This window comes from Rana temporaria, chromosome 6 (genome assembly GCF_905171775.1).
Source record: "Rana temporaria chromosome 6, aRanTem1.1, whole genome shotgun sequence".
NCBI lineage: Eukaryota > Metazoa > Chordata > Amphibia > Anura > Ranidae > Rana > Rana temporaria.
Window position 1 is genome coordinate 196,143,717 of NC_053494.1, and position 72,089 is coordinate 196,215,805.

The following is a 72,089-nucleotide window of genomic DNA, read 5'->3' on the forward strand; positions in this document are numbered from 1 at the left end:
CCCAGAAGCAGACGGAAGCAAAAAATAACCATAGCTCAAGAGAGACCCAATAAGATGAACTATAAATCCAGCTCAGGCTAACTACAACCTAGAAAATACTAAATTTGAGGCAGAGTGGCTACACTTGTATGAGTACAATCTTTGTAGAATAAATTATATATTTTTTTCTTTTAATTAAGAAGAGCTTGTTAATACATATTTAAGGATGACCTCCAGACAATTATAAAACGATGCCTGTATTTATGAATATGCTAAATTCAATGCAACCAGTATAAGTACTCTAATTGGATTTGCCATCAGCCTCTTGCACAAGGGACAGTACTTACATTCAACGAGAAGTGTCCCTTCTGCTGGTGGCTGCTCTCTTAGTTGGAATCTTCTGCCCTCACCTCCAGCCCCTACCTCCATCCCATACCTCCCTCAACAGCAATCTTCCAGTGTTTCTGAGGTTAATACGAACCACTGAACCTATCATAGACACTTGTCAAGATTGCTGAGTATTCCAGACCTTTCCATTCAACTCCTGCATCCACAGAAGTGGTACTATAGCTTCCAACAATAAAAAAAAACACTCTGGACAAGGATGACATTTCATACATCTTCCTATTCTCTATTCATACAACTGGAAGCTAGGTAATGGCCTCTATGAATGGAAGAGGGGGGTACAAAGGAAAGGCAATAGTAGACAATTTTGAGGAGTGCCTATGACTGGTCCAGTGGCTTGTATTAACCCCAGCAGTACTGGAAGATTACTGCTGAGTGGGTTGGGGTTGAGGGGCAGAGGATGAAATATTTCAACTTAAAGAGTAGCCATCAGCAAAAAGACACTTCTCATTTAATGTAAGAAATATCAATTGTGCTTTTTTTTTTTTAATTAATAGTATCTAAACTTAGGCTGGGTGAGGGAAAAGACCTATAAGTGTTATTGAACTGCAGCATACTGTAGAAAAAAATAGACCCCCTACCATATCAAAGAGGGCTGTGCTGAGTGACAGGACTGTGTAAATCTCAGAACTAGATGGACATAAATACAAACTGTTTGTCAGATAAAACAGCTCCTTTATATGTATTTTATCTGTACATTTAGCTGATTGACCGGAGCTCAGCTTTTACCCTACATAGGGAATTATCTTTTGGGAAGAGGTTAACTGTCCATTTTCTTTTTACATGTATAATGTTATAAAAGTCAGAAAGTGTATTATTTGGTCATCAGAGTGAACAGTTGTACATATTTCTTAAAAAATTAAAATAAAATATTTATACTATAGATCTTTAAAAGGCACAAAATATGCAGTTACTATCGAATCATACAAAACAGGGCTTCTGAATATTCATTATATACAGTATATATTTTTTATCATAACCAAATAGACTAATTGTGTATATGTTCTTTTATTTTCCTTTGTACAAAGGCAAGGAAAAGAAAAAAAGAAAAAAAAACTTTTATACTTTTGTTGTACAATGTGCATGCAGACTACCTATTTCTAAAATCTGCCATCTTGGGGCCTTTATAAACAATTTCATTTGTGTAATATTTGTGCAATTTTGCTCGATAAAAAAAAAAAGGAAAAAGGTTCTGCGTATAAAAAATACCCAAATTCTTGTTATATTCTTTTTAATATACATTTTTTTTCGTCTCCAAGAATTATTCAATTCTGTTTCTATAAAACAGGTTTTATAAATTATAGACAGAATAGCTGATGGAGTGATATAACTGAAATGATGCATATAAACGTAACTGCAGTTTGTATAGCTTATCACTAACACGTTGGTAGCTTAATAAAGTAAAATTATTTTGTCCACCGAAAGAACGTTCAAAATGACAATCAAATCCATCACTGTTTTATGACAAAAACAACCAACAGAAAAGTTTTTGAGAATTTTTGTGCTCATGGTATTTTCAATAGTGAAAGGATGTCCTTGTACTATGCTCATTAAAAGAAACATTGTTTTTTTATATTCAAATGTTGCTATGGGTGACTTTATACAAATTTTTCAAAAAATACATTTTGTGCCATTAAAATGGTTTTACAATTTGAAACTGTTTTTGTAGATAACATGTGAATGCGTGTATCGTGCCGGTAACCTTGGTTTTTGTTAGGGTAAATGAGCATTGCTCAAAAAAAAAAATACTTTGTCGAGCCTAGTATCGGCAGGTTTGCAAGTTTTTTGTAATTGTAGTTTCTGCCTTTTCTTCACTTATTGTGCAGCACAGTAATCAGCCCAAGAGCCAATGACAGGAGATTATAGGATGGATGTTTTTGAATAGGAGCTGAACATTGCTTGGCTCAGGGAAGATCTTACTACTGCAAGATCCAAGTAACAAAAGAGCAAACATTGTCATAAAAAAAGGAAAGCAAAAAAAATTTGATAAAGAGACAACTGTTACCTTGCATACATAGGGCAAAGTAAGAAAGATGCCTCCATCCCAACACCCTTAAGCCTCATACACACGATTGGACTTCCATCGGAATTTTCCTTGGATTTTGGTCCGATGGGGCCTTGGCCGTTGTCAGGGAATTGGTAAGACCAGACTGTGTGGACTGCACAGAGAGAACCAAAAATGCATGTATTTAAATGCATTTATTTAAAGATAAGTGATAACAATATATAAAAGCCTCCAATACAAACTGTGAACAACCAACCAAACAGTGACCCACAAACAACAAATAACTATATACAAATAGAAGGGAAGTACTGCAATCTTAAAAGTAGCTAGGCCAGGCTCATCAACGGGAGATCAGCAGATGGGGACAGGGAACAAACAGGACAGGGAGAGGATGGATCAGGCTGCAGGGTAAAAGTAAAGGTAACAGGGTCACAGGAGGGACAGGTTCGGGTACAAGGCACAGGGTTCAGGTATCAGGTACAGAGACAAGGTCAGGATCCGAGATAACAGGTTCAGGTCAGGGGACAATGAAGAGATACCAAGGCAACTAGAGAGTGTGAGTTGCCGGGTATTTATACATACTGTATCTCCTGTAATCAGGCTCAGGTGATTCCTGATCGCAGGACATAATGTAGATTCAACACTGCCGGAAAAAACCCGATGGTGGATACCGGTACTACGGCCCATGGATCTGACAGTGCCACCAGTAGGTGAAATCCTTTATTACAGATCCTGGCTGCAAGAAGACACCCACGGGTGGACATCGGTACTGCGATCAACAGGACCACAGCGCCACCAATGGGTGAACCCTTTCCTGATAGCCGTGAACTTAGTATGCATACACACAGCAGAACTTTTTCAGCCAACATTCACCAATTCACGTGTTTTTTCAGCTCTTTATCGCCACCCTTTGGCCAACTTCTGCTTTTGTTGTCTGATCTTTAGCATTGGTTCTGAGCATGCGTGTTTGTACTTTGGACTCTAGTCCAATGGACTTATGTACACACGATCGGATTATCCTTCATCGGACATTTGTTGCCGGAAAGTTTGAGAGCATGTACAGCGAACATTTGTCCGTTGAAAAACCAAAAACAATTGTCCGATGGTGCATACAGACGGTCAGATTGTCTGATAAAACACGTCCGTCGGACCATTGTTGTAAAAAAGTCTGATCGTGTGTATGGGCCTTTATACTCACCTTGCCTGCTCTCCCTCAACCCCTTCCTCTGTTACATGCGATTACACTACCTGGCACTTCTAGGTACAAGGGACCAAGTGACCTGCTCTGCTCTGCGACAGTGCTTTGAAATAGCAGTCAATTTCTAGGCCTGAGAATTGTCACATGACTGAAGAATTGATGTCACCACTACCCCTGACTGTGGACACCATCTGTGACAGATGAAGAAGTGTCAAGGGAGAAAAAAAGGGTCGGGGGGGATGGGGGCCTTCTTAGGTCGGGTACACACGGGCAAACATGTACGATGAAACCGGTCCGTCGGACCGTTTACACCGTACATGTCTGCCCGGGGACTTCTGTACGATGGCTGTACTAACCATCGTACAGAAGTCCGCGCGTAAACAACGCGGCGATGACGCGGCGACGTGGGCGGGCCTGCCTTTTAAATGCTTCCACGCATGCGTCAAAGTCATTCGACGCATGCGAGGGACGGCGGGCGCTCGGACATGTACGGTAGGTCTGTACAGACGACCATACATGTCCGAGCGGGCAGGATTCCAGCGGACGGTTTTAAAACAAGTCCAGGAATATTTGCCCGCTGGGAAAAGGCCCGGCGGGCAAATGTTTGCTGGAATTCTGCCCGCTCGCGCCTACACACGACCGAACATGTATGCTGAAACTGGTCCGCGGACCAGTTTCAGCATACATGTTTGGTCGTGTGTATGGGGCATAAGAGAAACTTTTATTGCATGTGACAGTGGGATAGATTTACTAAAACTGGAGAGTGCAAAATCTCTTCATAGAAACCAATTATCTTCCAGATATTTTGTCAAAGCCTAATTGAACAAGCTGGAGTTAGAAGCTGATTGGCCACCATGCACAGCTGCACCAGATTTTCCCCTATTCCGTTTTAGTAAATCAACCCCAGTGTCTCTATAAGCCCCAAGATGAGTATCCCAAGAAAGTGACTCACAATTAATCCAATACTCTTAAAATGAACCTGTGTTCACTTTATAATAAAGCCGATAAACTGAAAGCAAACATGTGAAGCACACTTCAACATGTCTGCACATACTGTATGTTTTAAATTTTTCTGGAGTGTCCATGAAGTGAAGAATGTAAAGAGCAACCTATGGCTTAATTTTGGCCATTGAGCATGTCCATCATAATGGTGGTCCAGTAGTGAGGCACAAACATTGGGAATGGGGAGGGGTCAAGTGCAACCTCTGTTCCTGAAGGCACTCTAGGGATGTTAAGGCTTCCCGAGCTTTGGGGTTCCTTGATCTCTAGAAGTTGTGCAGCCTTACATGTATCTTTGAAGTGCCTGCTCTGTTTTTAGTTTACTTGCTTTCATTTGAACATATGTTAATTTTGGTCAGAGGAATCGACTACCAGATCCCAGCATTGAGTATCTGAGCATACGTTTGTATACGCTATTCAGGTGTGAACAGTGCCGATCTTATCGAATGAAAACAAAAATATGAAGGAGAAAGTCCAACTCTGTTTCAGAGATCAGTTGGTTGGAGAGGTCGCATACATGATTATTACTCTTTAGTTCAATGACTACTAAAGCCTCATCACTGGTGGTCAAAGTGGCAGATGCCAACAACTGACAAAGAGCATAATGACCAAAGACATGATCTTAGGATCCAGCCTTGAACCAATATGGGGAGGTGTGCAGTGTCACATCCAAGCTATATCTGACAATAGAAATTAATGTTAAAATAGACAGGAAAAGTAAACTACAGTAAGCAAAAATATTCCTATCAAACAGAAAAGTGAGAAATTTACATTATGTGAACATGACATCACAAGGTAAAGATTTACTTTCATATATGGATACCTAGAAACAAGAATTGTGCCTAAGCAGTACCCGGAAAACATACATTCTGCTGTAAATTCCTATTGAAAATAGCAATGCACATCCTGTGCCTTGAGCCTCATAGTTTTACATCGGCAATGCAAGATCCTCTGACCAGGCTTGGTGAACATAGATTTGGTGATGTCGTGTTGCTTGCTGGAGAAGAGTCTGTACTTGAGCACCTGAAGCACGAGGACCTCCTTGATTCTGCTTCATTCATTTTGTGGATCTGTGCTTTTGAACTCGCCCAGCTGCTTTCCCCACCAGTCATCAGATTACAAGTCATTTGAGGGTCACCTGAGAAACCAAAACCCTGCTGCTTTACCAAGGTGGCCTCTTCCACCCACAGACAGTGCAGAATAAGACATGGTAAGTCAGCAGCAGGTGGTGACCAGTCATTTACCAGTCGATCCACGAACGTACGAGCGGCCGTCGCATTTGTTTACATCGCCTCTAGTCGGCTTTTTATGGCGTATAGTTAAACCTGCTATTTGGTGGTGTACGCAATGTTAAGTATGGCCGTCGTTCCCGCATATAATTTAAAAAAAAAAATTTGTTTGCGTAAGTCGTCCGTGAATCGGGCTGGACGTAATTTACGTCCACGTCAAAACAATGACGTCCTTGCGACGTCATTTAGCGCAATGCACGGCGGGAAATTTAGGGACGGCGCATGAGCAGTTCGTTCAGCGCGGGGACGCGCTTCATTTATATGAAACACGCCCCCCTACTCGCCGATTTGAATTAGGCGCCGTTACGCCGCAAGAGATACACTACGCCACCGTAACTTACGGCACAAATTCTTTCAGGATTCAAACCAACAAAAGTAAGTTATGGCGGCGTAGCATATCTCAGATACACTGCGCCGGGGCAGATCTTTGTGGATCTGCCCCAGTATACATACATTTAGACATGTAGACATAGTATCGTACAATCATGTGTAGACAGTCTCATTCATGTCTATTGGGATGCAGAGGCTAAACTCTATGCATTAAGTTTAAGACTTCTCGGTGTAGCAGTCTCCCCAGAACCCCCTAATACGTACCTGAGCCCCATCTCTGTCCAGCGATGTCCACTTGGCCGTGAGACAAAGCAGTGGCGCCCGGGGGCTGTCAATCAAGGTCCATTAGCCATTCAGGAGAGAGAGGGGGTAGGGCTGAATGCCAGCTCCGTGTCTGAATGGATACACAGAGCTGAAGCTTGGCTCGGTTGTCCTCATAGCAAGCTGCTTGGGGGCAGGAGCAGAGAAGAGGAACCCGAGAAAAGGAGGAACCAGGCTGCTCTGTGCAAAACTTTACGATCACTTTAAAGCAGTTGAAAACCTCCTGTCAGAATGATTGCCTGAACACAGATATAGGTTAAAACTGTTTTTTTTTTTTATTATTACAAAGTTCATTAAAAATATATTGGGGATAAACAACCCTTTAAAACTCAAACTCAACTCATTATTCAAACCCCAACACCCGTGAAGGTAGTGATTCCTCTTTATGTGTGTGTGTGTGTGTGTGTATATATATAATTGTCAAAGTATTGTAATACAACCAAAATGACAAAAAATATTAATGAACATAGAAATATTACATTGGGAAGGATTATTAGTACAATCCAGAAGCTTGCTTGCTTCAGTTGCCCTTTCTTCCACAAGACATGCTGTAAGGTTAATTGGCCCTTATTTAAACTGGCCCTAGTACAGTATGTAAGATAGGGAGCTTTAATTGTAAGCTCCTTAAGGACAGGGCCTGATGTATATGTACTCTATGTAAAGCACTGTGTAAACTGGTAGCATTATATAAATGGCTGCAAAAAAATGTAAAATGTTATGTTATCTTTCACTTTCAGTACTGGTGACATTGTTCACCAAAAATAGAGCAAACCCATCCATCCAGTCATTTATCCATGCTTTATTTTGTTGAGGAATCACTTTGAAAAACATCCCCCTGGAGATTCTAGCAGCGATCATTTTGAGTAAGGGCAAATGATTCATGTATCATTTACTTCCTTGAATTTATCTGCCCTTTGCACATGCATGCAAGCAGGAGGGGATGCTTAGCTAAGAAAGATCCTCTTCCCCTCCTGAAGACTCCTGCAATGTATGACATCATTTTGACCAGAAACAAGGAGCAACTAAAGAAATGTAAATAAAAAACAAACAAATAGAAAGCATAAGAGTCGGTTCAAACAGCAGCGGCACGACTTCGGGGGCGACTCTGCAAGTCGTCCTAAGGACGACTTCAGAGGCTATTTGCAAAACGACTTCTGTATAGAAGTCAATGCAGGTCGCCCCGAGCCGCCCCTGAAGTCGTACAAGAACCTTTTTCTAAGTCAGAGCGACTTGCGTCGCTCCTATTAGAACGGTTCCATTGCATTGAATGGAATGCGACACGTCAGGCAGCTGAGCCGCCTGTCGTGTCGCCCCAGTGTGAACCGGGTCTCAATCCCCCTAGCCTGGACAAAGACAGTGATAATCACTGAAATAATTCTAATCTGTCACCACTTCACTGAAAACTATAGATAAAATTAAAAGGGGTTGTAAACATTTGTGTATTTTCACCTTAATGTATCCTATGCATTAAGGTGAAAAAACACCTGGCAATCACTGGCCCCCCAGCCCCCCCCCCCGTTTTACTTACCTGAGCCTGTTTGTCATCCCTGCTGTCCTCTCCACGGAGTCCCGGGCTTTGATTGGATAGATTGATAGCAGCGCAGCCATTGGCTCCTGCTGCTGTAAATTAAATCCAATGACGTGGGCGTTGGGGGCAGGGCTGAGTCATACACACGGCATCTATGGATGTTGAGTGTATGACTCAGGAGCGCGACTGCAAGGTAACCCCCTTGCACTTCTCCAAGGTGGGTTATCTAATGCGAATAGGAGCTGTGAGAGCCACCGTGGGACCCCAGAAGAGGAAGTTTGGGGCCACTCTGTGCAAAATGAGCTGCACAGTGGAGGTAAGTATGAAGCATCGTACACACGACCAAGGAACTCGACGGGCGAAACACATTGTTTTCCTCGTCGAGTTCCTTGTTAGGCTGTCGAGGAAATCGACAAGGCAAGTTTCTCCATTCCCGTCGAGGAAAAAGAAGACATGCTTTCTTTTTGGCTCGACGGGATCCTCGACAGTTTTCTCGTCAAAGTTTCTTGCTGGTTTTTGCCGAGAAACTCGGTCGTGTGTACGAGGCCTGACATGTGTGTTATTTAAAGAAAATAAAAAAGGAACCTTTAGTATCACTTTAATATTGCCAGCCGCATTTGCCTATTTTCACTGACAACATCTAAATAATAATTGATCACGGGAGCATTTCCACTCCATGCTCCCAAACCATAAGTGATTAAAGTGCCCTTTACAGCCCAAGCTTCCAAAATTGGCACCACTGCATGTGGCGAGTCACATTGATAATCTGTCTGCTATTTTCATTACAATCATTACTATAAAAAATGTATGTTCATTGAACTTTTTATTTAAAATGTCAGCGCCAGACATTTGTTAAGATATAGCAAGAGTGGCTGTAATTTGAATTGCAAAACATAACTGGCACCACAGCGGTAATGACACTACTGTAGATCCAATTAAGTGTTAATCAATGCAATCTCCCCAATGTAGCGGAGTGACATACACGAGGGTGACAAGACACTAACCACATGAGGCTCGTTGAGAGCAAATTAAAGTAGCTTAGTTCTCCAGTCGTGCTTGAAACACATACACAATGTTCTCTTATTAGCAATTCTTTACTCTTAACTTTGTGGAAACTATCACTTTGAATAAGCTAGTTGATGCAAGGATGAGGAGACATTTTTAGAACTCATTCAGACACACGAAAACCCTCTGGCGCCCCTATTGGTTGACACGTGGCTAGGAGCCAGCCTCCTCGCTGCCTGTTTGAACCCCCGAAAATGTTGAACCACCATGTGGCAACTGTGTGTATTGCACGCAGTTGCAAGGTGGTTAGCCCCATTCACTTAAATAGGTTGCATTTGGCAGAGGTACTGTCTGCCAAATGTGATAGGAAGCTTAAAGCGGAGTTTCAGCCTGGCAGAAAAAAAAATTAAGCGGAGTTCCTCCAATTTTTTTTTAAAGTTAGCAGCTACAAATACTGCAGCTGCTGACTTTTAAATTATGGACACCTACCAGTCCAGGGCACTTGCCTTGTTGTGGGCACCCAAAGTCGATCTATTGCTCGGCTCTCGGGTGGAGGAGCCGCCATCTTCAAAAAGTTCATAGATGAAGGAACCCCTAAGGAGAAAACGGACGCAATCCAGAAACAGTTTTCGGGGGTTGAGGCAGGTAAACATCCGGTATTGGGGGATTATTGATACCCAATGAAAAAAAAGGGAAACTTCCAATAGTGTAGACGTACTTGAGGTAATAAAACAAAGGACTCTTGAGTAAAAGAGTACCGTATTTGTCGGCGTATAAGACGACTGGGCGTATGAGACGACCCCCTGATTTTCCAGCCAAAATGTTGGTTTTGGGATATACTCGCCATATAAGATTACCCCCTTCCTACTAGTCATGCCTCGCCTCACGGTGCCACCATTACATGCCAGACTGTGCCCCATTACATGCCAGACTGTGCCCCATTACATGCCAGACTGTGCCCCATTACATGCCAGACTGTTCCCCATTACATGCCAGACTGTGCCCCATTACATGCCAGACTCGCTGAGCAGACCTGGGAGGTTTTCTGCCCTTGGAAAACAGTTATTCCACTGTTCAGTAAAGTATATCTAAAGCCCTTATCTTATCCTAAGACATGCAGACATGCAGAATTGCGGCCGAACGTTTTTTCAAAAGCCGCGCCTCCTATGTCTTCTGTTCCGTGATAGGCGGAACACGCAGCTTCCCAGGAAGCACTGTGTTCAGTGTTCGCCTATCACGGAGGCCCTCTCGTCCGATAGGCGGACACTAAACACAGGACGAGAGGGCCTCCGTGATAGGCGGACACTAAACACACGGAACAGAATATGTAGGAGGCGCGGCTTTTGAAAAAAAGGTAAGGTTAAGTTACCGGCGTATAAGACGACCCCCGACTTTTAAGAAGATTTTAAGGGGATAGAAAGTCGTCTTATACGCCGGAAAATACGGTAATAAAAAAAAGTTCCTTGCAAGGTTAAGAAGCTCCGTGGTTCATCAGTCAAATATTTCCGGTTCGTGCATGCGCAGTACATATGCGTGACACCCAAGTCTTGGATGGCTATTTAATGCTCTTAGAGTGATTCTACAGTGAACTTTCACTTTAAGGATTTTCTCACCTTTGTTGGCATCTCTGTAAAATAAAACCACAAAGTGCTTTTAGACATGAATTGTCAGACTGTAATACCAAGTTTTCTGTCTATAAAATTGCAGCTCTAGTTCTGCAAGACAGCGAAAATCCACTTTTGATTTAGAGTTTAAAAATCCCTTTAAATTACTGCTGTGGTTGTGTTAGAAAATAATTAGCTGTCATGTATAGCAGTCTTAACTCAACTGCCTGGTATTATATTCAACATATGTGTCTGGTGTGACCCATAAAGTGCTAAAGGTTATATTTTTCAGAGACCTCCTCTGCTTGTTTGATTGTCTTCATTGCGCATTATGCAAATGTATGCTCGGCGGCTGGGTCATGAACAACAATGTGTGATCCTTGAAACAGTCATGGCGCAGACATTATAATTAACGAGATACGCAAATATGAGCTTATATGGTAATTGTGGATTCATATTACTTGTCTTAAACCAATGTCAGCGCAAGGTTTATTTATTCTTCCATTAGATGCCGATTTCCTTTTAGGATAAAAAACAAAACAAAAACAGCAACATAATTTGACCTGATAAGAAAAGTGACGCCTTTTTATAAGTGTGACCTTCATAGGAAAATAATATTATGCAATAAGTAATGATATTTACGGAGGTCCACTTGACAAATTATTAAAAGTCAGCAGCTACAAATACTGCAGCTGGTGACTTTTAATAAATGGACACTTACCTGTCCAGGGTGCCCGCGATGTCGGCAGCCGAAGAGGAGCAATTGCTCAGCTCTCAGCTGCCCCCGCCGCCATCCTCGGTGAGGGAATCAGGAAGTGAAGCATTGCGTCTTCACTTCCCGGTTCCCTACTGCTGCACGTCTTTACTGGTCCCCGCTGTCTCCTGTGACCTGTGTGTTTCCCAGAAGGCAACGGTCGGCGGACAAGAGGGGGCGTGAATCCCGCAGGAGTCTATGCAGGAGTCTATGCCCGGTAGTGGGTGCAAATACATGTATTATACAGGTATCTGCACCCCCCTCCACCCTGAAAGGCGCCAAATGTGACACCGGTGGGGGGAGGGTTCCGAAAAGCGTAGGATCACTTTTTGTATGGACCTCCGTTTTAATATGTACTGCCCTTGCTAATGTCCAGTGTTAATTTTAAAAACATTTAAGTCGACTAAATGAATACTATTTTAGTCAACTAAAATACGACTAAAACTAAAACAATTGAGATGACTAAAATACGACTTAAACTAAAATGCTATTTTAATCAAAAGACTAAAACTAAATTGAAATTTGACTTGTCTGTAGTGCATGTTTATACCTCAATATCATAAATAATAACATATTAGATTTTTCACTCCAGCAGTATATAATGAATTTGGAAATTGTGGAGAAATGTTAACTAATGCATTACAATTTAATTACACTCATTAGATTTAGACGACTAAAAGGAGTTTTAGTCGACTAAAATGTACTGGAGATTTAGTCGACTAAATACGACTAAAACAATTGCAGAATACTATAATGGGACTAAAACTAAAATACCAGTTTAGTTCTAAGACTAAGACTAAAACTAAATTGAAATTTGCTGCCAAAATTAACACTGCTAATTTCACAGACAGAGAACCAATAAGATCAAAGCCATTTAAGAGCCAATGGGATCAAAGAACCAACAGGTTGACAGACTTTCATTTTCTGAACAGGGAAGGCTCCAACAATTTATTTTTTTGTTGTGTTTTTTTTTTTACCCCAATGGAAACTTTGGCGCAAATACTAAAAATTACATTAGGGTGCATAAAAAAAACCGAAGAGAAAATGTTGAAAAAATGTATATAATCCCTCAATCAATTTTAGTGTATTTTTAGCATTATACCGTACTTCAATGTACAGATTTTTCTTAAAGTAAAATTTTTTACTCATAACAACATAAAAAATAATGCTCTTAACCGCTTGCCGACCAGCACACGACAATATACATTGGCACAAAGGCATGGCTGCGCAAATAGGCGTACAGGTACGTCGTCTTTAAATCGTGGCTTAGTGGGCCTGCACGTGCTCCGTGCTCGCGGGACCCGCGGTCTTGATGTCCGCCGGTGTCCCGCGATTGTCTCGCGGAGCTCTAGAACGGGGAGATGGGAGATGTAAACAAGTCATTTCCCTGTTCTGGCAAGTTACATGACAGGGATCTACTTCTCCCTGTCATCAGGAGCAGTGATCTCTGTCATGTCAATGGTAGCCCAGCCCCCCCACAGTTATAATCACTCCCTAGGACACACTTAACCCCTTGATTGCCCCCTAGTGTATAACCTCTTTTCATGCCAGTGTAATTTTCGCAGAAATCAGTGCATTTTCATAGCACTGATCGCTGTAAAAATGACAATGGTCCCAACATAGTGTCAAAAGTGCCCGGTGTGTCCACCATAATATTGCAGTCACGATAAAAATCGCTGATCGCCGCCATTACTAGTAAAAAAAATATTAATAAAAATGCCATAAAACTATCCCCTATTTTGTAGATGCTAATTTTTGCGCAAACCAATCAATGAACGCTTATTGCAATTTTTTTACCAAAAATGTGTAGAAGAATACGTATCGGCCTAAACTGAGGAAGACATATGTTTTTTTTTTATATATATTTTTTGGGGGTATTTATTATAGCAAATAGTAAAAAATATTTATTTTTTTTCAAAATTGTAGCTTTATTTTTGTTTATAGCGCAAAAAATAAAAACCACAGAGGTGATCAAATACCACCAAAAGAAAGCTCTATTTGTGGGAAAAAAAAAACGCCAATTTTGTTTGGGAGCCACGTCGCACGACCGCGCAATTGTCAGTTAAAACAACGCAGTGCCGAATCGCAAAAAGTGGCCTGGTCCTTTAGCTACAAAATGGTCCGGGGCTTAAGTGGTTAAAGCGTTCTACAAAACTTTTGTGAGGGTTTAGATCTACCTTAATAGGATTAAACATGCTACAAATTTCTCCATGTTAAAGAAAACTCTTAAAGACAATTTCTACCTTTCAATAGAAAAAAATACGCCCATTCTTTTCCTGTAACCACTGAGTTTAACAAAGAAATACCTTATGATTTGCATCTCACTAAAGCCTTAGTACTTGTCTTAGAAGCTGTAGAAGACACACACAGAGGAGTCGCGGTGACTTCGTATACCAAAGAATGTGTTTGTTGCATATCTTTTGTACAGTTTTCTCTGTTGAGTGATGTATGCTAAACTTCACCCAAGGAAGAAAACACATTGAACAATTCAATGATTTAAATGAAAATAGTATAAAGTGAAGGTTCAAATATTCAGCTGCTTAAGACATTCGAGTATTGGCAGAATAGAATCTATTGCTGAGGCAACCATGTAAGTATTGTATTTTGTCTTGGGTTGGCTGCTTTGAAGCTGATAACAAACATCAGATGTTGTATGAATGTGCCAGGGCAGTCTGAACAGTAGAAGATGTCTTTAGGTCCCGTTTAAGATATAAATATTGGAATTAAGCTATTTTTTTGGGCTATAGAGAAAGAACTCAACATAAGCAAAAGACATATAAAGATTTGTGTAATGCCAGCATTTTATGGATAACAGAACAGCAATCAAATATGTTTTTTCTAATTTTGGTTAAAGGGTTACCACTTTTGTGGGGGGAAAAAAATTGCAAATAAAGAAAAAATAATATAGGGCCAGATTCACGTAGACTTACGACGGGCGTATCAGTAGATACGCCGTCGTAAGTCCGAATCCCCGCCGTCGCAACTTTAAGCGTATGCTCAAACTGAGATACGCTTAAATGTTGCTAAGATACGACCAGCGTAAGTCTCCTACGCCGTCTATCTTAACTGCATATTTATGCTGGCCGCTAGGGGCGTGTACGCTGATTTACGCCTAGAATATGTAAATCAGCTAGATACGCCGATTCACGAACGTAGGCCCGGCCGCCGCAGTAAAAATACGCCGTTTACGTAAGGGGTTTTCAGGCGTAAAGTTTTTCCACCAAATACATGGCGCAGCCAATGTTAAGTATGGCCGTCGTTCCCGCGTCAAAATTAAAAAAAATTACGTTGTTTGCGTAACTCGTCCGTGAATGGGGCTGGCCGTAATTTACGTTGACGTCGAAAGCATGACGATTTGCCAACGTCATTTGGAGCATGCGCACTGGGATAGGTCCACGGACGGCGCATGCGCCGTTGAATGAATGAATGAATGAATGACTTGTATAGCGCAACTCATGCAAACTGAATCGCCTCTGGGCGCTTTTTCCAGCCAGAGTCTGCTTGGCTGGTGCGGTCATTTTTCGTGACACGCTTGGGACACACAGTCATACACACAGATATACATATATCATATATCATTAAAAACGTCAAATACGTGGGGTCACTAGTATTTTACATAGAACACGCCCCCAACCAGCCTATTTTGAATTAGACGGGCTTACGCCGGCCCAGTTACACTGAGCCGCCGTAAGTTTCAGCGCAAGTTCTATGTGAAAACATGCTCAAACTTACGACGGCGTAGTGTATCTGAGATATGCTACGCCCGACTAATTCTACCTGAATCTAGCCCCCAGTGTATACAATTGCAATACAAGTCATATTGTAATTGAATGTTATTAAAAATTACCTTTGCTTTTCAATTAAATTTCATGAGAATACATTGCAATATGGAAGGATAGAGTCCCTTGTGCTACCAAGTGAACCTAATAAACTAAAAATAAATGAACTGTATAAACAAAAAATGCTGCTAGACCTAAAGTGTACACAGTGCACAAAAAATGTATATAAGTGAATAGTGATCAGCGCAACTTTCTAAACCTCAATTAAGTACATCACATCACTATATCTGGCCACGCCCTATGCATTACATCACAACGCGTGACTTCATCAAGGTTACCCTGATGAAGTCACGTGTCGTGACGTAACACATAGGGCATGGCCGGATATACCTTACAAACCGGAAGTGATGTAAGAGGCGTCTACAATGCAGTTTACTCGCTTTTTTAACTGCTTTTAAATGAATGGTATTAAAAATGTCCTTTTCTTTTCAATCTGCAGCCACTCTAATTTTCTGAGAATACATTGCAATATGGAAGGATATAGTCCCTTGCGCTACCAAGTGAACCTAAAACAAAAAATAAATGAACTGAATAAATTACATCACGACACGTGACTTCATCAAGGTTACCCTGATGAAGTCACGTGTCGTGACGTAACACATAGGGCATGGCCGGATATAACGAACGAACTGGAAGTGATGTAAGAGGCGTCTTAATTTGCACTTTACTCGCTTTTTTAACTGCTTTTAAATGAATGTTATTAAAAATTTCCTTTTCTTTTCAATCTGCAGCCACTCAAATTTTCTGAGAATACATTGCAATATGGAAGGATATAGTCCCTAGCGCTACCAAGTGAACCTAATAAACAAAAAATAAATGAACTGAATAAACTAAACAAAAAATGCTGCTAGACCTAAAGTGTACACAGTGCACAATTTTTTTTTTATATAAGGGAATGGTGATCAGTGCAACTTTCTAAACCTCAATTAAAAACAGTACATCACATAATTTCCGATTAATTCGGTATATCCGGCCACGCCCTATGCATTACGTCACGACACGTGACGTAACACGTAGGGTATGACCGGATATACCGAACAAACCGGAAGTGATGCAAGAGGCGTCTACAATGCTGTTTACTATGCTTGGTTTGCACTTTACTCGCTTTTTTAACTGCTTTTAAATGTAAGAGCACATTTGGCATTTCAATAAATCTTTTTGTTTATTTGTGTTTATGCTATGGGAGGCTTTTTCTTTATCTTTTTATAAAAACTTTGAAATCTGGAGACCAACACACGTTTGGAAATCTGAAAGGTCACTGCCGCCATTGGAAATCTTCAACCGGCTCCTGTATTATCGTGAATCAGAGTTTCCCTGGAGATTGGGAGTTGCATATTTGGCCTTGCTTTGAGAGATCAAAAAGGCTGATTTTACTCCTCTTTGAGGTAAGATCTCTGAGAGCATTAAGTTATTGAGATAATCACAACGATTGGGCACAGAAAAATCTTTGATAAACTGTTCAGAAGAAGCGTGTCACATTTTGAAGATTGTTTTTTTACCGTTCAGAAGAATTATTGTTTATCTATTGGAAATTGTGGACATTATTTATCTTAGTTATCACATTTATCTTTAGTTTTTCATTGAGGTTTAGAAAGTTGCGCTGATCAGCATTCACTTATATACAGTACATTGCAATATGGCTACCTGGAGTTGTTCTGTACACAGTATGTATACTGACCACTCCCCAGAAACATAATTTCCTGCTTGTGTGATTGGCTCACCAATTTTCCCAGAAGTCTGCCTAAGATACAAGTCAGATTTCAGCCATCCCCTGTAACAAAAATGTCATTGTTGGTGAAATACTCCCAATAGGAACACGTCTAAAGGGATGCAGGCTCAGCAGATTTGCTCATTAGTGCTGTGCAAGTGCACAGCTGATAGATAATTATGAAACCACTCCCATTAGACACACTCAACACAGAGGCACAGAGGAACATGGATTTCTTCAGAATATCAATAAGGTAGGAATCTGCAACAAAGGTTGTTATAATCCTTGTAATGTACATTGATTTACCAAAGAGTGCAATCAGCGCAAAAATATAAATAAATATTAATAATAAACCTCCCCCTTGCTATTGCAAGCTTAACACTGACAGGACAATCACAAAATCCAAAGGGTGCAAAATATGTATAAGAAAATAGTGCAGCGCAATATAAAATAAAGTGCAATAAACACAGTAAAGGAAACAATAATAAATAAGTGATAAGTAATTGCATATATAATGCATAAATACAAGTCCAAAAAGTGAAAAAAGATTTCCAAGGAACAGTCAGGCCTCGTTAACACGACCGAGAAACTCGACGGGCGAAACACATCGTTTTGCTCGTCGAGTTCCTTGTGAAGCCGTCGAGAAACTTGACAAGCCAATTTTCTCCATTCCCGTCAAGGAAATAGAGAACTTGCTTTCTTTTTGGCTCGTCGAGTTTCCCGACAGTTTCCTCGATGAAAATGTACACACGACCGGTTTCCTCGGCAAAAAATATCTCCCAGCAAGTTTCTTGCTGGTTTTTGCCGAGAAACTCGGTCGTGTGTACGAGGCCTAAGACAACCACTCCAAATCTTCACCGGTGACTTCAAACTTCAAATATAGTGATCCCTCCACCGTTAAGAATGGCTACTCTCACCTTAAGGTATGGACCCCTGTTTTACCAGGCAGTCATACCAGCAGAAATCAATAAGCAGATTGGTGCAATGTGTGAATGGCACACTTCTTAAGCTCAGCAGCATTGGGATCATAAATGAGATAAAAAAAAATCTAAGTGCTCTCTGTTTTAAAAACTGCTTACATTTATTAAAAAAGACTTAACAGGCTACTCGTATTAGCCCAAATGATAAACGGCAGAAAGGAAATACACACAGCGTGTGTTTTCACAGAGACGGCAGCGAGCGACTTCAGGCACCTTCCCCCGTACACGTTACGTTGTAGCAACTTCCTTCCGCTTTCAAACCACACATGTGAAGTATCGCCACGATCGGTAGAGCGAGAGAAATAATCCTAGCCCTAGACCTCCTCTGTAACTCAAAACATGCAACCTGTAGAATTTTTTAAATGTCGCCTATGGAGATTTTTAAGGGTAAAAGTCTGTCACCATTCCACGAGCGGGCGCAATTTTTAAGCGTGACATGTTGGGTGTCAATTTACTTGGCGTAACATCATCTTTCACAATATAAAAAATAATTGGTCTAACTTTACTGTTGTCTTATTTTTTATTTCAAAACATTTTTTTTCCAAAAAAGGTGCGCTAGTAAGCCCGCTGCGCAAATACAGTGTAACAAAAAGTATTGCAACGACCGCCATTTTATTCTCTTGGGTGTTAGAAAAAATTATAATGTTTCTAAGTAATTTTCTAGAAAAAAAACCTGCTTTAAACAACAAATCTCAGTAAGAGGCTTGGTCCTTAAGTATTACTAAAGCCGCTGTTCTCAGCCAAACAAAATGTTTTGTATATGATACCCATGGCAGTGCCCATCACTTCCATGATGTTTGTTCGACAATACCTTGCCTAGTAGCCTAAAAAATGTCCAGAACAGTTTTTTATATTTGGCTCCCATTGACTTCAAAGGGGGGGGGGGGGGGGTTGGATGTGGAATCCCAATTTAATCATACCTGCCAAACTTGCCTCGAACCAAACCCATATACCTTTGGCTTATCACTACTGGCAAACAGCAGCACATGTTACATTGTTACATTGGGGTTGATTTATTAACCTCCCTGGTTTTATGATGAATTTCCCCACAAATCGATATCGCACAATTCTGCAAGTGATTATAATTTATTATCGCTGTTTTCTAGCTGATCTAAAACCATTTTTGACATAAAGGGACACTTTTGGTTGATATGGACAATCTACAGTTTGCAGGGAGAAAGAACCGTTTTTATTATATAAAAGCACATGCAGGACACTGGGCAGACCACTAGGGACAAGGGGTGTGTGTATTTTTTACATACAGTACTGTAATCTATAAGATTATAGTATACTGTATGTATAGTGTTTGTTTACCTTTTTGAATTTGGCGCCGATTTCCGCCCCCGTTGGTCGTAACGTCGCAGGGAATGGAGATCGGCGGCACAGGAGGACACTGTGTGAATCGAGCGAGCACCCGCTCGCTCACACAGCGCGGTGGCATCGCTGGATCCAGGAAAAAGGTAAGCCAGCACGCGCTGCAGGTTCTCCATAGCTACCCTGAGCGTGACTCGGGGTTACCGATTTTGGCACAAAAAATCCACCCGAGTAACGCTCGGGAATACCGCCAGGAGGGTTAAAGGCAAATAGACTGTGCATTTTGCAAAGTGCAGTTGTACACTACAAGTGCCATTGCTACAGGTCTTAGTAAATGAGGTAAAGCTTTATTTTAAAAAGAATACCCAATCACATTCAAGGAAAATAAAAAAACAGCATTTTTGCTAAAACGTGATTGGATGATGAAAATCAGCATTTACTAAGCTCTGGAGCAACCGCTCTTCCAAAGAGCAACAGTCTATTTACCTTCAATAAATCAACCCCATTGTCTGCAGTGCATGGGGGTATTGCACCCAAGATGTGTCAGGCTTCTTAACTGGCTAGTTTTTTCCTGCCAAACGGGCATCCAACATACAAAAATAATTAGCAATTCACAAAGTTTATTAACTACTGAACATTGTGTACTGTCTGGAGTTCTAGTTACATTGACAGCAAATGTGTAAAAGATTATTTTTTTGAGTTTTTCTCCAACAGGGAATAAAAAGAAAATCTATTTGAAAGGTGAAATAGTTTTTTATGTAAATGAATTACAGGGCATGTATTACCTCCAGGTTTTAGCTCAATAACTTACTATTGTAGCACCTCTGAAAACTATTAATGCAGATGAAGATAGCTTGTTTCAATAGAAAATAATTGTTTGCTCTGCCTCTTTTTGTAATAATTGTAGAGGCCTTCGCCTTATGTTGGAGTTCAGAGCCGATGTACCTTATCCATTCCATTACAAGTTTCCAATGGGGATTCCTAATTAATTATATTCATTTGCTTCCTGAAAGAAACTGGCATAATGGAATATCATTTTGTACGTACAACATTTCTGCTTTTAAGCACTTGGGAAGGAAAGAATGATTTCAAATAGAACATTGTAATTAACAAGGAGGAAGTCAAAACAATAAATAAATAAATAAAAACTCATGCTATCACTCATGACATTCATGAATTAGCCCATCAGACTTTATATCTAGCATTGATTAATGTTGAATTCTTTATACAGAGTTAAAGCACATTTTGGAGAGAGTTAACAAGGGTTATAACTCTTGTCAGTTTTGTGGGCCACCTGTGTCCTACTGGGGAGATTTTCCTTTACATCCGGTCCATATCCAAACAGCAAGTAAGAAGAAATCCCTCTGAAGTGGGAAAAAGGAAATCCCTCCCTGGTCTCCAGGTTTTCCCCATTCAAAGATTTCTCATTTATTACTGTTCTGGGGAAAGCACAAAATGTGGGGGCTTTCTTTTAATTTCACTACTGATGACAACAGGGGCACAAACAGTAACGTGTTCTAATCCCACTCCACTCTGTCCAAAATGTAAAAAATAATTGGCTGTAGGTAAACTTTAATATAAGACCAAAATATGTAATTTGAGTCTCTCATCTTTGTTCATAAAGGGCCAAGCCACAGGTTCACTTGAATTAGGAAAAAAAAAAGAAATCTACAAATACAAAATAAAATATAAAAGAAACTGCTTATTTTGACCAAAACTCACCATGTACCTGAAGCTGTTCCCCAACCCCCCCCCCCCCACATACACACACACACACACACACACACACAGGTCAGTGGTGTATTTAGGTTTTGTGCTGCCCTAGGCCTGACTAAACGCGTGCAACCCCTAATTTATATATGACCCACCCCTTCCTGTTACATGTCACACCCCTTCCTGTTTAAGGCTTGCCGTGAAATTTTCCAGTGGGGACACTAGTTCTGAGGGCCTTGGGGGGGATTCCCTTAATCACAATATAACGGTATGTACGGCGGAAAAAAAAAAAGACCTGCATACTGTAAATGTCGTTAGTATGCTAGATGTAATGTTAGAATTTATTTTTTAGGGTGAACCCCCGCTTTAATTGAACAAGCTGAAGTTGGAAGCTGATTGGCTATCATGCACAGCTGCACCAGCCCCAATGTTTCCTTCTATATACTGCTGTAGCCCAGCATCTAGCTTTGCATGCAAACAAGAAGGTGACACAGCACCTGCTGAAGAATAGATATAATTAATACCAGAATTCAGAGATCTTTATATAAAATATACAATTATGAACACAAAGTAAAGAGGAACAAAATATTGATTGAAGTTTATATAATTTCCCTCTAAGGTATAAGGTTTATTTGTTTTAATTCAACCTTTTCAACCAACAAACTGAGAAAACGCATTGGACCATTTAGACTGCTGCCTAATTAGGGGTTGCCAGAAGGCCTTTGCATGTTTGTAAAGTAAATATCCCCAACATATGATCTGTCTAATGAGATGCTTGCATACATAGTTGTGAATGTTTCTTCATTTTTTTTCTTTTTTTTTTTTTTTCCTTTTCTAAGGAATCAGTGCTACTATTATCCAGACAGGATCTCGAGACGATAAAACCTTTGATGTTCCAGCTGGTTTGCTTCTTGTTACATCAGAATTTTGTTGCAGATGCTCCTGAAAGAGGCAGCTATCTCCTAATGGCTTGTCTGCCGTGTTTTAGTGCCCCCGGGTGTAAAGCCGCTAATTATTTGCTTATAACGAATGTTATTTAAATACTTCCGCGGCCTTATGACAAGCCGTACGCAACAGCGTGACAGATTAATACCTGGAAATGGGGATATTTATAGGAGGCTCCGGAAGGCTTCTCCGTAGCAATTACATTTAATAGCATCAGGTTCTCAGGGCAGCCTCTTATATTTACCAAATGCATTCACCGAACAAGAAGGCAGGTGAGAGATTAATAACGGAGTCGATGATCTGTTTATGAACGATTTCATTTGTTAGCGTCTTCGTCAATATGTTTCAGTTTGTTCCACCTGATCAGAGGCAAATATGAAAACTACCGCAAAACAGGCTTTCTCAAAAGAAAACGTTAGACAGTTTATTAGTGAGGACACACTTCAAAGTAGAACTGAAGTATTTTTTTGAAGTGTATCTAAGCCCAAACAATTAACTTCTCTTATCAAGTATACCCTTGAAAGTGTTTCGTTATATCTGTTTGATGAGTTCAAAAATACCTAGTGATCTTGCCAGAAATCTTCCAGTGCTCTCTGCCTTTTCTGAATTTAGCAGAAACGCAGGAGTCTACTAGTTCTAATCAAAGGTCCAATTTACTGTTCCTCAGATTTTTTTTTCTTTTTTTTTTGGGGGGGGGGGGGGGGGGAGACTGTGACCAGTGTGAGTAGAAAAGGCCCCAAAATCAGTGTAAGTAGTCAATGCCTTAGGACTCTTTCACATGGGCAGACCGTATGTCCACTTTTTCATCCACCCGTGTACGGATAAAAAAGGGACATACATTGGTCCCTATGATATCGCGGTTGTCAGCGGATGAACATCTGCTGACACTCGATCTCGCCTGGTGCCACAATCCTCCGGAGGAAAACCCTATTTTTCCATCCGTCTGCGGATCGGATCGGGTGAACACGGACAGAAGGCCCGTGTTCATCCGATCCCCCCATAGAGGAGAGCAGAGAAAAGACAGGGCGGTCCCGGCACAGTGATCCCCGCTGAGCAAGCGGAGGTTCACGGGGCATCTCATCACTGATCCGCCCCGTGTGGAAGAGCCCTTAAGGTTGGTGGTCAGTGGGAGTAAAATATATATATATATACAGTTGAACCTCGGATTACGAGCATAATCTATTCCAGGAGAATGCTCGTAATCCAAAGTACTTGCATATCAAAGCGAGTTTTCCCATTAAAGTCAATTGAAACTAAAATAATTTGTTCCGCACTGACTTCAATGGGATGCAATACTGCCAGATGTGGGGGGGGGGCACCGGAGAGCCTCGGAAATGGCCAGAAAGGCCCTAGGACACGTAGGCTGACCTCGGCAAACGGAAAGGAAAGGCTCAGAAACAGAGTATTTTTGTGTCTTTTCGAGCATTGCCAAACGGTGGCGATCGTCGCTGTTCGGGTCTGCTCGGCTCCCGCGCCCCCGCACGTTAGGCCAAATGTGGTACTGCAGGCCCTATTAGGTTGAATTCTGCTCGTCTTGCGAGACAACACTCACAAACCGAGTCAGAATTAAAAAAAAAAAAGTGTCATGTGACTTATTAGTGGTACAAGTTCTCAGGTGTGAATGGGGAGCAGGTGTGTTAAATTTGGTGTTATCGCTCTCACTCTTACATACTGGTCACTGGAAGTTTAAAATGGCACCTCATGGCAAAGAACTCTCTGAGGATCTGAAAAAAAAAAGAATTGTTGCTCTACATAAAGATGGCCATGGGTCTTAAAACTATGGCCCTCCAGTTGTTCAGGAACTACAATTCCCATCATGCCTAGTCATGTCTGTGAATGTCAGAGTTTTACAATGCCTCATGGGATGTGTAGTTCGGCAACAGCTGGAGGGCCGTAGTTTGAGGATCCCTGGCCTAGGCTATAAGAAGATTGCCAATACCCTGAAACTGAGCTGCAGCACAGTGTCCAAGACCATACACCGGTTTAACAGGACATGTTCCACTCAGAACAAATCTCGCCATGATCGACCAAAGAGGTGGAGTGCACATGCATGGTAATGGTAACTAGATTCTGGACTTGTGTATGTACTCTAGAAGCTTAATAGCTCTGGTGAGGCAGCTCCCACACAGTGAGGCTTCCCTCAGTGGACAGACAATGGTAGCTTAAACCATAGAGATACAGAAAGGAGCACCAGGCCAAAAGTAAATGAAAAAGACCAAGGTAATTTTACCTGTTGCTAAAAAAGTCATATAAAAAATGCCCCACGTGTTGGCGGGGGCAACACCACTCCCCCATTATCAGGGCTACAAGTATATATATAAAACATAGTCATAATGATTACTTTTTTTGTGTACTTTCTTTAGGAACTAAAAACAGTTTTATTTAAGCAGATTGCAGGATTGCAATCCTCATTTTAGAAAAGTAGAGTCGGAACATATTAATATTCTGTCCCTTAAAATCAATGTTAATATTCCAGGGAAATGCTACAAACTTTGAACCGGGTGGTAGTCCTCACCAGTAGTCTAGCACCACATTTTGGCTGATATTCCATACACCTGCTGGAGATGCCTAGATGCTATTGGATTCCTCCTACAGTACATATTTGGCGGTAATAGCTTTTGATTCAATCATTTTAGTACAAAACTCTTCCATCTTATCATTTTCATCAGTGAAAATATTTTGCTATTTCATCCCACCTCATGCCTCTTTCACCACATCACGATGACCATGAAATTTTATACAAATGCTCTTTTTTTTTTTTTACAGTAAACTATTCTATACAAATGCTCTTTAATACTTCACCTACTAAATGTGCCTATTCACCAACTATCAACAGTGAACTTTCCCACAACAATACAGTGGTCATCATGGCAGAATTGATCTACATAGGCCAGGAAAATAAGTCCCATTTTATGTTGATCTAAACTAGATGGCACCTCTTTATGGCTACCACCACTTGATTCACCCCACCACCGATTTGCACCATTGGCATAAACAACCCCTCTCAAACCTGTTCTTGCCACAAAGGCAAATTATGTTCACTCATAGTATCAACCAAGTGTGGGCAACAGAACATGATGAATAGGCAAGCAACAGTTCACACCTTGGGAACCTAGCAAAACAGGATGCTGTAGCCTCATCTCCCCAAAGCCTCTTCTATTCTCACTAACCCTCTGTTCATTATCACCCCCCCCCCCTTTTCTTTCTGTTATCCTCTATCCGTTACCCCATCACACTTCCCCTTCAGATTCTCTTTCACCTTCCCTTTTTCCTTTTTCTTTCTACATAACTCAGGTACTCCCATGTGAACTCCCACTTGCCCTTATAGTTTCCCATGTCCCTTACCAGACGTCATAAGGAGCACTGAGAGAAGGAGAACTGCATGGAAAGGACGGGACAGTCCTTTCTGTAACCATCATTTAACACAAGAAACCTGCATGTTACATAACTCCCTCATCCTCTGTATTATTGTAACATGTACACCAATGTTTTGTGTATTGATCTATTAACTTCTTTTAAAAATATTCAATAAAAACAGTAAACCCTCATACACGATCGGATATCTGATGGAATCTAGTCCAATGATTTTTTTTCGTCGGATATCCGATGAAGCTGACTTTCATCAGTCTTGCCTACACACCATTAGTCAAAAATCCAAAAGTGTCCTACACGGTGACGTAAAACACTACAACGTGCTGAAGAAAATGAAGTTCAATGCTTCCGAGCATGCGTCAACTTGATTCTGAGCATGCATGGATTTTTGACCGATGGACTTCCACACAGACGATCGTTTTTTTCTATAATTGTTTTATCAATAGAAAAAATGTAAAACATGTTCTATTTTTTTTCACCGATGGAAAACAAACCGATAGGGCCCACACAGGATCGGTTTGACCGATGAAAACAGTCCATCGGTTTGTTTTCATCGGACAAACCGATCGTGTGTACAGGGTTTTAGAGCCATTTCACACAGTCGCGCTCCACTCTATTCAATAGAACCATTCTAATAGGAGCGACGCAAGTCGCTCCGACTTAGAAAAAGGTTTGTGTACGACTTTGGGGGCGACTCGGGGTGACTTGCATTGACTTCAATACAGAAGTAATTTTGCAAGTGGCCTCTGAAATCGTCTTGAGATCGCCTTGCCGAGTCGCCCCCAAAGTCGTGCCGCCCCTGTGTGAACCGGCTCTTTGGGAAAAAGGTTTAATTTTTTTGTGTTCTGTTTTGTTAGTATAGATTCTTAGTCTATCACTTCTAAAGACACAAGAGAATGTCTTTTAAAGTTTCAAATATATTCCTTTTCCAGTAGTATTCTCTTTAATTTCACTGGAAAGGTATAATTAGCTATAATTTCTTCATAATTATCTTTAAAAATATGCATTAAAATGTGTCCATACTCAGTGACTTAACTCTTTGCTACATACAACATATTCTAAAAGGAATATCTTCTATTTGTCAACTTTTTCAGTCTTTTTAATATGTAGGGAAAAAACAAAAACACAAAAACAAAAAACACAAAATCAAGTGTTCTAAAGCAGTGGTTCTCAATCTCAGTCCTCAAATACCCCATATTTTTTGGGAACTAGCTCTTATCAATACCATGTCATTGATATTAATTTAAAGCAGCTGTGCAATAGACATGTGCACACTGAAATATTTTGCTTCGGAATTTTGGTTTTGTCTGAAAAATACATTTATTTCATTACTCGTTTTTTTTTTTTTTTTTTTCGTTAAAAAAATGCATTCATCCAAAAATCTGAATTAATTAAGGACAAATCTGTCAATTGAAGACTTATGGTGTCTGTCAGATGTTCGAAGAAGATTCAATGAAGCAGCTAAACTGTACAACCGGTCGAATGCTCCGCCCACAAGCTATAGTAGAATTCTAATGTTGTATGACTAGTAATAATTATAATTATTAATTATTATTAACAGTCAACCAACATTAGAATTTTTCTATAGCCTATGGGTGGAGCATTTGACCATAAATGTCCGCTCACAAGGATTGTATGTTTTTAGCTGCTTCATCGAATCTTCATGTCTCTAAAATGCCAAATCTTTTCTCAAATAATCTTGGACTAATAAAGTTAGGTTAGGCACATTCAACTGCAGGTTCAATAGACACAGATCGCTATTGTCACCGTCATGTCAAATCTTCTACCTATATCGAACTGTTGTCGCAACAATACGAAAATATAATAAATACAATTTTTTTTTTGTTTTTAATCTTTTGGATTTCAGATTCTGCACGTTTGTTATCGTTTGTTAAAACAAACACAAAAATTCCAGAAATTCGGACGAAAATGCATTTGGACGAAAACAAATGCACATGTTTACTGTGCAAGATAAAGGAAAACCTGAAAACATGGACCATTGGGGGTACTTGAGGACTGAGGTTGAGAACCACTGTTCTAAAGGAAGATAGAATCATTGCCAGAATGTCTGTAGCTATACAAAACTCCATGATTAAAAGATAACTGTCATCTTTCAGTGAATTCTCATTTTGGGTTATTAATTTTATGTTAGGTTTTCATATTGCACATTTTACAAGTCATTACTCTGCCATATTTTCAAGATCATATTTCTTATTCAGATGTCTAGGTGTGCCTTTTTGTCAAAACTTTTTTTCCCTAGGTATAGATAGAATAGAAAAGGGTTAGAACCGAATGGGAAGACTTCCCCTACATTCCTATATGATCATATGTGGATAAATGTAGACATGTGCATTCGTTTTTGTCCAAATGCATTTTCGTCTGAATTCCTGGTATTTTCGTTTGACAAAAACAAATGCTTTATTTTTGTTTTCATTGTGACAACAGTTCGATAAAGCTGGAAGATTCAACAAGACTGTGACAATAGCAATCTGTGTCTCTAAAACCTCTGAGAAAAAAGAGAGAAAAGATTCAACATTATAGAGACAATAGCAAAAAAGGTTGAATGTGCCAAACCTAACTCTATTAGTTCAAGATTATTCGACATAGAGAGAAAAGATTCGACATGAAGATTCGATGAAGCAGTCGCTGCGAGCGGACATGTATGGTCAAATGCTCCGCCCATAGGCTATAAATAGGTTTCTAATGTTGGTTGACTAGTAATAATAATTAATAAATATAATTATTACTAGTGTCATACAACATTAGAATTCTACTATAGCTTGTAGGCGGAACATTCAACTGGAAATGTACGATTGTGGCGTCGAACAGTTTAGCTGCTTTGTCAAATCGTCTTAGAACATTCGACAGACAACATAAGACTTCAATGACAGATTCGACCTTAATTAATTCGGATTTTCGGACTAATGCATTTTTCAACTAAACAAAATAAATGAAAACTAATTTCGGGAGGAACTAAATAAATGTATTTTTCGGACGAAAATTTAATTCTGAAACAAAATATTTCAGTGTGCACGTGTCTAGATAAATGGGAGAGGTCTCTTCAATAATTATAGTACTTTCTTTTTATACAGCGGGAAAAGATTAGACCCCTCCAAACAACTTTTGCTAATTGGGTAATCATTATGCAGATTGTGTTATTTTGTGGCTTGCCCTGCCCACACACACACATCTTTCCTTTTGCTATATAAATATTTATATTAATTATAAAATATTACTACATTTATATAAATATATACAATAATTTAAATTCAATATTTATATAAAAATTAATATTTATGGTCGTTACCCTCTGACCGAGAGAGATGTGGATCACATAAACACGCGACAAGACTTACAACATAGATAGACCTGAAGTGTGCCTTGGTGGTCTGGTCAGTATGCCAAGAAAAGGGGGCATACTGACCAGTAATGGGTAGTTAATTGAAGAAGGGTATGCTGAGAAGTGCCCTGAAAAAGGGAAGGGCGGGAGGCTGTCGAATGCGATTGAATGCGCAGACTCACGGACATGAGGTGAGCTGGGAAGAGTCGGCCCAGTGACGTGTAGTACCGCACACTGAACCGACAAAGAGCATGTGTGAGTGGGCTGCATAAATACCCTCCGGGCTCCTCCCATAAACTCAGGCCACCATACTGGCCTTCTTATTTATGGTTGTTACCCTCTGACCGAGGGAGATGTGGATCACATAAACACACGACAAGACCTACAACATAGATAGACCTGAAGTGTGCCTTGGTGGTCTGGTCAGTATGCCAAGAAAAGGGGGCAAAAGACTCAGATAGGAAAATAGCTTTTATTGATTTCTTGTATTTATTGAGCCAGCTTGTTAAAGGCTTGTGCCATTTCTTCCTGAGGATTTGGGATGTATGTGGCAACACAAGGAGCCTAGTATGTTGATTACGTGGTCTGGTACTCCTTGTTGGGAGGCAGCTGAGGCTGCTCTAATTCGGAAAGAATGTCCAGAGAACTGACTGGGGTTTGAAGCCCAAGTTGCTTAGGAGGATTCTGACATGCTTGACAAACTGGATGCCACTCAGGGAGTTGGCTTAGAAAGGGTAGCAACGAGCTACCATCAGATTGGCTGGGTAGATGGAGCAGTAGTCGGTTGAGCACCGTCACTGGGCGTCAGGCGTTGTTAGTCTGAAACAGGTTGATATCAACCCTGGGGCTGGTTTGTTGCATTTGCAGACTGTGAGAGTGTAGTGGTTCAAAAGCGAGTCGGGTGGCGTCAGAGCAGTGTCTGACTGCCAGAGCCTCTGACTGTAAATTCACTAGGTCGTAGGGAACCGTAGAAGGCCTGGTAGATGGCTGTTTGGGTGACTAGGCTAGGCAAAGCCCTAAATGGGGAACGAGTAAGGATTTCAGACATGTCCCTAAAGAGGGCACTCTTGAAAGGTAGGCACTTGCCACTGACTACAGGTTGGTGCTTCTGTATGCCCTGTAGGAGGGACTTGACTGCGTGGGCTGGAGAAAACTGATGGTTTACTGGGATCCTGCAGGGACAGGAAATGCTGGACGTGATCTATAGCATGATAGTATTGTGATAAATGGTCAGCTGCGTGTGGCAATACGATATGAAGGCTAGGACGTGTCTAACGTCGCCTAATGCTGCTCTGGGGCAAGGAGCCAAAAATTGCGGTTAGTGTTCCAAGCAGTGCGATAGGCCTTCAGTGTGTTGCATGCCGAGGAGTGGTTAATAAGCTAGGTTGCGTTGGCGAGATGCGACTTCAGTTCATCGTCAGCAGTGAGCAGGGTGGGACAGAGATAGTTGTTGGGTCGGCTCCAGGCTCTTGCTGGGAAAACAAAGTAAGGTTGGAATGGGACAGCACATTTAAGATATTAAACTGGTGACGGAGTGACAACTGCACGAGCCTGCGCAGGAAGGACGTGATAGGGAGTGACTTGACCTACCTTGATTGATGATGCCGGCTGTGGCCTGATTGCCCGTGGTGAAGAACAATGTCTGTCCTGTTCAAGTGTGGCCCCAGACCTGGGCAGCTGCCACGATGGAGTACAGCACGAGGCATGATGAAAACTGCGTGAAGAAGAAATTTAAGAGAGTTTCTGGGGGCCAAGCTGCGTGGCGCTATGTTAATGGGCAGATCTCTCCAGGGACACACACAAGGTCCCAGAAGACACCGCTCCCCATTTTCCAGGAGGCAGATGAGAAGGAGAAGAAAGAAGACCCACCACGGACGAGGAAGTGGCAGATTAGGAAATCTGCCTAGTAACAGCCACTTTTGGTAAGTATAATTTTTTTTTTTCAATTTTTTTTTAAGCCTTTTTGTTAATTTTTTTTTTTTTTTTTTTTAGGGTAGACCTCCGCTTTAAATATAGCAGGTCAGTATGACATGTTTTTTATTTAAAAAAAAAAAAAGCTTTAATATCACTTTAATCATGACAGTGATATTAAAGCTTTTATATATATATATATATATATATATATATATATATATATATATATATATATATATATATATATATATAAAAGAACAAACATGTCTATTCAATGGTTTTGTACAGAGAAGCTGCGATCTTCATTTTGGGTCCCTCACCAGACCTCCTGGCTCCTCCCCCTTGAGCAGTGCCCCCAGAAAAAGCTGCTTTCCCTGAGGGCATCACTGCATGCTTGCTCCCGAAATTCTGCTCTATGTATCTGTAAAGCCTCGTACACACAATAGGTTAACCAGAGGACAACGGTCTGAAGGACCGTTGTCCTAGGTTAACCTATGAAGCTGACTGATGGTCCGTCGTGCATACACACCATCAGTTAAAAAAATTATCGTGTCAGAACGCGGTGATGTAAAACACAACGATGTGCTGAAAAAAAACAAAGTTCAATGCTTCCAAGCATGCGTCGACTTGATTCTGAGCATGCGTGGATCGGTTTTGACCTATCGGTTAGAAATCCATCGGTTACATTTTAAAGCAAGTTGCCATTTTTTTAACCTAAGGTTAAATAACCTATGGGGCCTACACACGATCGGTTTGGACCGATGAAAACGGTCCTTCAGACCGTTGTCCTCTGGTTAACCTATTGTGTGTGCGAGGCCTAAGACTCATAATGCTGCGGCTCACCACACCCCCTCCCCCCGCTCTCTTATCGGGACAGCAGAGTCTCTTGCGCACATCGCTGGATCGAGAGGGGGTTCGGGTAAGTATTGGGGGGGGTGCTGTGGAGGAAGCAGGACACAGGTTTTTTACCTTTATGCATAGAATGCATGAAGATAAAAAAAACTTTAGCCTTTACAACCACTTTTCAGTCCCAGGGAGTGTAAGAGGACACAGGGCCACACCATGAGACTGGAAGAGAAGAGGCTTAACTTTAAGCTGCATAGGGGGTTCTTCACTGTCAGGGCAGTAAGGATGTGGAACTCTCTTCCACAATTGGTGCTGTTGGCAGGAGGTATGGATAGTTTTAAAATACTCTTGGATGGGCATCTTAGCGAAAAGAATATACGGGGATATGGTCATTTATTTTTCTACACACACACCTGAACAGATTGAACTGGATGAACTGTTGTCTTTTTTCAACCTTACCAACTATGTAAATATTTAACCACTTTAAATGCTGATGTAGTGTGAAACACATAGGGCCAGATTCACAAACGAATTACGCCGGCGTATCTATGGATACGCCGCATAATTTTTAGAATGCCCCGTCGTATCTGTGTTTTGTATCCACAAAACAAGATACGACTGAATCTGGGCTCGATCCGACTGGCGTACGTCTTAGTACGCCGTCGGATCGTAGGTGCATATTTACGCTGGGCGCTAGGTGGCATTTCCGTCGAATTCCGCGTCGAGTATGCAAATTAGCTAGATACGGCGATCCACGAACATACGTCCGACCGGCGCATTTTTTTACGTCGTTTCCGTAAGGCTTTTTTCGGCGTATAGTTACCCCTGCTATATGAGGCGTATCCTATGTTAAGTATGGCCGTCTTTCCCGCGTCAAATTTTGAAAATGTTACGTCATTTGCGTAAGTCGTTTGCGAAAAGGGCTTTGCGTAGAATGACGTCAATGTCGTAAGCATTGGCTTGTTGCGGGTTAATTTCGAGCATGCGCACTGGGATATCCCCACCGACGGCGCATGCGCAGTTAAAAAACAAACTTCATTTACGTCGGGTCAAGACGTATTTACATAAAACACGCCCCCATCACATCCATTTGAATTGCGCGCCCTTACGCCGCCAAAGTTACACGACGCCGTCGTAACTTGCGGCGCGAATTCTTTGAGGATACAAAAAAAGCTGTAAGTTACGGCGGCGTAGTGTATCAGAGATACGCTAAGCCCGACGGAAATATGCGCCAGGGTACGTGGATCTGGCCCATAGACTTTTCTTATGCCCTACAGTTCAGTGTTGCTGTGATATGTTGCTTTTAGGATTGCATAAAGACAGGTCATTTTGGAATGCGGCTGTGAGGACTCTTGGATTTCATATTGGGAAAACTGAGGTATCATGAAATGTAGGTATCCAAAATTTCACTAATTTTTTGAAAGAGCAAAAATTCCCTTCATGACCAAACAAAGAAATTTGTATAGCCATTTTCTCAATGCTTTCTTCATTTAATATCCTTAGATCAGGGGTCTCCAAAGTACGGCCCGCGGGCCACATCCGGCCCGCTCGGAGGTTTTGTCCGGCCCGCAGCTTCAGTCACCAGACTCACTGCAGGAACGGAGTCTGCTCGAATTGCGGGGCTTGCTTTGCCTTCTGACAGGCATTGAGGGAGTGTCCCAACAAAGCCTGTGTTTCAGTGCAGACCTGCTGCTCCTCCCAGCTCCTCCCCCGGAGTTAGACTAAGTTTCGTTTTTGCTGTAACAGCTTGTCCGTGTAAGAGGGGCGGGACCCGGCAAGTGCAGTGTGTGTCTGCTCTAAACCAGCTCTTCAGAGAAGCAGCACAGAACACACTGATCTACGGGGGAATAGCAGAAGGTGATAGGGAGAAAAATGTGCTGGGGGAGGCTGGGCTTCACACAAGTTAAGAGGGGGGCTCTGATGGGGATGTAGATGTTCAGGGGGGTGTGCAGGAACTCTGATGGGGGAGACACATGTGTGCAGGGACTCTGATGGGGGGGGGGGAGACACATGTGTGCAGGGACTCTGATGGGGGGGGGAGACACATGTGTGCAGGGACTCTGATGGGGGGACACATGTGTGCAGGGACTCTGATGGGGGGACACATGTGCAGGGACTCTGATGGGGGAGACACATGTGTGCAGGGACTCTGATGGGGGAGACACATGTGCAGGGACTCTGATGGGGGGGACACATGTGTGCAGGGACTCTGATGGGGGGACACGTGTGCAGGAACTCTGATGGGGGGACACGTGTGCAGGGACTCTGATGGGGGGGACATGTGTGCAGGGACTCTGATGGGGGTACACAAGTGTGAGGGGACTCTGATGAGGGTCACAAGTGTGGAGGGGGTTCTGATGAGGGTCACAAGTGTGGAGGGGGTTCTGATGAGGGACGCAAGTGTGGAGGGGGTTCTGATGAGGGACGCAAGTGTGGAGGGGACTCTGATGAGGGACGCAAGTGTGGAGGGGACTCTGATGAGGGACGCAAGTGTGAGGGGACTCTGATGAGGGACACAAGTGTGGAGGGGGTTCTGATGAGGGACACAAGTGTGGAGGGGGTTCTGATGAGGGACGCAAGTGTGAGGGGGTTCTGATGAGGGACGCAAGTGTGGAGGGGGTTCTGATGAGGGACACAAGTGTGAGGGGCTCTGATGAGGGACACAAGTGTGAGGGGGTTCTGATGAGGGACACAAGTGTGAGGGGCTCTGATGAGGGACACAAGTGTGAGGGGCTCTGATGAGGGACACAAGTGTGAGGGGCTCTGATGAGGGACACAAGTGTGAGGGGACTCTGATGAGGGACACAAGTGTGGAGGGGACTCTGATGAGGGACACAAGTGTGAGGGGCTCTGATGAGGGACACAAGTGTGAGGGGCTCTGATGAGGGACACAAGTGTGAGGGGACTCTGATGAGGGACACAAGTGTGGAGGGGGTTCTGATGAGGGACACAAGTGTGGAGGGGGTTCTGATGAGGGACACAAGTGTGAGGGGCTCTGATGAGGGACACAAGTGTGGAGGGGACTCTGATGAGGGACACAAGTGTGAGGGGCTCTGATGAGGGACACAAGTGTGGAGGGGGTTCTGATGAGGGACACAAGTGTGGAGGGGGTTCTGATGAGGGACACAAGTGTGGAGGGGGTTCTGATGAGGGACACAAGTGTGGAGGGGACTCTGATGAGGGACACAAGTGTGAGGGGCTCTGATGAGGGACACAAGTGTGAGGGGCTCTGATGAGGGACACAAGTGTGGAGGGGGTTCTGATGAGGGACACAAGTGTGGAGGGGGTTCTGATGAGGGACACAAGTGTGGAGGGGGTTCTGATGAGGGACACAAGTGTGGAGGGGGTTCTGATGAGGGACACAAGTGTGGAGGGGGTTCTGATGAGGGACACAAGTGTGGAGGGGGTTCTGATGAGGGACACAAGTGTGGAGGGGGCTCTGATGAGGGACACAAGTGTGGAGGGGGTTCTGATGAGGGACACAAGTGTGGAGGGGGTTCTGATGAGGGACACAAGTGTGAGGGGGCTCTGATGAGGGACACAAGTGTGGAGGGGGTTCTGATGAGGGACACAAGTGTGGAGGGGGTTCTGATGAGGGACACATGTGTGAGGGGACTCTGATGAGGGACACAAGTGTGAGGGGACTCTGATGAGGGACACAAGTGTGGAGGGGGTTCTGATGAGGGACACAAGTGTGAGGGGGCTCTGATGAGGGACACAAGTGTGGAGGGGGTTCTGATGAGGGACACAAGTGTGAGGGGCTCTGATGAGGGACACAAGTGTGAGGGGTTCTGATGAGGGACACAAGTGTGGAGGGGGTTCTGATGAGGGACACATGTGTGAGGGGACTCTGATGAGGGACACAAGTGTGAGGGGACTCTGATGAGGGACACAAGTGTGGAGGGGGTTCTGATGAGGGACACAAGTGTGAGGGGACTCTGATGAGGGACACAAGTGTGGAGGGGGTTCTGATGAGGGACACAAGTGTGGAGGGGGTTCTGATGAGGGACACAAGTGTGAGGGGGCTCTGATGAGGGACACAAGTGTGAGGGGGCTCTGATGAGGGACACAAGTGTGAGGGGCTCTGATGAGGGACACAAGTGTGAGGGGCTCTGATGAGGGACACAAGTGTGAGGGGACTCTGATGAGGGACACAAGTGTGGAGGGGGTTCTGATGAGGGACACAAGTGTGGAGGGGGTTCTGATGAGGGACACAAGTGTGGAGGGGGTTCTGATGAGGGACACAAGTGTGAGGGGCTCTGATGAGGGACACAAGTGTGGAGGGGACTCTGATGAGGGACACAAGTGTGAGGGGCTCTGATGAGGGACACAAGTGTGAGGGGCTCTGATGAGGGACACAAGTGTGGAGGGGGTTCTGATGAGGGACACAAGTGTGGAGGGGGTTCTGATGAGGGACACAAGTGTGGAGGGGACTCTGATGAGGGACACAAGTGTGAGGGGCTCTGATGAGGGACACAAGTGTGAGGGGCTCTGATGAGGGACACAAGTGTGGAGGGGGTTCTGATGAGGGACACAAGTGTGGAGGGGGTTCTGATGAGGGACACAAGTGTGGAGGGGGTTCTGATGAGGGACACAAGTGTGGAGGGGGTTCTGATGAGGGACACAAGTGTGGAGGGGGTTCTGATGAGGGACACAAGTGTGGAGGGGGTTCTGATGAGGGACACAAGTGTGGAGGGGGCTCTGATGAGGGACACAAGTGTGGAGGGGGTTCTGATGAGGGACACAAGTGTGGAGGGGGTTCTGATGAGGGACACAAGTGTGAGGGGGCTCTGATGAGGGACACAAGTGTGGAGGGGGTTCTGATGAGGGACACAAGTGTGAGGGGGCTCTGATGAGGGACACAAGTGTGGAGGGGGTTCTGATGAGGGACACAAGTGTGGAGGGGGCTCTGATGAGGGACACAAGTGTGGAGGGGGTTCTGATGAGGGACACAAGTGTGGAGGGGGTTCTGATGAGGGACACAAGTGTGAGGGGACTCTGATGAGGGACACAAGTGTGGAGGGGGTTCTGATGAGGGACACAAGTGTGAGGGGGCTCTGATGAGGGACACAAGTGTGGAGGGGGTTCTGATGAGGGACACAAGTGTGAGGGGCTCTGATGAGGGACACATGTGTGAGGGGACTCTGATGAGGGACACAAGTGTGAGGGGACTCTGATGAGGGACACAAGTGTGGAGGGGGTTCTGATGAGGGACACAAGTGTGGAGGGGGTTCTGATGAGGGACACAAGTGTGAGGGGGCTCTGATGAGGGACACAAGTGTGAGGGGGCTCTGATGAGGGACACAAGTGTGGAGGGGGTTCTGATGAGGGACACAAGTGTGAGGGGGCTCTGATGAGGGACACAAGTGTGGAGGGGGCTCTGATGAGGGACACAAGTGTGGAGGGGGTTCTGATGAGGGACACAAGTGTGAGGGGCTCTGATGAGGGACACATGTGTGAGGGGACTCTGATGAGGGACACAAGTGTGAGGGGACTCTGATGAGGGACACAAGTGTGGAGGGGGTTCTGATGAGGGACACAAGTGTGGAGGGGGTTCTGATGAGGGACACAAGTGTGAGGGGACTCTGATGAGGGACACAAGTGTGGAGGGGGTTCTGATGAGGGACACAAGTGTGGAGGGGGTTCTGATGAGGGACACAAGTGTGAGGGGGCTCTGATGAGGGACACAAGTGTGAGGGGGCTCTGATGAGGGACACAAGTGTGGAGGGGGTTCTGATGAGGGACACAAGTGTGAGGGGGCTCTGATGAGGGACACAAGTGTGGAGGGGGCTCTGATGAGGGACACAAGTGTGGAGGGGGTTCTGATGAGGGACACAAGTGTGAGGGGCTCTGATGAGGGACACATGTGTGAGGGGACTCTGATGAGGGACACAAGTGTGAGGGGACTCTGATGAGGGACACAAGTGTGGAGGGGGTTCTGATGAGGGACACAAGTGTGGAGGGGGTTCTGATGAGGGACACAAGTGTGAGGGGACTCTGATGAGGGACACAAGTGTGGAGGGGGTTCTGATGAGGGACACAAGTGTGGAGGGGGTTCTGATGAGGGACACAAGTGTGAGGGGTCTCTGATGAGGGACACAAGTGTGGAGGGGGTTCTGATGAGGGACACAAGTGTGAGGGGACTCTGATGAGGGACACAAGTGTGGAGGGGGTTCTGATGAGGGACACAAGTGTGGAGGGGGTTCTGATGAGGGACACAAGTGTGAGGGGTCTCTGATGAGGGACACAAGTGTGGAGGGGGTTCTGATGAGGGACACAAGTGTGAGGGGCTCTGATGAGGGACACAAGTGTGAGGGGACTCTGATGAGGGACACAAGTGTGAGGGGCTCTGATGAGGGACACAAGTGTGGAGGGGGCTCTGATGAGGGACACAAGTGTGGAGGGGGCTCTGATGAGGGACACAAGTGTGGAGGGGGTTCTGATGAGGGACACAAGTGTGGAGGGGGTTCTGATGAGGGACACAAGTGTCAGGGGGATCCTTTTTTTAATTCTACTCTATTCCATAGCTGAGGAGTCATTTTTAAATAGCTTTTTTTTTTTCGGCCCGCGAATATCTGTAAAATATACAATGTGGCCCTCGAAGTAAAAAGTTTGGAGACCCCTGCCTTAGATGATAAGGCTGTATGTAGACAAGAGGAAATAAGCAGAGGGACCTCTTAAACATCAGCAGTGAGACAAATAGCCTTGAACATCAATTCAAAACATGTAAAAAAAAAAATAGAAAAAAAAATAGATTCCTTTTAATTCTTCCTCTTATTCAACGTTGATCTGAGTAATTAAACCTCTTTATCTAGTTTCTGGTAGTTTGTAGCCGCATAGCAACTGGTACACTGAAGGCAACATTATTTAGCTTGCATTTGTTCACAGAGTTAGGGGTTGGATTGTTTACTGTAAAAGCTTAAGGCAAAAAGAAAAAAAATGAAAAAGAAAAAAGAAAAAAGAAAAGAAGAATGTTATGTTGGTTTCTGCATAATGGCTTTAGGGACAGAAAGGAAATAGTGGTGTCTTTTCACCAAGGGAAAATCTGAAAAGCAATTTGATGTTTTTGTAATAGATTTCTTTGTTGGTTCAGTGTAAAAATGAGAAAATAACTTAAATATAAAGCATATAGATGTGCAGACAGGGATAGTGGACTGTAAATAGAGACAAGACTGCCTCGGAAGGAGCTGCTCGTGACATGTGGGCAATATGCACAGCTAGTATAATAATAAGGTGAAACATTACAGGGAAGATCTCCTTCATCCTCCCCAGGTTAGTAATGGACAGATGGGATGGAACAACAGAGAGCTCAAGAAGAATCACACAACATGATATTATACAGTATAGAGCAAATAAAAAGCTATGGGCCTAATCCTCAAAAACCCGGCGCAACGTAACTTTTTCCATTTAAGTTACACCGCCGCAAAATCTCTAACTAAGTGCCCAATCCACAAAGCACTTACCTAGAAATTTTGAGCGGTGTAACTTAAATCCGGCCGGCGCAAGGCGTTCCCCTTCTCCAGGGGGCGATTCCCATTTAAATGAGGCGCGCTCCCGTGCCGGCCGTACTGCGCATGCTCGTGACGTCATTTTCCCGACGTGCATAGCGCAAAATTACGTTATGTCGGGCTTTGTGGATTGCGACGGGACAATAAAGTTGCATCGGGTAAAAAAAAAGATACGGCGCCAAAAATAATTTTTTACATTTAAAAAAAATCGCGTCGCTAGCAAGAAAGGTCTGTTTTTACAAGGTGTAAACAGTTTACACTTTGTAAAAGCAGCCCTAATTTTGCGTTTGCAAAATAAAACTTACGGAGAAAAAACGAAGCTGAAAAGCTTTGTGGATCTCCGTAAGTCCTAATTTGCATACCCGAGGCGGCATTTCGACGCGAAATGCCCCCAGCGGCGGGTGCGGTACTGCATCCTAAGATCCGGCAGTGTAATTCAATTACACATGCCGGATCTTCGTCCTAACTATGGAAAACTGATTCTGTGGATCAGTTCCATAGTTAGGACCAGGGATACGACGGAGTAACAGCAGTTACTCCGTCGTATCTCTTTTGAGGATTTGGCCCTATATACCTACATGTATGACTTTGTTTTGTTTAACCACTTGCCTATCAGGCCAATTCTGACATTTCTCTCCTACATGTAAAAATCATATTTATTTATTTTGCTAGAAAATGACACAGAACCCCCAATCATTATATATGTTTTTCTAGCAGAGACCCTAGAACATGGGTCTTCATACTACGGCCCTTCAGTTGTTCAGGAACTACAATTCCCATCATGCCTAGTCATGTCTGTGAATGTCAGTGTGTTACAATGCCTCATGGGATTTGTAGTTCTACAACAGCTGGAGGGCTGTAGTTTGAGGATCCCTGCCCTAGAGAATAAAATGTCTTTTTTTTATCTTGCACGGTATTTGCGAAGCAATTTTTCAAATGCGTTTTTTGGGGGAAAAAACAGTTGCATGCATTAAAAAAAAAAAAAACAGTAAAGTTAGCCCAATTTTTTTTTGCATAATGTGAAAGATGATTTTATGCTGAGTAAATAGATACCTAATATGGCGCCAAACTTTGGTACTTAAAAATCCCCATAGGCGATGCTTTACATTTTTTACAGGTTACATGTTTTGAGTTACAGAGAAGGTCTAGTGCTAGAATTATTCCTCTCGCTCTAACATTCGCGGTGATACTGTACCTCGCATGTGTGGTTTGAATGTCGTTTACAAATGTGGGCACGACTAATGCCGCGTACAGACGGTCGTTTTTTGTGATGAAAAAAACCGACGTTTTAAAAAACATCATTTAAAATGATCGTGTGTGGGCAAAACGTCGTTTTATGTCTTCAAAAAAACGACCAAAAAAAAATTCGAACATGCTCGAATTTTTTGTGTAGTTTTTCAAAACGTCGTTTTTTGTTTCACAGAAATTGACCATGTGTACCAAAAAACGACATTTCAAACTACGTTTTTAAACCCGCGCATGCCCAGAAGCTAGTTATGAAGTGAGCTTCAATGGAAAAAAGTGGTGAAACGTAACCTCGCTTTGCTAGAGCATTGTGAAAAAACGATGGTGTGTAGGCAACATCGTTTTTGAAAATGATGTTTCAAAAACGTCGTTTTATTTTATGATTTAAAACGTCGTTTTGTTTCATCACAAAAAACGACCGTCTGTACGCGGCATAACAATGCATTCCCTACTGCGAGCGAGCACACGGGGACAGAGGCGCTGTAATTTTTTTTTTTTTATTGTTAATTTTGATTCGATTTTTGTAGTTTTTTTTTTTTTTCATCAATTTTATTCCTATTACAAGGAATGTAAACATCCCTTGTAATAGAAATAGTGTGTGACAAGTCCTCTTTATAGTGAGATCTGGGGTCATTAAGTTCCCATATCTCACCTCTAGGCTGGGAAGCCTGAAATAAATAATAATAATAATAAAAAAATATATATATATATATATATATATATATATATATAGAGAGAGAGAGAGAGAGAGATTGTATATATCTCTATATATCTCTATATATCTCTATCTCTCTCTCTCTCTCTATATATATATATATATACAGTGTATATATATATATATATATATATATATATATATATATATATATATACATATCTAAAATAAATAGATCCTGGCTTCCCAGACGAGGCTGCGGCATTTTTTCAAATGCAGAGTCCAGGCATGACGTCATAACTTTGAGGCCCGGCCTCCGAACGATCATACTGACTCCAGGGATCATCTGGACCACTGGAAATTTCTATGGTCAACATCTGCAACCGGTCGGTTCCTTCTCCAGTTCGCCGATGGCAGGGGCGAGCTGGGAGAAGCACTGGAGGGTAGGGGGAGGGGGGTTGTCCCCTCCTGCTGCATACAGTATAAGAATAATGGAAGTATGGACTTAAAAAAAAAAAAAAAAAAACATTTATACTCACCTAGGTGAATGCACAATTCATCCGATGCTGAATCAGCCCCCACCAGCTATGCAGTGAGAACTGAAGACACTTTCACCAAATAGATGCTTCTACTACTGACCTTATTTTATCTATTTGAAAAGAGAAGAACAAGAGGCGGGACTTTATATGAGACACATGGGCACAAAGGAATAAATTAGATGTAAAAGGCTTTTTAATTGGTTCAAAGTAAAATCTAGTTATGTAATTACATTCTATGCATTCTGCTATATGTCAATATTTTAATTTCATCCAAACCAAGTATTGCATGATAGTCAACAATAGATAAATATTCCAATAAGGATATATATTTACACGTACATAGAATAGTTGATACATATTTTACATACATTACAGTTGATACCTGTACAGATAGATAAATATTTGAAATAAAATAGGTAGAGGGAGGTTAAAGGTATATTTCAAGGAACGTCCATAAAAATTGATGAATGTATACACTTATCGGTACATATTAGCTCTATGCATTTCAGGCCTTTAGGGCCACTCATCAGGAGCAAAACCGAAGTGATCATCTAAGACAGGGGTCTCTGAACTTTTCAAACCAAGGGCCAGTTTATTGTCCTTCAGACTTTAGGAGGGCCGGATTGTGGCCAACGGGGGTAAAAAATGTCCCCGGGTCCGGCATTAGTGAGAGTAAATATGGCCTCAGAGTTTGCAGTCAGTAGGATAAGGAGTAGTGCCCCTATTAGTAGGAGTAATTGTATCCCATCATTGGTATCAGTGAAAGAAATTGTGCCCCCTTGTTGGCATCAGTGGGAAGAATAGTGCCTCATATCAGTGGGAGGAATAAAGCCCCAAGGGCTAGCAAAGGGCCACATCTGGCCCTCGGGCCGCAGTTTGGAGACCCCTGATCTAAGAAGAAAAAAATGAATTTTATTGGTATGAAAAGTTAATGGAGAACCAGTGGGCCAACATAAAAATAGGAGAGACCCTCCCCCCCACCTAAATGCTTGACCCACATACCTTGCAGATGTGTCTACACAGTGGCGGTGCAGCCGTGAGAATCACAGACCAGCTAAGAAAAGTCACACCCGGGAGTTGAGGAGGCATGGCAGGGCGACAACAACCCTCACAATAATCAATAATTGACCCCCAACCCCCAAGAAATTGAAGATTTTCCATATGACTGCAAAGCTTGTTCAATTGTTGGGCTGAACCAGGCATCAGTCACCCCATGTCTATAAATACCCTATTTTAATATTTGTATGTCTCTATGTTCAGTGTAACAGCTGGGAAACAACACAAATATTTTAATTGTTTTTCATTGCACAAACAAGCCTAGTTTGAGTGATGCAAATGCTTTCCGCCTTCATAAAATATTTAAACTATATGATTCAACATTTAGTAAAGGAGATTAGAAGGCATCACATTGTGTTAATTAAAATAAATTTCATTCTTGTAAACAAAGGGGCGATGGATGGGAATAATTCACATCAAAGACACATTCAATGAAAGAAATAAAGATTGAGAAGCCACCAGACAGATGGCATTTAAGTATAAGTGGCACATTTAAAAGGTTGATCATCCAGGTGTGTGAATAGAAAAAAATATCATTTTATTTCATAGGAGAATTTCATATCTGACATATGTTCTGAATGAATCCAAACAATAACCAGCTTTCATTTCCATGGTGGCTGACAGAGGCTGCTGAATTTGTTTATATATGTAGAATATTGGGGAATGGGAATGACAAAGAGCACATAATGTAAAACATTAAAGACCCCCAGAGAAAGTCTGCAAATGTTAGATGTTACTAAAGATCTACACGAATGTCACAGACCAAGAAAAGTTCTTTAAATGTAAAAGGCCAAAGAAAAGCCCATGAATGCACAGTGGAGTTTTGGGTCTCTAAAAGGTTACAGAGCAGTTTCCGTGAATGCGAGAGGTCCCAGATATGCTCTCTAAATGTTAGAGGTCCCAGATATGCTCTCTAAATGTTAGAGGTCCCTGATATGCTCTCTAAATGTTAGAGGTCCCAGATATGCTCTCTAAATGTTAGAGGTCCCAGATATGCTCTCCAAATGTTAGAGGTCCCAGATATGCTCTCTAAATGTAAGGCCTCGTACACATGATAGGTTAAACAAAGGACAACGGTCTGATGAACCGTTTTCATCGGTCAAAACCGATCGTGTGTGGGCCCCATCGGTTATTTAACCATCGGTTAAAAAAAAGCCAACTTGTTTTAAATTTAACCGATGGATTCCTAACCGATGGGAAAAAAACGATCGTTAGAAGGCACAACCATCGGTTAAAAATCCACGCATGCTCAGAATCAAGTCGACGCATGCTTGGAAGCATTGAACTTCGTTTTTTTCAGCACGTCGTTGTGTTTTACGTCACCGTGTTCTGACACGATCGTTTTTTTAACCGATGGTGTGTAAGCGCGCTGGACCATCAGTCAGCTTCATCGGTTAACCAATGAAAACGGTCCATCGGTCCGTTCTCATCGGATGGACTCATCGTGCGTACGCGGAATTAGAGGTCTCAGAAGTCTCTGTAAATATTAGAGATGTCAGAGAAGCTCTATAAATGTCAGAGGTCACAGAGGAGCTTTGTAAATGTCAGAAGTCCCAGAGAAGTTCAGTATATGTCACAGAGGTGCTCTATGAATATCAGAGGTTCCAGATAAGCACTGATCTCAGAGGTCCCAGAGAAGCTTAGTAAATGTCACAGGTCACAGAGGAGCTCTATGAATGTCAGAAGTCACAGAGAAGCACTGATCCCAGAGGCCATGAAGGAGCTTCATGATGAATGTTGGAGGTCCCAGAGAAGCACTGATCTCAGAGGTCCCAGAGGTCATGGAGGAGCTTCATGATGAATGTCAGAGGTCCCAGAGAAGCTCAGTAAATGTCACAGAGGAGCTCTATGAATATCAGAAGTCCCAGAGAAGCATTGATCCCAGAGGTCCCAGAGAAACATTGATTCCAGAGGTCCCAGAGAAACATTGATTCCAGAGGTCCCAGAGAAGCTTAGTAAATGTCACAGGTCACAGAGGAGCTCTATGAATGTCAGAAGTCCCAGAGAAGCACTTCAAATATCAGAGGTCATAGAGGAGATTCATGAATTCCGATTTCTGATAAAATTACTCCGATGGGGCATACACATGTCTGACTTTTTCCATCAGAAATTCCGATTATGTGTACGAGGCATAAGAGGTCACAGAGGAGCTCTTTAAATGTAGTAGGTCACAGAGGAGCTCTGTGATTGTCAGAGGTCCAAGAGAAGCTCCACTATTGTCATAGAAGGTCATAGAATATCTCCATCAATTTCACAGATCACAGAGTAGCTTTGTGAGTGTCACAGGTAACAGAAAAGCTAAGTAAATATCAGAAGTCCCAGAGAAGCATTGATCCCAAAGGTCCCAGAGAAGCATTGATCTCAGAGGTCCCTGAGAAGCTTAGTAAATGTCACAGGTCACAGAGGAGCTCTATGAATATCAGAAGTCCCAGAAAAGCACTGCAAATATCAGAGGTCATAGAGGAGATTCATGAATGTCAGAAGGCCCAGAGAAGCCCAGAGTAGTTCTGTAAATGCAAGAGTTCTCAGAGGAGCTCTGTCAATGTCAGAGATCACAGAGGAGCTCTATAAATGTAATGCCCTGTACACATGATCGGACATTTGTCCGACCAAATTCACATCGGAATTCCAGCAGGAATTCCAACGGAGAAAAAGAGAACATGTTCTCTATGTAAATTCTGATGGAATTGATCGGAATTTCTGATAAAATTACTCCGATGGGGCATACACACGTCTGACTTTTTCCATCAGAAATTCCGATTATGTGTACGAGGCATAAGAGGTCACAGAGGAGCTCTTTAAATGTAGTAGGTCACAGAGGAGCTCTGTGATTGTCAGAGGTCCAAGAGAAGCTCCACTATTGTCATAGAAGGTCATAGAAGATCTCCATCAATTTCACAGATCACAGAGTAGCTTTGTGAATGTCACAGGTAACAGAAAAGCTCTGTAAATGTCAGAAGACACAGAGGAGTTTCATGGATATCACAGATCACACAGTTCCACAAATGTCAGAGATATAACAATTGTTGGTAATGTCATAGGCCAAAGAGGAACTCTATGAATGTCAAAGAGGAGCTCCATGATTCTCAGAGGTTCCATAGAAGCCCTGTGCCAAAGAATGCCAGTGTTCACAGAGGAGCTCCCTCAATGTCAGAGATCACAGAGGAGCTCTGTGAATGTCAGGGGACCCAGAGAAGCTCTATTAATGTAAGAGGTCACATAGGAGTTCCGTCAATGTCATAGGTCCCCGAGAATCTCTGTCAATGTCAGAGGTCATAGAGGAGCTCCATCACTATCACAGATTACAGAGGAGCTTTGTGAAAGTCACAGGTCACAGACAAGCTCTGTAAATGTCAGCTTAGGAACTCTATGAATGTCACAGAGGAGCTCTACTATTGTCAGAGGTCCTAGAGAAGCTTTGGCCAGAGTATGCCCATGTTCACAGAAGAGCTCCCTCAATGTCAGAGGTCACAGAGGAGCTCCCTCAATGTCAGAGGTCACAGAGGAGCACTGTAAATGTCAGGGGGCCCAGAGAAGCTCTATAAATGTAAGAGGTCACAGAAGAGTTCCGTAAATGTCATAGGTCACGGAGAAGCTCTTTCAATGTCAGAGGTCATAGAGGAGCTCCATCAATATTACAGATTGCAGGGGAGCTTTGTGAATGTCACAGATCACAGAGAAGCTCTGTAAATATCAAAAGACACAGTGGAGATTTGTGAATATCACAGATCACCAAGGAGTTCCACAAAGTCAGCGGTATAAAGATCTTTGTTAATGTCACAGGCCAAAGAGGAACTCTATGAATATCACAGAGAAGCTTCATAAATATCACCTGTCACAGAGGACCTCCAAATCATAGAGAATCATACAGATCATAGAGGAGCTCCGTGAATGTCACAGAGGAGTTCCATGAATGTAACAGAGGAGCTTCATGAATGTCAGAGGATCTCTGTGAATGTCACCTGCTCATTGGTGAGCAGGTTGAAAGAGCTGTGGATGAGACCAGAAAGAGAGAAAATACCTCTGGGGAAATTTTATAAAGAGACAATACTCCAAGGTAGACATGTGCATTTCGTTCTGAATCGAAACTCGGACACATTTTTCGATATCCGCATATTCATTCTGCATTTTTTAAATTGATAAAAAAAATAAACAAGTAAAATGTATGCATAAGGAAATGTGACCCGACAAACCAATAATGGCAAGCCTCCATCCCTAAGTAGTAAATACAAAGAACAGAGAAGGAAAAATGGGACTTTAAATGAGGCTTGGCATAGGCAACTGATGATGAATGGAATATAATAAACAGAATTCATAAGATTCATTTTTATATAATCATGTTGAACATGCCATATTTATATATATATATATATATATATATATATATATATATATATATATATATATATATATATATATATATATATATATATATATATATATATATATATATATATATATAAAAACAATTGAATCAATCAACAATAAATTAGTGGCACATAAAATATATAGGCCCATATGGTACAAATATTCAATACACATGATTAATAAATCGTTAAAAACACTTGTTGAAATCATCAGGAAAAATATCATAGATAACACATACATCTAACATGAACAATGAATAAATAAATTCTTGCTTAGAGCCAGGTTTGTCTTGGCATTTTTGGATCATAACTCAACGCGTTTTATAGCTTTTCGCTACTCATCAGGAGTTTTGTGGCATGTTTGTACTAAAAAATGGAATTAACACTTAGGGCCAGATTCACAGTGGAGATACGACGGCGTATCTGCTGATACGCCGTCGTATCTTTGTTTCTATCTATGCGACTGATTCATAGTAATGCAAATTAGGAGTTACGGCGATTCACGACGGATTTTCGCGTTCGCTACGTCGCCGCTAGTCTAGTTTCCCGTCGCAAAATTAGTCGTCATTTTAGGTGCCCTAACTTTAGTCAGCAAGCGTATTGCTGTCTAAAGTATGGCCGTCGTTCCCGCGTCGAAATTTAAATTTTTTTAAAAAAAAAACGTTTTTCAGCATGTCGAAAAAATGACGTTTTCCCAACTTCATCATTAAAACGACGTTGCCCACACACCATCGTTTTTAAAAAATGATCTAGCAAAGCACGGTGACGTACAACACGTACGACGGCACTATAAAGGGGAAATTCCATTCGCCTTTGGGCTGCTTTAGCTGATTCCGTGTTAGTAAAAGACGATTCGCGCTTTTTTGTCTATTACAGCGTGATGAATGTGCTTACTCCATTATGAACGGTAGTTTTACCAGAACTTGCTTCTGAGCATGTGCAGGTTTTTTACGTTGGTTTTAGCCCACACACGATAATTTTTTACAACCCGAAAATGACATAGTTTAAAACTACGTTAAAAAATGCAGCATGTTCGAATATTTTTTTTGTCGTTTTTCAGAACCTGAAAAATGATGTGATTTAAATGACATTTTTGAAAAACAACGTTTTTTTCATGCCAAAGAATGATCGTGTGTACGCGGCATCAGTGTTCATGGGGGAGTCCCTCCTGCTTGTATTTTTTTTTTTTGCGATCATGTGCAATATTTCTCATGTGATGTTTTATTGTAAGAAACCAATACATATTACACAAAATGTATAAATTCAGTTACGAGAATTTTTTTGCAGTTTGCTCCTTCAGTAATTTTCTTTTGGAAAATACAGAATTTCCTCTCCGATTGGTAGAGTGAGAGCAATAATTCTAGCCCTAGACCTCCTCTCTAACTTAACACATGCAACCTGTAGAATGTTTTAAACGTCGCCTATGGAGGTTTTTCCCTGTGCATTCCCCAGGTTTTGTTGTTAACAGGATGGGGTATACTGTGTCTCCGTGCGCCCCCACCTCCCCCGCTGCGCGATCGCGGTAATTGAGGCTGCGGCTTTGCGGCCTTCTGCAGGCCTAAGCTTCCTTCCCGGGCACCAGGTCGCTAATTGTAGTCACAATTGCGACCGGGCACCCAGGTTTTGTCGAACCCTGTACTATTGTATAGCAAGACCCACTAACCACCACAGAAGCAAGCAGAAGGAAACTTGACTTTGTTATGGTGAAAGTGGGAGTTACTAAAAATGGTGCCCAACACGTTACCTTTGCTACTCAAATCATAACTAAGTTCAGCTCCTCGCATATCACCAACCAATCGAACATAATTTACATCATGGTATGATTGCTTTTGTTTTATGGGGGTAGCTTCAGGCCAAGGGTTTATGGCCTGGAGGTATTTTACAGGAAGTTTACATTTTTACTTAAAAAGGAAAAGAGGAGCCTTTCATGTGCAAAAATTCATAAAGCCTTTCTTGAAGAATTCATATGATGAACACAGAGCAATGGCTGCTTATATTGTTCAATAAAGTCTGTATGTGGTTTTGCATATGAAAGGTCTATCTACTTTTCATGAGGTATGAATGGTGGGGCTGCCATGAGACCAGGTGCTGCTGATAAATCTAATGGGATTGCCTTGTTACATATTCTTATATGGAATAAAGCAGATTTCTCAGTTTCATTCATTTTCTTGTTGTGGTTTTCTTTTCTATTAAAGTGTCTGTTAGATTTATTACATTTATTTAAAAACAAGAAATGGCCATGATGTGTTAAGAAATGGTGACACATTGTAATAAAAATAAGGAGCTTGAAATGCCCTCTCAAGTCTCAACAGGTATAAAGCTTATAGCGTAACTCAACTTTTGTTGAGAAAAAAACATTCCCCTCTGGGTGATCTACGTACAATGCAAGGATTGTAACAACTTTTGTTGCAGATTCCTACCTTTTGTTATTCTGAAGCAATCCATGTATGTTCCTCTCTGCCTCTGTGCTCAGTGAATCTAATGGGAGTGGTTTCATAAGTATCTATCAGGTGTGCACCTGCACAGCACTAATTAGGAAATTTGCAGGGCTTGTATCCCTGTAGACATGTTCCTACAGGGAGTATCTCACCAAAAATTACATTTTTGTTGCAGGGGATGCATGAAATCTGACTTGTGTGTTAGGCATACTTCTGGGAAAATTGGTGAGCCAATCACACAAGCAGGAAATTATGTTTCTAAGGGGTGGTCAGTACACATTCTATGTACAGAACAACTCCCATATTGCAATGCATTCTCAGAAAATGACAGTGGCTGCAGATTAACTGCTTGCCAACCAGCCGCCGCAGTTATACGGCGGCAGATCGGCTCTGCTGGGCGAGAGCACGTAGCTATACGTCATCTAGCCGAGCAGCCAATAGGGGCGCGTGTGCGCCGCCGGAGGAGCGCACGTGCGCCCCCCACTCGCCCTTGACACCGACGCGCGTGCCCGGCGGTGGCGATCACCGCCGGGCATCCGCGATCGCTCGTTACAGAGCGAAAATCGGGAGCTGTGTGTGTAAACACACAGCTCCAGGTCCTGTCGGGGGGGGTAAATTACCTATCGTCTGTTCATACAATTTTTTTTTATGAAAAATATCTAGAAGAATACGTATCCGCCTAAACTGAGGAATTTTTTTTTTTATATAAATTGTCACTCTATTTTTGTTTATAGCGCAAAAACAAAAAAACACATAGGTGATCAAATACCACCAAAAGCTCTATTTGTGGGGGAAAAAAAGGACGCCAATTTGGTTTTGGAGCCATGTCGCACGACCGCGCAATTGTCAGTTAAAGCGACGCAGTGCCGAATCGCAAAAAGTGGCCTGGTCTTTCACCAGCAATATGGTTCGGGGGTTAAGTGGTTAAAAAGTAAAGGTAATTTTTAATAACATTCAATTACATTATGACTTGTGTCGCAATTGTATACGCTATATTATTTTTTTCTTTATTTGCTATTTTTTTCCCCCATGAAAGTTGAATTACCCTTTAACCACTTAAGGACCCCTTCACGCCGATATATGTCGGCAGAATGGCACGGCACAATCATGTACCTGTATGTGTCTCTTTAAGCCCAGCCGCTGGGCCACGAGGGTGCCGCCGACGGCGCGTTCGCAACTCGGTCCGAAGCTCCGTGACCGCGCCTGTGGGACCCGATCGCCGCCGGTCACCGGAGCTAAAGAACGGTGAGAGGTGTGTGTAAACACACCTTCCCCGTTCTTCACAGTGTCTTTGATCCCTGATATAGGGAAAGACGATCAATGATATCACAAGTCCAGCCGCGCCCCCCTACAGTTAGAAACACATATGAGGTCACACTTTACCCCTACAGCGCCCCCTAATGGTTAACTCCTAAACTGCAATTGTCATTTTCACAGTAAACAGTTTTTATAGCACTTTTTGCTGTGAAAATGACAATGGTCCCAAAAAATGTGTCAAAATTGTCCGATGTGTCCGCCATAATGTCGCAGTCGCAGAAAAAATTGCTGCCATTAGTAGTAAAAAAAAAATATTAATACAAATGCAATAAAACTATCCCCTATTTTGTAAACGCTATAAATTTTGCGCAAACCAATCGATAAACGCTTATTGTGATTTTTTTTTTACCAAAAATAGGTAGAAGAATACGTATCGGCCTAAACTGAGGAAAGAAAAAGTTGTTTTATATATTTTTGGGGGATATTTATTATACCTCTATTTTTGTTTATAGCGCAAAAAATAAAAACTGCAGTGGTGATCAAATACCACCAAAAGAAAGCTCTATTTGTGGGAAAAAAAGGACGCCAATTTTGTTTGGGAGCCACATCGCACTACCGCCTAATTGTGAGTTAAAGCGATTGCTGAACCCTGTACTTTGTGCACTATGCTCACATAGTCACAGAAATCCTTCACACTAAGCAGTACTCTGTCCTTGATAGGGAAGTGTATAAATGTAGCACTAAAGTGACATACAGTGAAAGTGTACAAAATAAAATGTATAAAGTAAAAGTCAGAAAGTCCTGTTGTGTAAAGCAATAGCTGGATAAACAACAAGTCCAGTGATAAAATAAATCCTTATGAAGAGCAGCCAGAGTCCAATAAAGACAAGTGGGTGCTCTCAAGCAGACACTAAGGCCCTGTACACACGGTCGGACCGAACCGATGAGAATGAACCGAAGTTCAGTTTCATCGGACCAAACCGACCGTGTGTATAGGCCATCGGTCTGTTTTCCTTCGGTCCAAAATTTTAAAACATGCTTCAAAACCGAACCGATGGACCGCTGCCCGATCGGACCAAACCGATGGTTAGAACAGAAAAGCATCGGTTCAAAATCCGCGCATGCTCAGAATCAAGTTGACGCATGCTTGGAAGCATTGAACTTCGTTTTTTTCAGCACGTCGTGTGTTTTACGTCACCGCGTTCTGACCCGATCGGATTTTGAACTGATGGTGTGTACACACATCAGACCATCAGGCCACTTCAGCGGTGAACCGATAAAAACGGTCCGTCGGACCATTCTCATCGGTTTTTGTCCGACCGTGTGTACGGGGCCTAATGGTACCAGCAATTACAAGGAGCATCCAGAGGGATATGTCATCCAATCATTGATAAGAATGAATACTCTTACCAGAACCTGTGGACCCTGTCAAAGTCCTAGTAGGACAAAACATGTCATGCTTGGCTCATTGCTCCCCACATTGCTTTTACCATTTTTTGTGATCACATTTTATATTTACGTTGGTTTTAATAAAACCTACGTCTTTTGACCTACACCATTGGAGGCCCTTTTTTCCTTTTCATACCCCTCTGGATGTGAGCTTTTTTTGGCTATCCTGTCTGGTCATCAGTTCTTGATCTGGCTGTCATCTACAAGACTGTTCGGAGGTGTCTCCTGAATCTTGGACTCCTTGGATCGTTTGGCTGACTCGTTGATCTGGTTATCTACGCCTTATTGACACTGACACTCGGGTCCACAGGTTCTGGTAAGAGTATTCATTCTTATCAATGATTGGATGACATATCCCTCTGGATGCCCCTTGTAATTGCTGGTACCATTAGTGTCCACTTGAGAACAACCAGTGAGCCAATGGCTGTGCTGCTATCAATCTATCCAATGAAGAGCCGAGAAGCCTGGGCAATGATCAAGCACATTCGCAATGTGGGACTTTCCAGGGCTCAGGTAAGTAAACAGGGGGGGGGGGCTGGGGGGGCCGCTAATCGTTGGATGTTTTTTCACCTTAATGCATAGAATGCATTAAGGTGAAAAAACTTTTACCTTTACAACCCCTTTAAAGTCCAACATTTTGGATAGCATGGGGAAATGTTAAAACCCATCATGCTTTTTATTGCTGTCTGTTACCTCACTGGGGAGTGTATCTCTATTTGTCCTTGTGACCATTGTAAAAGACAGAGAGGGATTGGGATTGGGAATCCAAAATTTTGCAGTTGTCACTGGACTAAATAGAAGGTAAATCTTCCAAAGGGGCCAACGCAGGACAGTGGAAGTGGAGCTCCAGACAAAAGTTTTTTGTTGTTTTGTTTTATTCAGTGCAATAAAGTGTAGAAGGGTTAGATCTTTTTTTGTTGCTTTTGCTTTCTGTGTGCCTATAGAGGAAATGTTCCCACCTCCAGTAATTTCTGATATTAGTTGCAAGGTAAGGGAGCCAAGGACAAATGCTTCAAATGGCAAAGTGGACACTGACAGGGATAAAAATCTTCCCTACCTTTTCCAAAACTGAAATAAAAAAAGTGGATAAAAGATGAATGGAACTACCAAATATTGAAGGTCTTTGTTCAGACTTTCAACAGAACCTTTTCGTTTTTAGTTCAAAGAAACCTGTACTTTGTTCTTGTTTCCCTTTCATGCTACATCTTGTTGTATTGTATAATTGAAAATTGCAATAAAAAAAAAAAGCCAATGCAAGCCTCTGCTTCTGAAATCACTAGTTGCATGGTTGTCTTCAGTATCGACCTGCGCTATAGCAGGTCGATACTGAAGTATGTAGACACATGTTAAACTTACTTTGTTTAGGAGTTTCTAGTGAAAGGTACTGTTAAGTCTACTGCATACAAAATATATAAAGTGATTGTAAAGTCTTGTTTTTCTTTTAAATAACAATCATGTTATACTTACCTGCCCTGTGCAGTGGTCATGCGCAGGGCAGCCTGGATCCTCCTCTTCTCAGGTCCTTCCTCGCTGCTCCTGGCCCCTCCCTCCTGTCGAGTGCCCCCACAGCAAGCATCTTGCTATGGGGACACCCGAGGCAAGCTAAAGCTCCCTGTGTCCATTCAGACACGGAGCTGCCATTCAGCCCAGTCCCCTCTCTCTCCTGATTGGCTAACTGACTTTAATTGACAGCCGTGGGAGCCAATTGCCCGGCTGCTGTGTCTCAGCCAATCAGGAGGGAGATTCCCAGATGGCTGAGGGACCCATGGACAGAGATGGGGCTCAGGTAAGTATTAGGGGGTGCTGGGGCAGCTTCTACACTCAGAAGGCGTTTCATCTCCTTTAACTCTGATTTTATTGAGTTTAAATTACGTAACAACAAAAAATAAAACGTTATCCACATTCTATAGGTAATGATAAAGAACATACAACATTATAATAATAATAATATATAAAACATAAGACGCATTACATATAAACATATACCAACACACTGCAGGAGTCCCAACAGAAGGGAGAATAGAGGGTAGATAAGAACAAAAAAAGAAAAAACAAAGAGAAGAAGAAGAAAAAAAAAAAGGTTGTAGAGGGAGAAAAGGAAAATGCCACTAGAGGCTATCTACTCATCAATATTTTTCCCATATTATAAAGAGACACATGATCATACTCTAGACCAGGGGTCTCCAAACTTTACAAACAAAGGGCCACTTTATTGCCCTTCAGACTTTAGGAGGGCCGGATTGGGGCCAGCAAGGGAAGAAAAAGTCACGGGCCCGGCAAGTGAGAACATATATGGCCTCAGGGTTGGTGGTCAATAGGAAGAGGAGTATTCCCCCTATTAGTAGGAGGAGCAGTATCCCATTGGTATTAGTGAATAATATAGTGCCGCATTGTTGGTGTCAATGGGAGGAATAGTGCCTCATGTCAGTGGGAGGAATTGTGCCCCAAGGGCCGGATAAAGGCTAGCAAAGGGCCACATCTGGCCCTTGGGCCGCAGTTTGGAGACCTCTGCTCTAGACCATTCAGATGTTTCCTTTTTTTCTTTTCCTTTCCCTCCTCTCCCCCTTCTCCCCCTTCTCCCCCACCCTAATCAGAATATGCCTGTCTTATCTTGTCCAATTAAATGAAGTATATAATCTCCTAGGCCCGCGTACACACGGTCGTTCCAAACCAATGAGAATGGTCCGACGGGCCATTTCCATCGGTTCACCACTGAAGTGGCCTGATGGTCTGATGTGCGTACACAACATCGTTCCAAAAAACGATCGGGTCAGAACGCGGTGACGTCAAACACACGACGTGCTGAATAAAACAAAGTTCAATGCTTCAAAGCATGCATCGACTTGATTCTGAGCATGCACGGGTTTGGAACCAATGCTTTCTGTACTAACCATCGGTTTGGACAATCGGGCAGCGGGCCAGCGGTTCGATTTTGAAGCATGTTTTAAAATTTTGGACTGAAGGACAACAGACCGATGGGCTATACACACACCGTCTGTTTGGACCGATGAAACTGAACCTCGGTCCATTCTCATCGGTTTTGTCCGACCGTGTGTACGCGGCCCTATTCCCTATCTTTAACTCCCACAGTAATGTTAGATATATCACATACAACACACAAACTAACACAAAATAAAAGAAATACACATTTTTGAATAAATAAATGAAACTACAAGAAATAGCCACTCAAACCAAGATCTTTTTACTCATCCCATCTCTGAACCATTTTTACGTCCTCCCTCTAACCCATATATAGATTCTGTAATTCAAGGGATTCCCTTAGTACCTTCCAAGGGTGCCAAATTTGGCTTTTTATCGTAATGCATAGAATGCATTACGATAAAAAAAAAAAAAAAAAAACTTCTGCCTTTACAACTGCTTTAAGGCATTTTTTTTTGCCTCCAACCTTGTGGTAACAGTTTGGGGAAGGTCTTTTTCTGTTTCAGCATGACTTGTCCCTGTACACAAAGCCACGTCCATAAAAAAACATCATATGCATCATATGATGAGTTTGCTTTGTAGGAATTAAAGTGACCTGCACAGAGCCCTGACCTCCACCCTACTAAACGTTTTTGGAATGAACTGTAATTCTGGTTTAGTTTCCCAGCATCCGTATCTGACCATACAAAATTATCTTTTACCAATTTTATAATATAATAAATAACTATAAATAAATAATTATAACAAATAATAATAAAAATTATTCAATAACGTAATCAAATCAAAAACCCCTGAAATTTGTTCAGTTGCAAAATTGTCGCTGTCATTACTTTCAGTGTCTGAAGACGAATTTCCCCACAAATCGCTATCGCACAATTCTGCAAGTGATTCTAATTTATTATCGCTGTTTTCTAGCTGCTCTAAAACCACTTTTGACATAAAGGGAAATTTTTTGGTTGCTACTGTATGGACAATCTACAGTTTCCAGGCAGAAAAAAATCGTATTTATAATATAAAAGTGCATGCAGGACACTGGGCAGACCACTAGGGACAAAGGTGGTGTGTAATTATTTTATACAGTACTGTAATCTGTAAGATTACAGCATACTGTATGTATTGTGTGTTTTTACTTTTTTTAATTTGGCGCCGGTCTCCGCCCCCGTGCCTCATAACGTCACAGGAAACGGAGCTCGGCGGCACTTGTGCATTGTGATTCGAGCAAGGAAACAGCTCGATCACACAGCGGGGAGACATCGCAGGATCCAGGGACAAGGTAAGTAACTCTGCCTGGATACTGCGATGCGCCCCTGAGTCTGGCTCAGGGATACCGCTAATGGTACTGAAATCTTACCCCGAGCCAGACTCGGGAATACCGCCAGGGGGGTTAAGAACAAACCTACAGTCCCTGTCTTGTTTGTAACCCGGGGACCGCCTGTATACAGATGCAGGAGTTCTAAGATCACAGCATGCTTGTCCCAGGTTATTGACCCAGAAACCATTGAGGGTAGAGACAGCCAAGCAACTAGTATCCTTAGAATATGATCAGCATAGAAGCCACCATATTTCCAATACCTTCTCTAAAAACCCAATGAAAATTAATTGAAAAAAAAAAGAAAAGAAGCCACCATATTTCCATAACTCTAGGCTTTTTTTAAAAACTTCTGGTACTCCTACATGGGTGGTTTAATTATAGCTTAACATTACTATATCCTGTGACTCTTTGGTTTGTGCTGCATTTTTACGACAAGTAGGGTCTAGTTTGATCTGACGCAATGTCTGATAACTCAAAACCCTCTGTGGTTAGGTCATTCCTGCAATGTGACAAATCTCCACCTATTGACTTATGCCCCAAGCATTTATTGCCAGGAATATATTTCTTTTGTTTCACTTTCACTGATGACATGTTTTAAATTCTCAGAAAAGCCAGCCAGGAGCATAAACAAGAGATTTGCCCAAGGCTCGGACATACTGGTGCCTGGAGAAATTTGATGGCATTCTGAATAAATGCATGTGAAGGCAGTTGGGGAGAGAACAATTGCTGATGCATCATGTTCACAAAAAACACCAACCTAGTGATGCAAATTCACATTTTTTTTTTTATTCCACTGTTTGACAATGACGTGCGTCTGCTAAAATAATCATTATTGGATAATGATGTAGAGTTGTAGAAGAACAACTGTCTATTGTCTTAAAGCGGAGGTCCAAACAAAAATGGAACCTCCGCTGTCCAGGTTCCTCCCCCCTCTGGTGTCACATTTGGCACCTTTCAGGGGGGAGGGAGGAGCAGATACCTGTCCAAGATAGGTATTTACACCCACTTTTGGGCAAAGATAGCCGTATTATCTGTGGGTATCTACGCCACGTCCTGTGCCCCCCCCCCCCCGCTGTCTTCTGGGAAACACACAGATCCCAGAAGACAGCAGGGACCATTCAGAGTGCGCAGCGCAACTCGCGCATGCACATTAGGAAACCAGGAAGTGAAGCCACAAGGCTTCACTTCCTGATTCCCTTACCGAAGATGGTGGTGGCAGCATCCGAGAGCCGAGCGGTAGATCTAAAAAACACAAGCCAACCCCACCCAAAAACAACAAATCACGGGGTGACCACGTGGAATTTATATTTTGCGGTGGAATGTTCTGTGTACTGTGGGAGACCAGATATAGTGAATACAAGGTCCTGGATTTATTAACACTTTAAGCCTGCAGGGGGGCAATTTTTTTTTTCATGAGACTTTACTACCGCTTTAACTACTTGCCGACCAGCCGCCGTCATTTTACGGCGGCAGGTCGGCTCCCCTGCGCGAGAGCCCCTAGCTATATGTCGGCTCTCGCGCAGGCCACTAGGGGCGCGTGCGCGCTGCCGGAGGTGCGTGCCCCCTGCTCGCCCCCGATTCCCGTGCGTGTGCCTGCCGGGCACACGCAATCGCTCGTTACAGAGCAAGGACCGAGAGCTGTGTGTGTAAACACACAGCTCCCGGTCCTGTCAGGGAGAGAAATGCTGATCTTCTGTTCATACAATGTATGAACAGAAGATCAGTCATTTCCCCTAGTGAGGCCACCTCCCCCTACAGTTAGAACACACCCAGGGAACATACTTAACCCCTTCCCCGCCCCCTAGTGTTAACCCCTTCACTGCCAGTGACATTTTTATAGTAATCCAATGCATTTTTATAGCACTGATCGCTATAAAAATGCCAATGGTCCCAAAAATGTGTCAAAAGTGTCCGAAGTGTCCGCCATAATGTCCCAGTACTGAAAAAAAATCGCTGATCGCCGCCATTACTAGTAAAAAAAAATATTAATAAAAATGCCATAAAAATACCCCCTATATTGTAAACGCTATAACTTTTGCGCAAACCAATCAATAAACGCTTATTGCAATTTTTTTTTTTACAAAAAATGTGTAGAAGAATACGTATCGGCCTAAACTGAGGAAAAACTTTTTTTTATATATTTTTTGGGGGGATATTCATTATAGCAAAAAGTAAAAAATATAATTTTTTTTCAAAATTGTCGCTCTATTTTTGTTTATAGCGCAAAAACTAGCAGAGGTGATCAAATACCACCAAAAGAAAGCTCTATTTGTGGGGAAAAAAGGACGCCAATTTTGTTTGGGAGCCACGTCGCACGACCGCGCAAATGTCAGTTAAAGCGACGCAGTGGCGAATCGCAAAAAAGTGCTCTGGTCTTTGACCAGCAATATGGTCCGGGGGTTAAGTGGTTAAGGCACACACACACACAAGCCATTTTTCCTACTGGCGTCTACCGTAATTTTCAAATTCTTTTATTCATAATATATTCATTTGAATGCTGCTGGGCTTTCACATGGTAAACACACTCTGATATTTTCCACTATTTATTTTGTCACACACTTCTGTGTCACTGTCTTCTCTAGTTCCTTGGCTGTTTGTAAACTGCATTAGAGTACATTAACAAAATAGAACATTAGACACAAACAAGTAAAAAAAAAAAAAATCTAATTATCCTTTGTTGCAAAGCGCCATATGTTCCTTGCAGCATCAAAGTAAAGAGTGTTAAGCACAGCGACTTCTGAGGAATCTGTAATAGGAATGCTGCGGCAGAATGGGAGAGGAAGGAAGCAGGTGCTTAGGAATGGGGATTTCATTAAGCATTTCATTTAGTCAAACTATATTATTTCTTCCATAAAGAAAACTAAATAGGACGATGGAGTTTTGTGCCTCTATATTCCACATCAAATGTCATTTAGTCATTGCCAAGGGGGGTGATTAATCTTGCATGCTATCGTAATACCCAAATAACATCTGCTTAAATTGACAAAGAAAAACAGATTTACAACCTAAAATAGGAAAGGCTGGCACTGATCCATGTCTGATTTGTTAAAATGTACTTCTTTGCGATTAAGAATTGAATTTTAAAGGGTGCGTCATTTTTGAAAAGTGATCCCCTGACTCTATAATTGCTTGAACACAGTGGCCCCTATTGAAATAATGTCTGAATAAAAGCTACCTGAACAAAATCAAAATCCGAAAAACCTTCTGGATATATGAGACCAGTAAAAATATAACAATCAAAGCATAGTAATACACAAAAGATAAAAAAAAAAAAATACAATCTTAATATAACACCTTATCAGAATGTAAAATCAAATCTACTAAAGTGCATATAGTGCAATTTTGTAAATATCTTTCTGTAAACAGTAATGTCCGGTATAATTCATAAAACTGAAAATATCCATCTTCAGGGCAGTAACTATTAGCAAGCAATAGACATGTGCGCACTGAAATATTTTGTTTCGGAATTTAGTTTTCGTCGGAAAAATGTATTTATTTAGTTACTCCCGAAACTAGTTTTTATTTATTTTGTTTCGTTAAAAAAATGCATTTGTCCGAAAATCCGAATTAATTAAGGTCGAATCTGTCATTGAAGGCTTATGGCAGGGATATGCAATTAGCGGACCTCCAGCTGTTGAAAAACGACAAGTCCCATCATGCCTCTGCCTCTGGGTGTCATACATGTGGCTGTCAGAGTCTTGCTATGTCTCATAGGACTTGTAGTTCTGCAGCAGCTGGAGGTCCGCTAATTGCATATCCCTGGCTTATGGTGTCTGTCGAATGTTCTGCCTACAAGCTATAGAAGAATTCTAATGTTGTATGACACTAGTAATAATTATAGTTATAAATTATTTTTACTAGCCAGCCAACATTCAAATTCTTCTATAGACTATGGGCCGAGCATTTGACCAGAAATATACTATTGCAGCGTCGTACAGTTTAGCTGCTTGTCGAATCTTAGGCCTCGTACACACGATAGGATAGCCAGAGGACAACGGTCTGAAGGGCCATTTTCATCGGTTCAAACCAATCGTGTGTGGGCCCCATCGGTCAGTTAACCTTCGGTTTAAAAAATAGGAACTTGCTTTAAAATTGAACCGATGCACGCCCAACCGATAGGTCAAAACCGATCGTTAGTATTCAAAAGCATCGGTTAAAAACCTGCTCATGCTCAGAATCAAGTCGACGCATGCTTGGAAGCATTGAACTTCGTTTTTTTCAGCACATTGTTGTGTTTTACGCCACCGCGTTCTGACATGATCGGTTATTTAACCTATGGTGTGTAGGGGTGACGGACCATCAGTCAGCTTCATCATTTAACCTAAGACAACGGTCCTTCAGACCGTTGTCCTCTGGCTATCCTATCGTGTGTACGAGGCCTTAGAACTTTTGACAGACACCATAAGCCTTCAATGACAGATTCGACATTTGTATGTTTTTCACTGCTTATTCGAATCTTCGTTGTTCATGTCAACACTGTCTCTATAATGTTGAATCTTCATGTCTCTATAATGTCGAATCTTTTCTCTCTATGTAGAATAATCTTTGACTAACTGAGTTAAAGCGGAGGTTCACACGCACAGGACACTATTTCCCCCTAGATGGATGCTCGTTTTGTCTAGGGGAATCGGCTAGTTGTTTTAAAATATGATCCGTACTTACCGTTTACGAGATGCATCTTCCCCGCCGCTTCCGGGTATGGGCTGCGGGACTGGGCGTTCCTATTTTGATTGACAGTCTTCCGAGAGGCTTCCGACGGTCGCATCCATTGCGTCACGATTTTCTGAAAGAAGCCGAACGTCGGTGCGCAGGCACAGTATAGAGCCGCACCGACGTTCGGCTTCTTTCGGCTACTAGTGACGCGATGGATGCGACCGTCGGAAGCCTCTCAGAAGACTGTCAATCAAGAAGGAACGCCCGCTCCCGAAGACCCATACCCGGAAGCGACGGAGAAGATGCATCTCGAAAACGGGTAAGTACTGCTCATATTTTAAAACAACTAGCCGATTCCCATAGACAAAACGATCAACGAGCAGGAATCTAAGGGGAAAAGGTAAAAAAATAAATAAATGGGTGAACTCCCGCTTTAAGGTTAGGCACATTCGACCGCAGATTCAATAGACAAAGATCGCTATTGTCAGCGTCATGTTGAATCTTCTATCTATATCGAACTGTTGTTGCAACGAAAATGAAAATAAAGCATTTTTTATGTCGGATCTTCTGGATTTCGGATTCTGCACGTTCCTTTTCCATTGTTAAAACGATAACGAAAATACCCGAAATTCAGACGAAAATGCATTCGGACTAAAACGAATGCACATGTCTAGCAAGCAATACGATTCAAAAAGTCTTGCAAGTAGTCATCTGAGGTTATTATGCAATTCATAATATTGTGCAAAAGTCCAACTGTGTGTGCAAAAATTGTGATTGTGCAAAAGTCCAACCACAACCAAGGATCAGGTTGTAAAATGCCAATATTCTTATACTACGAATTAGGAAACGCATGGCACAATAAATGATACACAAGCCAACTCACTAATTACACCAAATAGCTCTTTTTGTAGTATTTTTTTTTAATAATCAGTGCATTTACTGCATACAGTGATGTATCCAAACCCATACCAACCTTCCTTCATGTGTTTCACCGATTGGGATACCGACAAGGATAGTGAGCAAGTGGTGATCATCAAGGAAGGCTGGTTTTGGGCTGGAGACATCACTGTATGCAGTAAATTCACTGAATATTAAAAATACTGAACTAATGCTGCGTACACACGGTCAGAATTTCCGATGGAAAAAGTCAGATGGGAGATTTTCATTGGATATTCCGACGGTGTGTATGCCCCATCGGACTTTTTCCATCTGAATTTCCGACAGACTTAGATAGAGAACAGGTTGTCAATTTTTCCGAAAAGAAAATCCATTTGTCTGTATGGAATTCCGACAGGAAAAAAACATGCATGCTCGGAAACAATTTGACGCATGCTCTTCCGGAAGCATTGAACTTAATTTTTCTCGGATCGTCGCAGTGTTGTACGTCACCTCGTTCTTGACGGTCGGAATTTGGTGTGACCGTGTGTATGCAAGCCAAGCTTGAGCAGAATTCCATCAGAAAAAGACATCCAACATGTTAGTTACCTCCACTGTGCAGCTCGTTTTGTCCATCGGACAAATCTGTGGAATTTTGTCTGAAGGGCGTTGGCCGCGAAATTGTTTCAGCCAACATACACAAAAACAACGTTGTTTTTCTGCTCTTTAGCGCCACCCTTTGGGCAACTTCTGCTAATGTTGTCTTATGGTTAGCATTGGTTCGGAGCATGCGTGTTAGTCCGACAGACTTGTGTACACACGATCAGATAATCCTATGGAACACATTTGTTGTCGGACAATTTGAGACCATGGCTATCCAAGATTTATTGCCGGAAATTCTGAGAACAATTGTCTGTTGGGGCATGCAGACGGTCGGAATATCCGACAAAACCCTTTCATCAAACAATTGTTGTCGGAATATCCGATTGTGTGTATGGGCCTTAAGGGTACTGCGACCGGCAGCATTGGATAGACCTAATCCTTGATTTAAACACTTCAGCATTACCCACCCGTGTTTCTTTTGGTGCGTTTTACATCCCACAGGTATATATGCTGTCATGCTTGTGTCAGGAAAATGGAAAATTTAATACTTACCCGACATCAATTTTCCTGATGCTAAAGCATGACAGCATATATGCCCCTCCCTAAGGGCTTTGCATTGATAACGGATATGAATGCTGCCTGGTGGGAGGCGACTCCTTTCATAGTATAACGGTTATACGGCAGCAGGTCGGCTCTGCTGGGCGAGAGCACGTAGCTATACGTCACCTCTCCCAGCAGCCAATAGGGGCGCGCGCGATCACCGCCGGGCACCCGCGATCGCTCGTTACAGAGCGAGAACCGGGAGCTGCTCCCGGTCCTGTCAGGGGGGGAATTACCGATCGTATGTTCATACAATGTATGAACAGCGATTTGTCATGTCCCCATGTCAGTCCACCCCCCTTCAGTTAGAACACACGCAGGGAACATAATTAACCCCTTCCTCGCCCCCTAGTGTTAACCCCTTCACTGCCAGTGGCATTTTTATAGTAATCAATGCATTTTTATAGCACTGATCGCTATAAAAATGCCAATGGTCCCAAAAATGTGTCAAAAGTGTCCAAAGTGTCCGCCATAATGTCGCAGTACCAAAAAAAAACACTGATCGCCGCCATTACTAGAAAAAAAATATTAAGAAAAATGCCATAAAACTATCCCCTATTTTGTAAACGCTATAACTTTTGCGCAAACCAATCAATAAACGCTTATTGCAATTTTTTTTACAAAAAATATGTAGACTAATACGTATCGGCCTAAACTGAGGAAAAATATATATTTTTTTATATATTTTGGGGGGATATTTATTATAGCAAATAGTAAAAAAATATTCACTTTTTTTCAAAATTTTCGCTCTATTTTTGTTTATAGCGCAAAAACTAAAAACCGCAGAGGTGATCAAATACCACCAAAAGAAAGCTCTATTTGTGGTGAAAAAAAAGGACGCCAATTTTGTTTGGGAGCCTGGTCTTTGACCAGCAATATGGTCCGGGTGGTTAAGTGGATTACCGGTCCTGGAATTGGGTGGGGGGGGGTGGAGCCTTTCCACACCTATATGCTGTCATGCTTTTGCGCCAGGAAAGGAAAATTACCATCAGTTAAGTACACAATTTTTCCTCTTACAGAATTCACACTCCATTAGCAAGGGCTCCAGGAGCACAGGAAGTGTGGCTTGGGGCTTGGTAAGTAAAGCTTACCAACTTAACTTAAAATTCTAGGTGTGGGCTATGTGCAGACTGTGAATATCCAAAGTGACAGTGTATCCTTAAATATCAGCTTGATATCAAAATTAGTTCTATCACACATGTAAAATATAACTTGATTAAATAGTTGTGATTTGACTTGTAGTTCAGTAGCGATATGGAAAAATGCCTTATTTAAGTTGCAGTGTCTCTGTCAGTTTGAAAATTAAATCTTCTAATTCATTTTAAAAGTGTTCCAAAGGTGTTTCTTTAACTTTTCACTTCAGGCTACAAACTAAATTACTACATTATAATGAAAGCAGCGTAATATGAAGAATAACATCAGGAATTTTAGTCCTGGGATTGAGTCGTGTAGCTTTTGATTTTTCTGGTGGCAAGTAATAGACAATTTTGGGATTGAGCGATAATAAATTCTGGGGTTAATCTCCAAAACTCATTTAACTTAGAAAGCCACTTGGATAATTTATTTGTAAAGGGGGGCTATTGAGGTTGGAGCCCTGAATGTGGGCTCAATAGCCCCGAGTGTCTAAGCGGGTCCAGCTTATCTTTGCAGCAGCATTTTACCTTCTGTGTAATGCGCAGGGACTGATCTGATTTCGAGGGACATAGCAGGTCCCGCCTTTTGGAGCCTGCAGCGCCTATTATGGATGTCCCATTGGTCCAATGTCGGGACCATCATAGGCGCTGCAGGCTCCAGGAGGCCGGAATTACATTGTGGCTGCCGCACCACATCCCCGCTCGTTGCTCAGGTAAGCGGATCTCCTCTCCTCCTCTGGCGTCTGGCTGCCTGCTGTGATGATGGGCAGTGGGCGCACCATACACCACGACGTCAGGTAGGTCAGTGTATGTAGGTCAGGTAGGTCAGTGTATCTATATCAGTGTATGTATGTATGTATGTCAGGTAGGTAGGTTAGTGTGTCAGGCAGGTGAGTTTAGTGGTCAGCATTGATGGGCACTGGTAAGCCAGACAGCAATCAGCAAGTGAGCTTACCCCCGCCAAACAACCCAACCACCCAGCCCAAAAAAAGCCCACGCCACATACACCCCCCCCCCTGCGCCGCCTTTGGACTTCGGGCTGAAGCCCCTGATCTTTTTGCCACCTAGCAACACCCCTGCTACTACTACTAGCTATACCATGACCAGAATGAGAACCTTCTCAGAAACCATGCCACTCAAGTACACCTAGTGATAATGATTGAAGATTGAAGCTCTTGCACTGTGTGTGCTCATAAGTGTATGTCTACCATACTAGCTGCATTACAGCTTAATTTCTTATCATTGTTATTAAAATAAGGTTGAGGTTACACCTTACATTGTATAATTATGGGGAGAGGAGGTTTTGCCAGCATAAGAAAAGTCCTGTCCTTTGACTGGCTACCATTATGCATATGGTATTGCAAAGATTGCATTTACAGAGCATAGGCTATGCAAGGTTAAGCACACCAGGACACAGCAAAGCCAGCCTACGACATATGAATTTGGGTCCTGGAGGTCAACTGCTTTCAGCCAGAGACCACCAGCTAACATGAAGAGCTGTGTAAGTATCACGGATGTCTGTGAAGCAATAAGAGGCTGTCATCTTACACTGGAGCAAAAAGTATATCTGTCACAATAAGTGATGAGCAAATTGAATTGCAAAGCAGAGGAATCTTCAAATCTGCTTGAACATACCAGTTTGTGCAATGTACAGAGAGTATGAAGTTCATAAATCACAACTTGAGACATTTAATTCCACACAGACTAGAAAGATGCATAGAAATTTCCAGGAGAATAAAAAATTAGATTGGCAATTGCCCTGAGTCAGTTGTCACAATTTAGTATTATTAGTATATGTCAGAGAACTTTACTATGCACAGGTTTCAGATCAGCATGAATGCACCTTGTGTTACGGAGTTTTGGGCTTGTGTTGATGGCATCAGTTTTAAATCAGTTTGAAATACTTCTGAGATCCAGTGAAGTAGCATGTGTGGGGCAACAGGGGAGGTTTTCCTGGGTGCTAAATTCTTAGGGACAAACAAGAGTCAAACTAGTTGGCATTGCTTCCTAAATTCACATAGCAGGGGAGCACTGGCACTGGGCACCCAAGGCAACTGCCTTGCATGTCCTGTGGGATGCCTTGGGTCCTTAGCGCTATGTGCATTCGTTTTCGTTAGAATGCATTTTCGTCCGAAAATCATTTTTTTTCATTATCGTTTTAACAAACGATAACGAAAACCGAAAGATCCGACATAAAAAATGCTTTATTTTCGTTTTCGTTGCGGTAAAAATTCGATATAGAGAGATTCGACATTATAGGAAAAAGATTCGACATCATAGAGAAAAGATTCGACATTATAGAGAAAAGATTCGACACTATAGAAATAATAGATTCGACATTACAGAGAATAGATTTCGATTTATGAGAAAATAGATTCGACATTATAGAGAATAGATTCGACATTATTACTAGTCATACAACATTAGAATTCTTGTAGGCGGAATATTCGAACGGAAATGTACGATTCGACGTAAAGATTCGACGTTCTGTCGAATATTCGTTTGACCATTCGACAGAAACCAAAAAGATTCGACGTTCCGGCGAATATTCTTTTGACCTAAGTATTCTATTCGACAGAAACCAAGTATTATTGGATTTTCGGACGAAAGCTATTCCCCAATGAAAAACAAAATAAATCAAAACGATTTTCAGGAGTAACTAAATAAATTTATTTTCCAAACGAAAACGAAAAAACTAAACAAAATATTCCAGTCTGCACATGTCTACTTAGCGCTGGGATTTTTCACTTATGCAGCAGCTTGTCTTTCTACCTACCGGCTTACTGTGACAATGATACACGTCAAAGCCTATGGAAGCTAGGCTGCTCCTCGGTTCTGATGTGGATCATGCATTAGCGGAGGTGGAGGAACCAGGAGAAGGGATGTCCCCCCTGTCAGATCAGTCTGTATATGCTGTAAAGCATGCTTGTTATACTCACTGTGGAACCTAATGGTTTAATTTTCTGCATTGTTTAAAAAGGCTATTTGATCCAGTCTTCTATGCTACTCCCTTTCTTTTACGGTCCCCATCCATCTGCTTATAGAACAGAGCCATCAGAGGCACTCTGCACATGCTCAGTTTAGTGTGTATTGCTAGGGATTATTATTTATTTATTTTGGGAGGGGGGTGCATGTGATCAGCACATACCAATCGACACTGTCCAGACAGAAGATCAGAGATCACGCAGCTTCATAGGATAGTCAGAGAGAGGAGTTGTAGAACTCCTCTTACAAGCTTTAACCAGTGCCCGAACCAACACTAATAGAAGTCGCAAGACTGCTTTATACTGCTGAAAAGGTATTTAGCAGTTTATATTTACTAAAATAATTGCATTTCCATGTTCTGTGTACTGTGGGAGACCAGATATAGTAAATGCATACTCCTGGGTTTAGTAATATTTTAATAAAGATGTGTGCTGGGTTAGATTTTTGTCAGGGAGGAGTACTGGGGGGGGGGGGGGGGGGTTGTAAGAGGATTTGTACTGGGTAGGGACAATTTTGAAGGGGAGAGAATTTGTGCTTAAAGGAGGAAGGATGGTTGAAAGGGGGGGGGATTTGTGCTAGAAAGGGGAATTTTGGGGGAGGATTTATCCTGGGAGGGGGGATATGGGGGACAGGGGTCACAGAGATTTGTGCTAGAAGGGGAAGAGGATTTGGGTGTAAGGTAAGGAACAAATGTAACTACTATGTATACAGTATATATATATATATATATATATATATATATATATATATATATATATATATATATATATATATATATATTTATATACTTTATATTTTGGTGGGAGGGACTACTCAGGGAGTGCTAACGGTCCATGGGTTAGGGGGCACAATACCTGTCTTAAACCAGGCACTGACAACACATGCTATGCCACTGCTGAGATTATTCAGGATTTATTTACACAAGCATTTAACATGCAGTTGACATGCTACAATTGGGTTTTTCCTTTCACTGAATTGTTTGGGAATGTAAAACCAAACTGATGTCAACAAAAGCCCGTTGATACGTCCCAACTATGTCATTGACTGGAATGTCTACCGGTAATCTGTTTGTGTTGCAGTTCAGCTTGGGTCTGCTTGGGTCTTGTCTGGCTCCTCTACCTGGTTGGAAGTGAGGGGTGTCCCATACATTCATTGCCGTCGCAGAGGGAGTGACCACACAGACATGAAACTTTATCACTGCACCAAGACACTCTTCCAGATGTTCAGTGCTGAAAATGGCACATGTGCACTATATGGTTTGCACTCCACCAAAAAGCTGGCACTACCAGTAGTCAAATTGAAAATAGATAAAGTGTAAGAAGAAGGCTCATAACATTCCACCAGCGGGAAAAGTGATGGTGACAGTCTTCGGGGATTCTGAGGTGTGGTCACGCCTTCCGTGTCGGACCATGAACTTTGGGGACACACCTATCCTAAAGAAAGGCAACATTTTGTTTTTATGTAGGTCTCTTGGTAAAGCTGGCACAGACATTTTCATTTGAGTTGTTGGAATAGAGCTCAGTGCTTTTAGGTGTCTGAGCTCCTCTGGTATAGCAATCTTACCATAAAGCAGGGAGAATTTGTATTGTTAACCTATGAGACAGTTAAAAGGATAAAAGTAAGATCCACACCTGCTAGTTTAGCCTTTCTTAGCCAGGGTCCCATGAAACTTTAAGGTTCCTTTAGAGGCTACTTAGGCCGCGTACACACGGTCGATCCAAACCGATGAGAATGGTCCGACGGACCGTTTTCATCGGTTCACCGCTGAAGTGGCCTGATGGTCTGATGTGCATACACACCATCAGTTCAAAAACCGATCGGGTCAAAACGCGGTGACGTAAAACACACGACGTGCTGAAAAAAACAAAGTTTAATGCTTCCAAGCATGTGTCGACTTGATTCTGAGCATGCGCGGGTTTTGAACCAATGCTTTTGTGTACTAACCATCGGTTTGGACCCATCGGTTCGATTTTAAAGCAAGTTCTAAAATTTTGGACCGAAGGACAACAGACCGATGGGCCGTACACACGGTCGGTTTGGACCGATGAAACTGGACTTCAGGCCGTTTTCATCGGTTTGGACCGACCGTGTGTACGCGGCCTTAGATTACCATGCGTGTGGGGGGACATTACAGTTATCACTGTCTACATTCATTTCCTGTCTATTATTATTATTATTATAATTATTATTATTGTTTGGGGACTTCTTGATCGGATTATGGTGCCATGTTGCCCAGCCATCTAATAATGCACTTTATGTTTGATACTGTATATTGATATTGTGATTTCTAAATTAATGTTCTTTTTTCATTATAGAGGCATTTATATATCGGTCATGTCCTACTCCCCTGATGAAGCCAATGTCTTGGCGAAACTAGTAGGGAAGACTTGACCTGCTGTCTAATGTAACATGCTCCACTTTTAACCTTTATGAGATCTAATAACTGTAAAATTGTTCTATTTCTATGTAATAAAATGTTATCTTCATGCCAATTTTTGTATTGAGTTACTTTTGCACCGTGATAATCCCCATCCTCTGTTCCTTTTGATATTAATTCTTGGGCTGAGGGGCCCTATCTCATAGGACATATCAGCCACTTTTTCCATTATTATTATTATTATTATTCTCATTATCTATTTCATTATACTTGCTGAAAATAGTTATTTTATATAGAGTAGTCCTGTGTGTCAAAAATGTTATATTCCTTTTTTGTTTATTTATTCTTAGGGTGCATTCACACCACAATTTTGTCATCCGTTTTTTACTCACGATTTTAGCTTTAAAATCGTACAAATCTGTATGGCAAAACGGATCCATTCACTGCCATTCATTAATTTAGGTCCCCAAGTGCATCCGATTTGATCCGCATACGATTTAATACGATTTAAAATCGTATCAAAAAACGTGTCTGCCCACGATTTTTGGTCCTGATTTGAAATCGTATTACAATCGTGTCCGTTTTTTTTTTATATTGTGGTCAATGTAAATCGTACTAAATCGGATGACTGTGCGATAAATGTACCCGATTTTTTATTACTAGGGTTGAGGGAACCCGAACGGAGGTCCCCGCAAATTCAATAACCAGACCCTTTAGGTCTGGTATGGATATTCAGGGGAACCCCGCCGTCAATTTAAAACAAAAATGACGTGCGGTTCCCGGTAAATATCCATAACCAGACCCTTCAGGTCTGGTATGGATATTCAGGGGAACCCCGCCGTCAATTTAAAACAAAAATGACGTGCGGTTCCCCCTAAATATCCATAACCAGACCCATTATCCGAGCACGTTGACCTGGCCGGCCGCAGAAAAGAGGGGGGGACAGAGTGCGGCCCCCCCTCTCTCCTGAACCGCACCAGGCCACATGCCCTCAACATGGGGAGGATGTCCCCATGTTGATGGGGACAAGGGTCTCATCCCCACAACCCTTGCCCGGTGGTTGTGGGGGTATGCGGGCGGGAGGTTTATCAGAATCTGGAAGACCCCTTTAACAAAGGGGACCCCCAGATCCTGACCCCCCCCCCTGTGTGAAATGGTAATGGGGTACACTGTACCTCTACCATTTCACGAAGGAAGTAAAAAGTATTGTAAAAAAACACACTGACACAAAAGAATAAAGTCCTTTATTAAAAAAAAAAAAAAAAAAAATCCAGCGCTGAAAAATCCACTCGTTCCCGGCTTCCAGCGTTGTCCTGATCCTGCGACGGGTGCGGGTGATCTCCCGCGATGAGAAGATCCAGCGTCGGGTGATCTCCGCTCCGGCGATGTGAAGATCCATCCATCCGGCGCAGCAGCATCCCGGACCTCCTCTCACCGCTGGGCACAGCCCAGCGAATGAGCGGCTGAAGCGGTGACATTTCTTATATAGAGGAGGCAGAGCCAACCGTCACGTGACCCTGCCCCCTCTGACGTACCTCTGCTACGTCACTGGGGAAGACCATGAAGAGGAAAGACCTTTCCTCTGCTTGGTCTTCCCCAGTGATGTAGCAGAGGTACGTCAGAGGGGGCAGGGTCACGTGACGGGTGGCTCTGCCTCCTCTATATAAGAAATGTCACTGCTTCAGCCGCTCATTCGCTGGGCTGTGCCCAGCGGTGAGAGGAGGTCCGGGATGCTGCTGCGCCGGATGGATGGATCTTCACATCGCCAGAGCGGAGATCACCCGACGCTGGATCTTCTCATCGCGGGAGATCACCCGCACCCGTCGCAGGATCAGGACAACGCTGGAAGCCGGGAACGAGTGGATTTTTCAGCGCTGGATTTTTTTTTTTTTTTTTTTAATAAAGGACTTTATTCTTTGGTGTCAGTGTGTTTTTTTTACAATACTTTTTACTTCCTTCGTGAAATGGTAGAGGTACAGTGTACCCCATTACCATTTCACACAGGGGGGGGGTCAGGATCTGGGGGTCCCCTTTGTTAAAGGGGTCTTCCAGATTCTGATAAACCTCCCGCCCGCATACCCCCACAACCACCGGGCAAGGGTTGTGGGGATGAGACCCTTGTCCCCATCAACATGGGGACATCCTCCCCATGTTGAGGGCATGTGGCCTGGTGCGGTTCAGGAGAGAGGGGGGGCCGCACTCTGTTCCCCCCTCTTTTCTGCGGCCGGCCAGGTCAACGTGCTCGGATAATGGGTCTGGTTATGGATATTGAGGGGGAACCGCACGTCATTTTTGTTTTAAATTGACGGCGGGGTTCCCCTGAATATCCATACCAGACCTGAAGGGTCTGGTTATGGATATTTACCGGGAACCGCACGTCATTTTTGTTTTAAATTGCCGGCGGGGTTCCCCTGAATATCCATAACTTCAAAAATCTTCTTTTTCCCAGACATTATTTAAAATCAGGATCCGATTTTTTAGTGAAAATTTTGACATACGATTACATACGATTTTGTCACATACGATTCCATCCGATTTAACGGTCCGTTTATCGGATGGTAAAATCGTGGTGTGAACCTAGCCTTACTTCGTAACTCAATGATCACCATAATGTGCCATGATGACGTGTAGATATAAAAATTATTGGCAGGGGTTTCCTGAGACCTAGAGGTTCAAGGGTTCATTTAATTTGAAAAGGTTAAGAAAGC